Here is a 71,476-nt window from a genome sequence, read left to right as displayed (position 1 = left end):
GTTACATGTACTTATATCTAGCTTGCCACTCTGTGTTTTCTCATGGCAGTTTCAGGTCCTTAATATTGAGTGAGATGGAGAGGAGGGAATTGAGTGCCATCAGCTTGTGTATTTGAGACCACGGTCGTGTCTTTTAAAGTCGCCCCTTTAGTACTTCTTGTGAACCTTCGTATACCTTGTGTCTGATTAATATGGATTCTATTATAATAGAAGGCTCAGCAGGGAACTGCTCTGGGAAGTTATTTCCAACTACTTTTTCTTCTACATCCCATGCCTGACAAGAGGCTAGTGGACAGAGGGAGCTGAACAGGCAGGTAGGGTTCAGGGTGCAGGTGGGAGCTGCACAGGAGTAGGGAGGTGAGCAGACCCACCCACCAGAATTAGAGACAGGGCCAGAAGCGTCAGTGCTGTGAAAACAAAGAGGCCAGGCAGCGGGGGGCAATTTTCCAAGAGGGCACCTTCCTGGGAACAGATGATGAGGAACAAATGATCTTTAGGATTTTCAGTCTCTTACTCCTGCGTTCTCTCAGACAATTTTTTTGCACGTTTGTGTGTGTGTGTTTGAGTACATCAAGAGTAGAGATAAGCTCCCTAGAGCATCTTTTTCTAAGTAGCAATAAAATGATTTAGACTTTTATTTAGTTTGCTGATATTTTATTGAAAAGAAAATGTATCTGAGGTTTCAACAGGTGTCTTGCAGTTTGCAGATCAAAAGCTAGGAAAGAAGTAAGATTTGGGGTGTGCCTCATTGGACTGTTGTTGCCTAAGCATTCTCTGCCGTCCTTTTCATTTGAACAATTTACACTGAGGACTGGTATATATTGTTTCCTGAAAAGAAAAACAAACATCACTTAAACTTTCAACTCACTTTGACAAATTCCCTCAGACCACAGAACACTTCTTCCTTTGGTTTATTCACTTGTCTATCAGAACAGGAAAAAGTGTCGGAAGCTTTCCCACAGCCTTGGATGTACCGGAAGATTGGTACTGCACACTATGGAAGCCATTTATGACCCAAGCTAGGTTTCAGTGTAACACCCATAATCACCAACTGGTCATGGGTTTTAGCTTGATGCCTTAAAATGATAACTAGGAGAACATGACATAGAACGCTTTGGTTATGGGCTTTAGGTCCGAAATGTAAAGTGAACTTTTGGTCATAAATAAACTTTTGGTCATAAGACTAGAGGATGTAGTGTATAGACCCGTTTCAAGAAAGGGCAAAAATGAAACTCCATCAGCTTTTAGTAGCTCCCATTTGTCTCTTCACCTGACAAGGGAAAATAACCTTTCTATCTCTTTTGATCAGACACTTAGTTGCTTCGAATGCAAGTCAAAGAGGAGTTTTGAGCTGTTTATCTCTTTGTGGATCTGTGATTTCATTTAGTATCACTTTGATCGAGGATGATCCATGTTGTACTTGTAGGAGGATCTGCTTAGATTCATCTGTAGGCTTTTCACAACATTTCCCATCTACCCTGGACTGTTTTAAATGGCCTTTGTGTAATGTTCATTCTAACTCAGGCTGTTGGTTTAAAAGAGAGAATCACTCACTACTGAACTTAGCTGTTGTTGTCGTCGAGTGGTGTGTATGCTTGTGTGCATTGTGTGTGTTGAACTATGCCCTTGGTCCTTATGTGCACCTGCTGTTTCTGAGAGAGTGACAACGTCCAACCCGCTTGACCTTCTCAGTGGTTCTAAAGGCAGGAGAAGTAAGGGAGATTACCATCATGACAGCAACGTTGGCCTGGGTTTCTGCTGTCTGATTATTAAAACATTCCTTCATGGTCATTAGAGCCTGGGCAGTGGCGCCATTGTCGTCTGCTACGTATGGTGCAAGGTGCTCTACGTAGGCTTCTGGGCTCAAGGTACCGTCGATTGTCCAGTCAATCACCTCCTTGACGAGTTTGCATCCAGTACCTGAGGACAATGCATGGGAAGCAGGGCTCCAATCCAGAGAACTCATCCTGCAAATCGGCCTCTGTTGAAGGTTTTCCTCTACTGACACCTTAATGGTGGGACCCTTTCAGAAAGCTCTTAGTGGGTGGTGTGAATTCTGAATCCTTGGAAAGGACACTCAAGCATCTGGATTTCCCTGAAGGTTGTAAACATCCTTCAGCCCCTCTCCCTCCTTTGAAATCATTTGGCTATTCGACTGTCTTTTTTGAAAAGAAGTACTCTAAAATTTGGGCAACTAAATGAGCATATGCGAGTCATTCTGTAGGGTCACATGATATTCCCTCTGTTCTTTCTAAATATCAGGCAGCATTCCCAGGATTGTTGCTGCCTGAGATTTCCGATATCGTGCTGTAGCTACTTCAACATTGCTAATTTACTTTTCCCGTCTTCAAAAATGAATGTAAGAAATGCTTGTTTGTGAGGTGACCTGAGTTGGGTTTGAAGAAATTCTCTGACATAACCTTCCTTAAAGATTCCCACCTGAGACCTGTCTGTACATAGCTCTTCAATGAGAATGACAAGATCGAGCATTCAAATATTCACACCAGCTCCCAACCCACTTTTTAGGCATCTGTGATATGTGATTTTACCCTCCAACAAGAGAGCCCCTTGTTGTGGATCCAGTTATGAATCAAGGCCAGGAGGTAACATCTTTTCATATTTTCTTTCAATAGTGAGTTCTTGGTCTCCCCCACTTGTTCTGCTGCATTAGGGCTGCCCTATCCTTATTTTGAGAGCTTGGAAAGCTCTTCCCTGGCTCCAAAGATTATGTGACCCAAAGAATGTACCTTCACTGTCAGGACTCACCTGCGTAGCAGAAAAGGGGGAGGGCCGCGAGCATGAGGACTGTCAGCAGCTTCATGGTGGATTTGGTCGTGGTTGGCTCTGGGGTCCAATGTGTAGAGCAGGTAGACTCACTTTGGAGGAGAGCTCCCAGATTTCCCCTTTTTATTCTCCAAGTCAGCTCCTTAACCCTGCCCTTAAGCAAGGGTGATTCAGAGAATCTACTTGGCTTAAGACCAGGCAGGATGTGGCAATTGAAGAAGTACGTGGCCAGCCTCTGTTTTGTTTGGAGAAACCTGAGACAGAGCCTTTTTCCCTAAAATCATTTGGGAAGGACTGAAATAATGCATCCTTGAGTTAAAAATGCTAAATGCTATCTGACTCTCAATGATCAGTGCAATAAATTTGGTTTTCATTCTCTTCACTTGCGTTATTTCTCTCTCTCTCTCTTTGTCAGTCTCTGTCTCTGTCTGTGTCTCTTGGCTCTTTGGGTTACACCAGGCAATGCTCAGAGGTAATGCCTGGCTCTACACAGAGAAATTCCTCCTGGCAGTGCTTGGGGGACCACTTGGGATGCGGGTGATCGAACCCAGGGCATCTATTTGCAAGGATAACACTGTACCCTCTAACTCACATTCCTGACCTCTTCTGCTTATTTTTCACTAATGTTTTTATTTCTTCCTATTTTAGGCTTCCCTTCTCTCCTTCTGAAGAATCAGCCAGTGATTATCCTTGGTAGGACTCTCCACATTCATTTAATGCTAGACCCAGTGAAATTGCACATTTTTTCCTTGGGAGTTCCACTAATGTGGTGTTTTCATTTTATTTTTTTATTTTTAGTAGGAGCATTGATGTGGAACATATTGTAATGACTCATCCTCAGCGAATTTTATTAGAAAAATATATCCTTTAGTTCACTTGCTTTTTCACAATCTGGTGCTTCACTTAATGTAGTCCCCAAAATATCTCTCTTAGTTCACTTGATTTTCAGAATCCTGTGTTAAAATTTCTATGAATTATGTTTTCAGTATTTTGTGTTTTCCTCCCCTATGTATTCGGGTGATTTATAGGAGGCAGATTCTGAAATTGCTAGTGCAGTCCTTCGCAATAGTCAGATGGTGTTTGGATTGTGTTTCGTGAGCTGGTGGATCCAACACTGCCTGTAACATATGGTCGCGACATGTCTTCGAGGAGATGTTTACATATATATATGAACATGCTTAGTTTTGTGAGCATTATAGACGTGAAATTTGCTAGAGAAACTCTGTACTATTGAGTGAATGGGAAGTATATCTGAATATTTCTCCTTCTATTCTCCATCCATGTTTTCATCCACTCACCTGTCTATAGATTCATTGATCCACCAATTCATTAGATGATTGATTCATCCATTCATCCTCCCATCCTTCACCCATCTATCTATTGACCTACCTTCCAGTACTGATTGATTTTATTCTCCAAAAGAAGCAAAATGTTCTCCTGTAACTGGTCTCTGTACCTTGTTTTACCATTTTAATTGCAGAAATTAATTAGAGAAGGATGTTTGTCCTGCAGAGTTGATCTCGAAATTTAATGGTAACCAACGAGCTAAAATGGAAGGAGTGATGTCTGAAAGTTACGCTAGAGAACAACGAAACCAGGACTGGGGGCAGGATTAAGAAAGAGTTGGTCTGGAGTCAGAGTACAACAGGTCGGCACGAGCTTTGCATGCGGTAGACCCGGATTCGATCCCTTGCATCCCACATGGTCTCCTGAACACCACTAGGAGAAATTTCTGAGTGCAGAACCAGGAGCAACCACTGAGTGTCGCTATGTGTGACCCAAAAAGAAAAAGGGGGTGGGGGGGAAGAAAGAATGAAAGAATCAAAGATTCATGGTAAGTTCATCTGATAAAGACTCTTATTCAGGCTATGTAAAGCCCTCACAAAGCTCAACAACTAATATCAATAATCCCATCAAAACATTGGTAGAGGGCCAGGGGGCCGGAGCGATAGTACAGCGGGTAGGGTATTTGCCTTGGATGTGGCTGACCCGGATTTGATATCCGGCATCCCATACGGTTCCCTGAGCACTGCAAAGAGTAATATCTGAGAGCTGAGCCAGGAATAATCCCTTAACATCACTGTATGTGACTCAAAGAGCAAAATAAATAACTGAGTTCCTTAAAAATTCTTTTTATTTTTATTTATTTTTTAAATTTTATTTTATTTTATTTGCGAATCACCATGAGACAAAATTACAGACTCACAAGTTTTCTTGCTTACGTTTCAGTCATACAATGATCGAGTGCCCATCTCTCCACCAGTGCTCATTTTCCACCACCATTGATCCCAACATCCCTCCCACCACCCCCACCCTTTCCCCTTCACCCCACTCTGCCTCTGTGGCAGGGCATTCCCATTTGCTCGCTCTCTCTTTTTGGGTGTTGTGGTTTGCTTCAGAAGTATTAAGTAGGCTTCTTGTTCAGTCTATAGTCTATTTTCAGCCTGTATCTCCCATCCCTAGTGGGCCCGCCTAGCACCCTTTGTTTTGTGATTCCCTTCTCTATCAGAGCTGCTTCTTCACCTAGCTTGTGCCTTGTAATTCTTGATATCATCAGCCTTACCCAACGGGTATTGGGTGAATATCCTTTGCCATTCTGTAGACTGTCTTTGTATTCTGGTCATTGTATCTTTTGAGGTACAGAAGCTTCACGAAATCAAAGAGGACCCGGGGAAATGGAAGCACATCCCGTTTATGGATTGGGAGAAATAACATTGTCTAAAAGGCAGTACTTCCCAAAGCATTATACAGATACAATGTTATCCCTATAAGGATACCCATGACATTCTTCAAGGAAGTGGACCAAACACTCCGAAAATTCACATGAAACAACAAACCCCCACGAACAGCTAAAGCAATTTTGGGGGAAAGGAAGATGGGGGGCATCACCTTTCCCAACCTCAAACTCTACTACAAAGCCGTAATAATTAAAACTGCATGGTACTGGAACAAAGGCAGAGCAGTAGACCAATGGAACAAGTTAGAATACGCTTACACAAAAAAACCCTCAAATATGTGATCATCTCATCTTTGATAAGGGAGCAAGAAATGTGAAGGGGAGCAGAGAAAGCCTCTGCAACAAAACGTGCTGCCAACACTGAACAGCTACATTAAAAAAAATGGGCTCAGATTTATACCTAACACCATGCACAAAAGTCAGATCAAAATGGATTAAAGACCTCAACATGAGACCAGAATCCATAAGGTACATTGAAGACAACGTGGACAAAACCCTCCATGACATTGAAGCTACAGGTATCTTTAAAGAGGACTCGCCACTGATCAGGCGAGAGAAAACAGAAATAAACAAAAATTCTTTTAAAATTATATATTGGTAGAGAAAATGAGGATTCATCTCCATGAAGAGGACATAAGGATGACAAATAAGTACATGATCAAGTGTTCCATGTGACTTTCTTCTTATCAGTTTCTGTTAAATCAAAATGATAATGAGTTTTATTTGTCAGTGAGTATAACACATATAGAACGCTTGGAAATAGCCAATATTGGCAGTGTTGTGGTGAGAAGGGAACCCAAATCCGCTGCTGGTTGGGTTGTTGTCTGATGCATGCTCTGTTGAGACAGTGTTGAGAGTTCTTTGAAAAATGTAGGAATGGAACTCCTATCAAATCCAGATATTCCATTTGTTGGCATTTCCCTCTTAAACACAAAAAACTAATTTGAAAAGATATGTAGAGAGCCAAGCTATGTACACTTCAGCATTTAGTATAATATGATATGGAAATATCCCAAATATCCAATGACAAATGAGTGGATCTAGTAGTTGTTTTATATATATATAAATATCTCTCTATAAACTATAAACAATTATGTTCTATATAAATAAAAATATCTATAACATGCATAGGATAACATATAAATGATATACACCTATTACTTATTATATGCACAAACATATAATATATCCATGTATATACATATATGACCACTCTATCACTGTATCACTGTTATCCCATTGTTCATGGATTGTTCCAGAGGGCACAGTAATGTCTTCATTCGTCCCTGTTGCACATTAGTGTAGCCCAATGGCATCTGCTCACTCCTGGAACAAGTAGAGCACATTGTTATTACTGTTACTGCTTTGGGCATATCGAATACGTCACGGGTAGATTATGTGGCCTGCTGTGCAAGTGGGATATGCTTGGTCACTTACCAGGTTCTCCGAGAGGGACAGTAGCTTTTTGGGCGGCCATTAATAGTCGTGCTCCGCCGCTGGTTCAATGCCTGATGGCGCTGAGAGTCAGCCCTGCCGCAGGCCCTCCATGCCCCACCGATGCCGCAACATCTGTATCCTACAAAACAACTAGTGATGTCCAGAAGGGCTCACAACAGAGTTTCCTACCTGGTGTGTTGAGCCATGCACTGTCTAAGGTGAGATGGTGAGCTGTGTTCGGGAGAGTGCAAGGATTTTGTTTGGCATTGACGCCATCTTCAAGAAGTTTTCTTGTTGCTTATCACAACCTTTAGTATGGTGTGGTAATTGTGGAAAATGAGTAGGGAGTGTCTTCTGATGTGTCGCAACCAAGCGGTTCAGGAATAGGTTCACTCTTGTGTGAGGCTCGGCCCGAGAGTGTGGAAAACCACCTGAGCATGGTGTCAGTTGGGTTGTGGAAGTCAGCTGCTGGGGCTGGGTCCTGGGGGCATGAAGGGCAATCATCCACCCCCCTTTGGGACACTGCAAGTGGAAACTGCCTGGCTTGGAGTCCGATGGCATGGTTATGGGGGCCTTATTCTATGCTCCCTTCCCGAGAAACAGCCATGAGTTCTGGATGGTGGCCGATGAGGAGATTATCAACATGATATATAATGTATTAATATACATGTAAATCACATGGTTTTTGAGATCAACAGAGAAAGAATGAGAGAGAGTAAGGATCTGGAGTGATTAAAACTCCTTTTGTTAGGCACATGAAAAAGTGCTCTACATCACTAATCATCAGAGAGATGCGGATCAAAACAACCACATGATACCACCTCACACCACAGAGCCTAGCACACATCCAAAAGAACAAAAGGAACCGCTGTTGGAGAGGATGTCCTGAGAAAGGGACCCTTCTTCACTGCTGGTGGAAATGCCAACTAGTTCAGCCCTTTTGGAAAACAATATGGATGATTCTCAAAAATTAGAGGTTGAGCTCCCATTTCACCCAGCAATACCACTGCTGGGAATATATCCCAGAAAAGCCAAAAAGTATAGTCGAAATGACATCTGCACTTATATGTTCATCGCAGCACTGTTTACAATAGCCAGAATCTGGAAAAAACCCGAGTGCCCTAGAACAGATGACTGGTTGAAGAAACTTTGGTACATCTACACAATGGAATAATATGCAGCTGTTAGAAAAAAGGAGATGATGAATTTTGCATATAAGTGGATCGGCATGGAAAGTATCATGCTAAGTGTAATGAGTCAGAAAGAGAGAGACAGACATAGAAAGATTGCACTCATCTGTGGAATATAGAATAATAGACTGTAAGACTAACACCCAAGATTAGTAGAAATAAGTACCAGGACGTTGTCTCCATGGCTTTAAGGCTGGTCTCTCATTCTGGGCAACTCAGACAAGGGAACACCAAGAAAAATGTGGTCGGAGGTCAAGCGGGGGAAGGATAATGTGTGCCGAATATAGACTAGAAACTGAACACAATGGCCACTCAACACCTTTATTGCAAACCACAATGCCTAATCAGAGAGAGAGATCAAAAGGGAATACCCTGCCATAGTGGCAGTGTGGGATGTGGATAGAAGGGACTGGGGAGGGTGGGAGAGATACTGGGTTTACTGGTGGTAGAGAATGGGCACTGGTGAAGGGATGGGTTCTCGAACTTTTGTATGGGGGAAACATGAGCAAAAAATGTATAAATCTGTTAACTGTACCCTCACGTTGATTCACTAATTAAAAATAAATAAATTATTTTTTAAAAACTCCTTTTGTTCTCTGTCCTATTGGATGTTGTAGTTTGCAATAGAGTTATTGAATGGCCATCATGTTTGGTCTGTAGTCTACTTTCGGCAGAGGCAGGGTGCTATGGTGGGGGTTTTTGTGGGCGTAGAGGGAGGAATACTAGGAACATTGGTGGATGAGAATGGGCACTGGTGGAGGGATGTAAACGAAATGCAAACATGAAAGTTCATAAGTTTGTAACTGTACCTCACGGTGATTCACTAAAAAAAATTTTAATAAAGAGTGCTTCATATCGGAACATTCATAGAAGAAAGAGGTGGAAGCAGTACTCATTAATGTTTATAAAAACACGGTGAGTACATTTCACCAAAGAAATCAGAATAACATAAATTCAGCCCTAGCGAGCAAGAGATGTGAAGTGGAGCAAGGAAATCCTCTTTAACAAATGGTGCTGGCACAACTGGACAACCACATGCAAAAAAATGGGTTTAGACCTTGACCTGACACCATGCACAAAAGTCAGATCAAAATGGATTAAAGACCTCAACATTAGACCACAAACCATAAGGTACATTGAAGACAAGGTTGGCAAAACCCTCCACGATATTGAAGATAAAGGTATCTTCAAAGATGACACGGAACTAAGCAATCTAGTAAAAACAGAGATCAACAAATGGGACTACGTTAAACTAAAAAGCTTCTGCACCGCAAGATATACAGTGACCAGAATACAAAGACTATCCACAGAATGGGAAAGGATATTTACACAATACCCATCAGATAAGGGGTTGATATCAATGGTATATAAAGCACTGGTTGAACTCTACAAAAAGAAAACATCCAACCCCATCAAAAAATGGGGCGAAGAAATGAACAGAAACTTTACTAAGGAAGAAATACGAATGGCCAAAAGGCACATGAAAAAGTGCTCTGCATCACTAATCATTAGAGAGATGCAGATCAAAACAACCATGAGATACCACCTCACACCACAGAGACTGGCACACATCCAAAAGAACAAAAGCAACCGTTTTTGGAGAGGATGTGGGGAGAAAGGGACCCTTCTACACTGCTGGTGGGAATGCCGGCTAGTTCAGCCCATTTGGAAAACAGTATGGACGATTCTCAGAAAACTAGAGGTTGAGCTCCCATTTGACCCAGCAATACCGCTGCTGGGAATATATCCCAGAGAGGCAAAAAAGTACAATCGAAACAACATCTGCACATGTATGTTCATCGCAGCACTGTTTACAATAGCCAGAATCTGGAAAAAACCCGAATGCCCCAGAACGGATGACTGGTTGAGGAAACTTTGGTACATCTATACAATGGAATACTATGCAGCTGTTAGAAAAAAGGAAGTCAAGAATTTTGTAGTTAAGTGGATGGGCATGAAAAGTTTCATGCTGAGTGAAATGAGTCAGAAAGAGAGAGACAGACATAGAAAGACTGCACTCATCTATGGTATATAGAATATCAGAGTGGGAGACTAATACCCAAGAACTGTAGAAATAAGTACCAGGAGGTTGACCCCATGGCTTCGCGGCTGGCCTCACGTTCCGGGGAAAGGGCAACTCAGAGAAGCGATCACCAACTACATTGTAGTTGAAGGCCATGTGGGGGAAGGGAGTTGCGGGCTGAATGAGGGCTAGAGACTGAGCACAGCGGCCACTCAACACCTTTATTGCAAACCACAAGAGCTAATTAGAGAGAGAGAACAGAAGGGAATGCCCTGCCACAGTGGCAGGGTAGGGTGGGGGGGAGATGGGATTGGGGAGGGTGGGAGGGACGCCGGGTTTACGGGTGGTGGAGAATGGGCACTGGTGAAGGGATGGGTTCCTGAACTTTGTATGAGGGAAGTATAAGCACAAAAGTGTATAAATCTGTAACTGTACCCTCACGGTGATTCTCTAATTAAAAATAAATAAATTATAAAAAAATAAAATAAAAAATAAAAATAAATGTTTTTAAAATGTTAACCGCTATGAACAAGGGCGTAAATAATGGCCACAATTTACTATATTTAAGGAAAAAAAAATTCAGCCCTAGCTAGTTTCTGCTCAAACTCATTTTAATTTTTAAACTCAAATACCCATGATGCTTTCTTGTCCACAAAGCTGAATGTTGTGGGTAACATTCTAAGACAAATGCAGCCATGACTATACACACACATACACACATACACAAACTGACACACACAGACTCCAGGGGTCTCAGAGCAGAGGTCTTACATGAGAAAAGAGGTTGGTGGGAAAACTTATATTGAGTCGATTAGCCTATTCATCTTCTACCTTTGAAGAGAACTTGATGTCTAACATGAGATCATACAGGTCTCAGGCAGATGGAACCGAAGAGTAAGACTTGCCTCTCGTCCAATACATTTACACTAAAGACTGCTTCTGAACCTTCCTGACAACAATAGCACCAAGATCTGATGCTCTCCTTCCCCTACCCGAACTTCAGGTATCCAATTTTGTTTTTAGAGCCAGAGACGTTTTGTTTCCCTTGCTGGGTTTGTTCATTTAGTTTTTTCTTTCTCTTCTGTTTGTGAGAGAATTAAAAAAGAAAGAAGTGAGGGCCATCTGTAGGAGTGACCTTTAATTTTGGCAGCTGATGACAGTGAATAGGAGGAGATATGGAAGAGAGTGCACAGAGGACCAGTCCAATGTGTGACCTGAGCACAGGGGATACTGGAAGGTAAGAAGATAAATAAGGGATAATGACTCTTGGAATCCAGTGAGTGACAGGAGCACCTAATTGAAGAAAAAGCCACACAGCTTCAGTTGAGAAAGTACAGGGCGGGAGGAGCAAAAAAAACTAATATTGACCAGCATAAGATAAATAATACTTTCCATTTCCTCGTGTCCTCTTTTATTTCCTGAAGTAGTGTTTTATAGTTTTCATTATACAAGTCCTTTACCTCCTTTGTTAAGCTGATTCCGAGGTATTTGATTTTTTGAGGCGCAATTGTGAATGGGATTGCTTTTCTCAGGTCACTTTCTTCTCTCTCATTATTTGCATATAGGAAGGCCATGGACTTTTGGGTATTGATTCTATAGCCTGCAACTTTACTGTACGAGTCTATTGTTTCTAGCAGTTTCTTGGTAGAGGATTTAGGGTTCTCTAAGTATAGTATCATATCATCTGCGAATAGTGAGAGCTTGATTTCTTCCTTTCCTACCTGAATGCCCTTAATGTCTTTTTCTTGCCTAATCGCTATTGCAAGTACTTCCAGTACTATATTGAACAGAAGTGGAGAGAGTGGGCATCCTTGTCTCATCCCTGTTCTCAGAGGGAAGGCTCTTAGTTTTTCCCCATTGAGGACAATGCTTGCCATAGGCTTGTGATAAATGGCTTTGACTACATTGAGGAAGGTCCCTTCTATACCCATTTTGGCTAGTGTTTTCATCATAAACGGATGCTGGATCTTGTCAAATGCTTTCACTGCATCTATTGATATGATTATATGATTTTTATCTTTTCTTTTGTTGATATGGTGGATTATGTTGATTGATTTCCGGATGTTAAACCATCCTTGCATCCCCGGGATAAATCCCACTTGGTCGTGGTGTATGATCTTTTTGATGAGTTGTTGAATTCTATTTGCTAATATTTTGTTGAGGATCTTTGCATCTGTGTTCATCAGGGATATTGGCCTGTAGTTTTCTTTTTTGTGGTGTCTTTGTTTGCTTTTGGTATTAGGGAGATATGAGCCTCATAGGAACTGTTTGGGAGGGTTTCTGTTTCTTCAATTTCCTGAAAGAGCTTGAGAAGGACTAGCAAAAGGTCCTCTTTAAATGTTTGGAAGAACTCACTAGTGAATCCGTCTGGACCTGGGCTTTTGTTTTTGGGGAGACTTTTGATTACCATTTCAATTTCCTTGATGTTAATTGGACTATTCAGGTACTCCAGGTCTTCTTGGTTCAGCCTTGGGAGATTATAGGAGTCGAGGAATTTATCCATTTCTTCTAGGTTCTCTTGTTTCATGGCATAGAGATTTTCAAAGTAGTCTCTGATGATCTTTTGAATTTCATTGTTTTCTGTTGTGATGTCCCCCTTTTCATTTCTGATTCGGCTTATAAGGGTTCTCTCTCTCTCTTTCTTTGTGAGTCTTGCTAGTGGTTTATCAATCTTGTTTATTTTCTCGAAGAACCAGCTCTGCTCATGGATTGGAAGAATTAATATTGTCAAAATGGCAATTCTCCCCAAAGCATTGTACAAATTCAATGCGATGCCTATAGGGATACACTTGACATTCTTCAAAGAAATTGAACAAGCGCTCCTGAAATTCATATGGAACAATAAGCCCCCACGAATAGCTAAAGCAATCCTTGGGAAAAAGAAAATGGGAGGAATCAACCTCCCCAACTTCCAACTCTACTACAAAGCGGTAGTCATTAAAACAGCATGGTACTGGAACAAAGGCAGAGCGGCAGACCAATGGAACAGGGTTGAATACTCTGACATACACCCCCAAATATATGATCATCTAATCTTTGATAAGGGAGCAAGAAATGTGAAGTGGAGCAAGGAAGGCATGTTTAACAAATTGTGCTGGCAAAACTGGACGGCTACATGCAAAAAAATGGGCTTAGACCTCCAACTATCACCATGTACAAAAAATCAGATCAAACTGGATTAAAGACCTCAACATCAGACCAGAATCCCTAAGGTACATTGAAGATAAGGTCAGCAAAACCCTCCACGACATTGAAGCCAAAGGTATCTTCAAAGCTGACACGCCACTGGCTAAGCTAGTGAAAACGAAGATAAATAAATGGGACTATCTCAAACTAAGAAGCTTCTGCAACTCAAAAGAAACAGTGACCAAAATACAAAGACAGTCTACAGAATGGGAAAGGATATTTATGCAGTACCCATCCGATAAACGGTTGATAACAAGGATATACAATGCACTGGTTGAACTCCACAAGAAGAAAACTGCCAACCCGATCAAAAAATGGGCTGATGAAATGAACAGAAACTTTTCCAAAGAAGAAATCCGAATGGCTGAGAGGCACATGAGAAAATGTTCAACATCACTAATCATCGGGGAGATGCAGATCAAAACAACAATGAGATATCATCTCACACCACAGAGACTGGCCCACATCCCCAAAAACAAAAGCAACCGGTGTTGGCGTGGATGTGGGGAGAAAGGGACTCTCCTTCACTGCTGGTGGGAATGCCGACTGGTTCAGCCCTTTTGGAAAACAATATGGACGATTCTCAAAAAGTTAGAAATTGAGCTCCCATTTGACCCAGCAATACCACTCCTGGGAATATATCCCGGAGAGGCAAAAAGGTATAGTAGAGATAACATCTGCATTTCCATGTTCATTGCCGCTCTGTTCACAATAGCCACAATATGGAAAAAACCAGAGTGCCCCAAAACAGATGATTGGCTAAAGAAACTCTGGTATATTTACACAATGGAATACTATGTAGCTGTCAGGAAACATAAAGTCATGAAATTTGCATACAAGTGGATCAACATGGAAAGTATCATGTTGAGTGAAATGAGTCAGAAAGAAAGAGACAGACATAGAAAGATTGCACTCATATGTGGAATATAATGGAACTGAGAAGTACAAGTTGGCAACGATGCAACTTCTGGCAGATATCTCTCTGGACTTAGTTACTAAAATACTAAATTACAGAAACCCAAAACTGAGAGGCCGCTAAGTGTGGTCACTCGACCTCATACCTCTTCATCCTCAGCAATGGAAAACAATTTATCTAATGCTTCCTTTTCAGCAGGTCTGACTTTAGGGGAGAGACTCTCCAAACAATAATAGTGAGTTTTGTTGAAATATTGTATGCAATCAAAGTGAAAGTAAAGTGAAATTTATTAGTTACAGAGGCGGGGGGGGGGCTTAGGGTGGGGGGGCTAGGAGCGTGGGGGGGGGGGGTGGGGTGTGAGGGGGCGGGGTGGAGCTATACTGGGATTCTTGGTGGTGGAATATGAGCACTGGTGAAGGGATGGGTATTCGAGCATTGTATAACTGAGATTTAAACCTGAAGACTTTGTAACTTTCCACATGGTGACTCAATAAAAAAATTTTAAAAAAAGATAAATAATACTAATTCAAAAGGGATCTGGAAAGAGGACCAACAGTTCAAGATCCAAGAATATTATTTATTGTTTGGATTGTATATGACAGGATTCATTCCATCATTTTGCCTATGTGATGAAATCACGAAAGCTTGGGAGTTAGAAGGAAGCTAGAAATTAGAATATTGTTTTCATAGTGATGGTTGCACGATACTTGCTACACTTGGTAGTCTTCATTCCCAAGGCAAGGGGGAAGGTTTGTCATTAAGTGGGAGAATATCTCTTGGTCAAGATTCAGTGGAGGTGAATAGTAATAGTACAGTGGGTAGGGCGCCAGTTTTGAATTAATATGGCATGGGTTAGTTATGGGACACCTCCATATGACCCCCTGAGCCTACTAGGAGTGAGCTCTGAGAAACGTCTGGGTATGACTGCAACACTAAAGCAATTAGGATCTAAATCATGGTCCCTCCTAATAGAAAAATCACAGGTTTGGAAGTGGATGTGCCTCATGAGATCTGACTCAGGAAGAACATATGCCTCACATGTGTGAGTGAGGTCCTGATTTAATTCTCTCACAAAAGAAAACAGAAATACAAATTGTATCAAGCCCTTATAAAATGTAAGGCCCTGGTGACACACTTATAATATATTCCTTCAAAAACCTCATGACTTGATGATGATAAGTTTGGCTAGTTCACTGGAGTGTTTGTGGAATGAAGGTAGTTCACTGTAGAGATAGGATGCAGGGCTGGAATCAAAACTAGGTCTCTCTGAATCAGTGAGATGTATGTTCTCATCATTGCGACATAATCTTTCTTTGCTGCTGCAGGGGTGGGCCAAAGAGAACTGGATGCCCATTGTTGGTTAGTGTAGAACCAGAGAGGGAAATGGAAGTTGCGACTGTAAAGAGTGGGTAACAATTTTGGCACAAGCAGATTGTGACACACACCGAGGTAGATTCTGGTGACCTTGAGATCTATGACATTCTTTACGAAGTTCTAGCTACAACTGTTTGCAGGCCCTAGAAATTTGCTTAAGGTCATTGATCTCTACAAGAAATCCTCAATAAAAAACAAATTTTATTAGTGAATGACCGTGAGGTACAGTTACAGAATTACAAAATTTAAAAAAAATTAATCACTGTGAATTACAAAGTTACAAAGGTATTTATGAGTGAATTTCAGACACACAACATTCTGACAACGATCCCATCACCAGTGCCCACTTCTCTCCACCAATGTCCCTGGCTTCCCTTCTGCTCCCGGTGGCAGGTAAGCTTTCCCTCCGCCATTGGCCTAGTGTTCTCTTCCCTGACTTATCACCCCACCCTCACCCTGCCACTCAAGTGGAAAGCTTTTGACTGAAGATCCGTTCCTTTGCTCTTTCTTTCAAATGCCCTTTGGAATGTGATATTTCCTACCGTATCTTTATATATCCCACATAGGAGAGATCATTCTGAGTCTGCCCCTCTACCTCTGACTCATTTCACTTATCCTGATACTATTCAGATCGCCCCAGTGTCCCGGCAAACTTCAATTCTTCATCTTTCCTAGTAGCTGAGTAGTTTTTCATTCTGTGTGCTCTTTGTATTCTATATTCCTTATCCAGTCATTTCTTCTTGGACATTTGGGTTGTTTACATATTTAGGGCATTCTTGTCCCTACCTCAACCTTAAGACAATAAAACTTCTCATTCCTGTTGATACTATCTCATACACAGCCCATGGCATTTGTTTTGTATTTGTCTCTCATCTCGTAAGATTGGTCTCCCATGGCAATAGTACTTCTGTGTAGTTGTTCAACAACTCCAAGACCCTCATCTGATGCCTCTGTTCTCTTGGCACATGAGAGTAGAACACATGCAAAATTGCCCCTTCTAAGGCGACAGTCTAGGGTCTTTGCTTATTGTTCTTTTACTGTGTTGAGTGTGAATTGAAAGTAGATTTTGTTTGGGCTGTTCCCAGTATTGAACAGAGGGATTACACATATCAGGTACATACTTCACTGTCACCTCCCATCCTTGGCCCCTTTATTTGAATTTTTATGGATTTTCGTGGTTATCTTTCCTGTTTGTCATTTGTACTGTTGAGGTAGTGGTTCTTTCGCTTACAAAAATCTTTTTTAAAGGTCAAATGCAACGCAGGAGTCTTGAAGATATTACAAAGATATTAGAACAGGTAGGGTGTTTACCTCTCACAGAACCTACCCAAGTTCAATTCTTGGCATCCCATTGATGCTCCGAGTATCACCAGGAGTAATTCCTAAGTGTAGCACCAGGAGTAGTCCCTGAGAATCTCCAGGTGTGATCCAGAAGGTTAAATAAAAAGGTCAAATATAACGCTAAGTGAACTTAGTAAACTCAATATATCATAAGGATTCTGTACCAATTAATGTGAGATTCATGCCAAGGATGCAAGGGTAGTTCAATATACACAAATCAATATGTGTAATGCTACACATAAACAAATGATAAAAGCCACATGGTTTATACATTATTACGGAAAAGGCTTTTGACGAAATCAAACAGTCACCCATTAATGTTAACTGCCCCTCCCCCAATTAAGGATCGATGGAACATACCTTCAGATAGAAAATGACTCATGTACAGCAAACTCATAGCCAATATCATAATCGATGGTAAAAAACTCAAAACCTTTTCCCAGAGATTAGGCACAAGGCAAGAATGTCCTCTGACGCCACTCTCATTAGTATATATATTTTTATTTTTTTTGAATCACCGTGAGAAAAATACAAAGCTTTCAGGTTTAAGTCTGAGTCATATAATGATTAAACCCTCATCCCATCACCAGTGCACATGTTCCACCACCAAGAACACCAATATCCCCCCTCCCACCAACCCCCCACCTACGTAGCTAATGATCTTCACTTTATTCTCTCTATACTTTGAATACATTCAACATTTCAATAGAGAACTCACTATTATTGTTTGGAATTTTCCCCCACACTCAGGCCTGCTGAAAAGGCATCATTTTATGATTTCTTTTCATTGCTGAGAATGAAGACTCTTTGAGCTCGCGCGGCAGCAACAGCGGCCGCACAGTTTTGGATTTCTGATATTTTAGCTCAGTTCACAGTCTAGATGCGTTTTTGTCTGAAGCTGCTCTGGGTTCCAAAATGTGATAGAAGAACTCTCGGATCATATTCTTTAGGAGCACAGGGTCCATTTCGCATGCGGCAGCTCCGGATCTTATCTGGGTGGAGAGCACACAGGTAACGCCCTTTTATCCCATGATTGCCTACGAGCCACGTCACTGCAAACTCATACCTCTGGGTTGGGAGTCTTAGGTGGTGGCTCTCGCCACATGGGTGTTGCCTCCGTCACCATTTCCCACGCAGAAAAACAGGATAGAGAGGGAAAATCCTTCCCTGGGCAGCACGCGGTTGTAGTACAGCTCACACTCTAGATGCATTTCAGTAAGAAGCTGCTCTGTGTGCCAAAATGGGTTAGAGGACCTCATAGATCAACTATGTCGAACTTGATCATCTGCGCTTGCACCATATGGTCCTCGATGGATGCTTCTGATGCCAGCATATGAGGGTTGAAAGTACAAACAGTCATTTTAGTCTTTCTTCATTTTGGCAGTCCTGTTCATTCCCAAGACTTTATCAGCCTCTCCTTGCTCATCCTTCCTAATGCTGCCATGTTGAGGGCTCTTTTGGTGTCAGGCAAATGAGGCCCATAATTAGTACTGTTTTCAGCATATCGAATACACCACGGGTAGCTTGCCATGTTCTAACAAGCGGGCGGGATAATTTCTCTAGTTGCCGAGCTCTCCGAGAGGGATGGAGGCTTAGAGGGTGGCATGCATTCGCCATTACAGGTGTTCCTCTGGTTCATACAAGATTTGGAGCCCATCTAGTATGGTGCGAAAATTATGAAAGATGGATATTAAGTGTCCTGTGCTCCGGAAAGCGGCCTAGAGCCTAGCGGTGGCTGGGTAGTAGAGGTATAATAACTATTGAAATTCTATAATGCTGGGAAGGACACTGGGGACACTGGAGCTGAGAAATTACACTAGTGGAGGGATGGGTGTTAGAACATTGTATGACTGAAATGAAACCATGAGCAATATTGTCATGCTCTATCTCATAGTGATTCGGTTGAAAAATATATTTAAAAACTTCAATGATGCTTTTCAAAGAATTGAAGCACACCCTTCTAAAATGTGTATGGAATATTAAAAGTACTAAGTAGCTAAAATAATCATAGGAAAGGAGATTAAACGAAGAACATCAGACCTGCCTGAGGTACACGTTATTGGGAATTTTGAAACTAGAATCTAATCGTGCTCCAACAGTAGTGATGCCACCAGGAAAGCAATCAGGAAAACCAGGAAGTGCCAATTCCGCGGGCTTGAGAAGATGCGCGAAAATATCCAACCCAGAGCAGAAGAAGGAATGAACAATCAAGCGAAATGAAGATACAAAGAATTTATGGATTAGCTTTACGTACAATGACATTGCAACTCTAGGAATTCTGGAAGACGAGCGAGAGCACAGGAAAGAGTATCCACGTCAGATATGAAAACCAAGAACTTCACCAATGTGAGGACAGAGTCATATGCCTGGATCAAGAGTCAGGAACCTAATGTAGGCAAGCAGGATATAGGGAAGATCTTCGTCCCAGATGAGGGCATTAAATTTCCTGTAGTTGCAAAAGTTAACCTTGCAGAAAAGGAGGAATTAGGGCCTGGAAAGACCCTCACTATCTATAGCAACAAGTGCAGAGAAGCTCCTGCAAAAACAAAAGATCAGGGAAGGAATTTCAAAGAAGACCATCTCTATTCCCAAACTCCCTCGTAACCTCCTTAGCAACGGACCTTTATCTAGGTAGGAGACCCTCGTGGTGACAGGTTGGAGAAACCCTCTACAGGCCACCTTCAACAAAGGAAAGGCACTCATATGCTGCTCTAGCCCCTGTGCCGCATGTGCACATGTGGCCAAGTACAAGTGGTGCCTGAGCACGTGTCACCCTCAATCCCCACATGAGATGTATAGCTTTCACGTCTAATGCTGAGACATGTGTAGGGGCTCCATTCGTCGTTGGAGAAGCCGGCGAAGCATGTTACTTGATCATTTTACTTGGGCACGTTACTCTCCGCTCTCTCCCACCTTCTAGCCCAGTTTCCCTTCAAAAGCACAAAATGCAACTGGAATTTCACTGCCGGTTCAATCCTGAAATTCCTTTCTGCGAGGTGAGACGAGAACCCAGTAACCCTGGGTCTCCGGTGGCAGAGGTAGTTGGGAGAAAGTGAATGTCTTTCTCCTTTCCACTTCATCTGAGCCAACCGTGGGCCCAACAACACCATCCTCACAAATCAAAAAGTTCCAGCAACTGATTTGGGGAAAACTGCAGAATGATGTGCAAATAATGTAACTATAATCCTGCCTCACACTAGGCACAAAGATCAAGTCCAGTGAAGGAAAGACTTCAGCATTTGACCAAAGCCACACAGTATATTGAGAAAACTCATGATTTGATCTCACTGGTAAAGTAAAGTTAAGCAAAAGACAACACATGGGACTATATCAAAAATGTGTTACATAGGCCCTTTCACAAACTCCCTCCCCCCAAGATTTGGATCTACCCATAAATAAGGTAGTTCAGTTACTAGAATGCAAAGGGTTTGTAAAGTGTAAAGGGGTGGAGGGGAGAGTTGTCCTGGTGCCCTTCCAGTATTCAAATAAAGAGAAAAGAGGTGTGTGATAGGCCTGCGCAGGCTGACTATAGCTTTCGGTGGTCAAGAGCCGGCTCGCCAGGCTAGATGGCAAGTGAACAATCGGTAGAACTGGAGACCCAGGAACCAGACCCGAGGGCTGGTCTGCAGTCGGTTACTTTCTCTCTCCTGCCCATCGTCTTCTGGTCTGGTGCAATCATAGTAGTAGCTTTCTTCATAGTGCGAAATCCCAAAATCCCAGTTCTCCTGCTCATCCTCAATGTCTCCTCATCGACTTCCTCGTCTTCAGCAACTGGTCCTCAGCGTCCAGTCTTCAGCATCTCCTCTAAGAGTCTAGTTTTGTTACATGGCATAGCCTCAACTATCTTCCTGTGTCTATACAAAAAGTTCATTAAACGGACAAATGACACCAAGGAAAGAGAAAAGCAATACAGGGTTATTATTGCCTGATGGAACCGCATTTAGATCAGGAGCAACCCAGTAAAAAATATTGAATGCCGTAAACAAACACCATGACCACTTAGTACCTGTATTGCAAAACATAATAGACAAAAAGAAAAGCGGGGTGAGAACAAAAATAAAACTCCTCCCATAGATGGAGGCTGAGAGTGGGGGTCAGTTGTTGGGGCTAGTGGTAGGAACACAGGAGACATTGGTTTTGGGAAATGTACACTGGTGTAGGGATGGATGCAGTATGATTAAATAACTGAAACCCAATTATGAGCAGTTTTTTAATGGTCTATCTCACAGATACTCGATGAAAAATTTTTTTTAAAAGTCATGTAGAGCTCCTGCTCCATTCAATCAGCTTCATCAATGGCGGGACAAATACTAGTACTCCTACATTAAAGAAAGAAAAAAAGAGTTTCTCAGGGTCCAGTACTCTGAGTCCGTTCATTTGAGTGGGTCCACAAGCTAGGGGTGGGGACTAGAGATTGGAGTGAGTCGGGAAGAAGACTGAGGTCTCCTGTTGTTGTTTTGACGCTACACTGAGAATTTAAGAAAAGTTCTTTGTATCACAGTAGGCCAAAAGAATGGAGGTCACAGAGAGAATCACCACTCTGGTCCTCTGAGCTCTTAAGTGGTTGTAATGGACCATTAGCCCTGGTGTGATTAAGGGTTCGCAGTCACATGGTCAATGGGAGCGTGCAGAGTTCTAACGAGAGAGGTGAATGCCTGAGCCTTGCCCTTATGCACAAATGCGTGGGTAGACTAGGAACCACGACCTATAAATACACAGCAGTGGAAACATGGTGTGGAGAAAAAACACACAGATGGTGATGGCTCTGATGAGGACGTACTGATATAGTTCCATGTGGAGAAATAAGATTAGACAGGTAAGTAGGCCATAAACTTTCGTTTCAAAGAAGACTGACAGGAATGCTTGAATTTCTGCGTTTCAAATCTAAGGTATCATTGTCACTCATTGGCCAAAGATGGAGTATGTATTGAGATACAGAATAACCCTGGAGCAGTATTTCTCTTGGGATCCCTGCAGTCATGTTGTCAAGGGTAATAACCCATTCCTTTTTTGCATCCGACTATTGATGACCAGTAAGAGCCCCTCATAGACCTCTCTACAAACACAAAGCTATACACCACTGCATAAAAAAGAGAGAGCAGACGTGTGTTGAGCAAGTAATTTATTAGAAGAGAGAGTGAAACCTTGACGTTTTCTTGAAATTCATTAGATCATTGTAAGGCATAGATGACAGATAGAAGACTTGTTATTATTGTTTCTAGCAGGCCGCAAGAATGTTCGTCTGTAATGGGAAGAACAGAAAAACATGGTGGTCAGTTATTCTGCAAGAGAGCTGACAGGTTCACACAGCTTATCCCTGAGGATGTCAATGCTATTTCAGGCAACACAGAAAAGAGGATCCCGCACAGCTGCCCACACGTGGGGTCTTTGACACACAGCTGGTTCCTGCCGCGGACAGAGCAGCCCACAAATATTCCCTGGATTCTCGCGTCAAATCCTTCTCTTTGACTTCCTTAGGGTGCTTGGGACTCTAAAGTAGCGACAGGGATGGGAAGATGGAGTGGTCCTTTCAGACTCCTGGCTGATAGTTCTGAAATGGATCGTGAGGTGCCTGTCAGCAGGACTGTTCAGATCCCGTGGATATTTGCAGATGAGCCTTGGCCTGCCTGCGAGTCAGCAGTTCTGGTGGAACATCTTACATCTTCCCTCATCTCCTTTCTGCATGAAGCCGTGAGGGCGGCAGGCAGCAGGAGCAGTGCAGGTGGGGTCTATGCCCACTGCACAGGGGTAAGAGATTGGTGGGTGAGGGCATGAGGTGCCCAGAGGGTACAGGCTTGCATATGGCAGCAGACCCCCAAGGACAAGCCTGTCCTGTCTACATCACAGCTTCCAGGTTCCCCTCAGCTCTCTCACATCTGCACGACATTCCCTATGCAGATGTTAGCAACACGGCACGCAGGGACGGGGAAGGAGGTCGTTGGCCCTTCCACATGATCCGTGGTGCCTGGATTTCCCCTCGGAGGGTCGTCGGCTGCGGGTACAGAGGGGACCTGCCAGGATGCTCTGTACCTCAGTACAGCTACTCTTGTAGGCAGGTGGAAAATTCTAACCTGCCATGTGGGCATGGCTCCACTTATTAGAAGAGAACAAGGGGTGATTCTCCACCCCCCTGCCAAGATCATTCCCAAATCTCTTTCAAATCTCTGCAACCCAGCTCAAAGACCTAAGTAGAAATAAAAAGAAATTACCAAAGTTTTTGCAATTAGAGCTCTCCCTGCAGGGTCCACGGCATTATTGTAGCAGGTCTTCCAAAGCATCTTGGCCTCCACAGCAGCATCAGGGGCATGAAATTGAGCAAGGTATAGTTTAAAGACACTTTCCGAGCTGATGACAAATGAACTCATATCTCCCGCAAGGGCTGGGCAAGTCATGGCTGCGTCAGCTAAAATGGAGGGAAAGAAAATACAATACAAGAGCAAATTTGTCTCTCATCGAACACTTGTGCATATCTCATCCCTTGTCCGCTGTTTGAGGAGGACAACACGAGATGGAGGTGACCCAGACCCCTTAGAGGATCTAGACGGGAAAGGAAATTTTTGAATCAGAAACTGTCGTGTTATTAGAAGACATGATACGGTGATCTCTTGATCTCTGCCTGCTACCTGAAACTCATTTGTATTATCTTTCTCACCCCATTACTATACTCGTACTGCTGACTGCTGTGAACCTGACTAGGAACAGGCAATGTGGAGGCATGGAACTTTGGGCTCCAGTTCAAGGATCTGCTGAGTATTTATACAAGGTTTCACATCCGCATCATTTCCTTTCTTTACTTTTCTTTCAAGTTTTTGGAACAGCACCCACAAAATATTCAGGGACCACACCTGACGGTCCTTGATGGGAACATTTATGGTGCTGGGGATTAAATGGCCACATGCGAAGCAAGAACTTAAGCCATGCAATACCTTCTAGCCCTCACGCCCGAATCTCCTACTTCTTTCTCCCTCCTAACATTTGGAAAGGGATCACACTGAACTCGTCATGTAAAGTGGAAGTTGGTGATGATGAGAAGTGATAGGACTCCAGTGGAACAGCCATATGCTTTATGGGAACAGTTCACAGAGGAAACATTTTGAACTAGCATGTGTTCAGGCCCCTCTAAGTCATTTTCTGAGTTCAGGTCTGATGCTAGTCTGCTGGGGGAAATGTACTCACCCTGGTAGCAGCAAAGGGCCAGAGCGACCAGCAGGGCACACAGGGACAGCTTCATGGTGTTTGTGGCTGGGAGCTGTGAGCTTGCGCAAGGGATGAGCAGTCAGCAGCTGGACTCGGGAGCCTGGGCAGCGCAGGGTCATTTGTACCCAGAGAGCCTTCCTGGTCCTGCCCACAGCGACACGTGTAGGTCACAAGGTTTGGCTTCCATCCCTCTCTCCCTCCCTCGACTGAAGTTATGTCTCAGCGTGCCAGGCTGCAAAGTCTTGGCCAAAGATTCTAGAAAAGGCTCTGCTGAGTTATTAGCCTCTGCTTTGAGCAAGGATCATAGTTGTTTGGAAAGACAGAGCCTATGAATTGCCATTAGCCTATCTCCTCTCTAGTGCCACAATTACGAGTGCGTGTCTGGTTGTTCAGAGGTTACATAGTCCTGTGACTGTGTAGAACAGTCTTGATTGAAGGGAATTACTTTCAGCCATGCATGTGTGAATGAAAGTACACAGACCTACTGATCACCATGCTTGTGAGCAATTGATTTCCTCTGTGGAAACTTCCTGCTGGGTGGACAGGGAATGGTCATTGGCCTGGAGACCGTTTTGAAGGAATGAGTCCCGGGAGAGAGCAGACTCCAGTATGCTGACTCCAGTATGCTGTACGCGCAGCTTGAATTTCCTATCAATTCGAACGTATCCTAGGATTAATATTCATTACAGCAAATGATGTGCAAACCGATGTGATGAGGCTCTGTGTCTTCAGGAGCCTCGGAGACATCTGCGGTGTTGCAAAATTCCAGAGGCCTTGACTATGGTTCCCAATGTTCAGGATCCCTACATCACTTGTAGGTGTAACCCTGGTTGGTCCAGAGCAACCCAGGTATCAGTTTGGGTTGTCTGAGCCCCTGACAGGACCAGGCTGAGTTCAGCCTGGATTGGGCCCCTGGCAAAACCTCTCTCTTCAAGGGACAGTATGGTCAATGAAAAAATGAAATTTGTTCTTCGGTTTTTTCAGAGGAAATGAACAGACTTCACCCAAAAGAGAGTAGCTGAATAAAGATAAGCAACAAATTCATTGGCATCTGAATACCATAAGATGAACAATGTGACATTCCAATTGAGAACAGAGTGGCAGAAGCAATCAATGGGATGAGAATAGACCTAGGATTAGAAGTGGTGCCAACGTGGTACATTGGTCATGAAGGTCCTTATTACTATTTTTCCTCATGAGGACACACTGATGCAGATAATACAAATTTTACAGGCCTCTAATACAACAAAAATGAAATGGAAGAGCAGGTCAGTAAAAGGAGGCCAGGGCAGTCACAGAGTCAAATAACAGCAGAGCAACAACAAATGATGCAAAGATCTACTCGACTCAAATTCACACGCACTAAATATGCTCTCCTGTAAAAATCAAAGTATCTTTTGGGTAAAAGAAAGGTGGCCTGATAGCAATACCAAGACGAGTGACTGAGAATGGAGAGAGAAAGGAGCTCTATCAGTAAGAAAGACTTCCATTCAAGCAAGAACTAGGGCTGTCGAAATTCAGTAAAGAACAGAGCCCTTCTGAGATGTGTGTCCCCAAGCAAGGAGTATTTGTAGAGACGTGATGGCTCAGGTGCTTTGTGTGCGCAGAGGTCGAAGATGACAGGAAAGTGGAAGGTAGGCTGTGAAGCTGAGGAGGCAATTGAGCAAAGTCATGGATGGCAATGCACTCAGCACAGAGATCATGCAGAGGGCCATTCTCCTGCAGGATATGTGTGACCTGGGCTCCACAAGTGTCCCTGATACAGAGACACCTTTGGCTGAGTCAGAGACACCTCTGTCACAAAGTAATGCTGGTCGATGTTTCTCTGTCACACACATCCTCAACAGAGATTCCACCAAATTGCAAGAAAAAACTCATTTTATGGGAACATGGAAAGACTATGACAGGATAATAGCGGCAGACTGGTTTTCTCTCCCTTCACATCAAGCAGCGTTGCGTCTACACAATAGAAACAACCAGATCACCTTGGACAGGAGAAATGTCCAGAGTGGTGGGTGGATAGAGGCAAAACATTAAGGTAAGTAGGGCCTCACTCGTCCTGCAGCGGACTTTTCTGCAACAGCTTTCCACATGCATCTCCTATTGCCCAAGGAAGGAAAGGTCCACAGCTGTGTGAAGGCAACGGTCAGCAAGCAAAAGGGGCATCAAAGGGCAGGACAAAAGCTTCATTTGAACAAGGAAGCTTGTGTTGCAGATAATAACTGACCCCTAAGAAATACCATATCTGAATGGGGATTAAGTTGGAAACATCTCATCTGGCAATGCCAAGTTATATAAAACCAGAATTTAGAACTCAAGCCAGCCAGAACTCAAGCAGCTTCTCACCCAAGGTCTGCTTCAAAATCCACATACCTGTCTCAAAGATCTTGGTTGGTTCAGTATGATAATGATTCTCTCTGAGAAACAAAAAGGCTTGGAGAGCCCAGCCATAGGCTCCAAATTATTTCACTGTTCATTAAGCTTTCCCCAATTGATATTACAAAGACCTCCAAAAAAGTAAGAAAGTGCTGAATCTGGAAGTGGCATTGCTAAAATTTGTATGCAATTTCAAAGATTTTCAAATCTACTCAGTTGTTCTGATGGAGGGAAAGGTTGAGTGTATGAGGAGAGACATGGCATCGCTTACTTCAACTGCACTCTAAAAGTATAGTAATGCAAACAATGTGATAGTAGACCAAGTAAGCATATACTCACGCCTCCAGAGTCTGAAGAAGAGGATGAAAATAAGCCCTCAGATATATAGGCAGAAAAGTAAAATGAAAGGACTAGGGATATATATGGCATCAAGGAAATTCTCTTCAACTAGTTCTCAGACAACTGCATTATCACACACAGGAGTACTTGGTTAAGTCTCTCACATCATGCGTAGACATTCATTCAAAATATATGAAGGATTTTGATGTTTGACCAGAACACACGAAATATTGCTGAGGGTAAGACCTTAATGATACAGGCTTCACATTGTTTTACATGACCCATCTCGACTGGCAGGTACAAACACCAAAGTAAATCATGCCGATGTCATCAAGCAAAAAATCGTCTGCACTGTGAAATACACTACCAACAAAACAAAAGAGCATCCTACTGAATCAGAGAAAATAGTCACAGAGAGTAATTCTGAAAATGTAAGAGCGAATATCTTAATACATAAGGAACTTAGAAAACTGAAGAGCAAAGTAAAAAATTATTGAAAAATGGAAAAGTGAGTAGAGCTGAACAGACACTTATTCAATGAAAACATATAAGGTGACCAACAAGGACATGGAAAAGCTCGTCAGCACTGATACTCTGATAACTTAAAGTGAGAACAACACTACCATGTCGCTTAAGCAGAAATGCCTATTTCAAAAAGTACAAAAATACCAAGCACCCCGGTGATGTGGAGTAAAGGAATTTTTATTCATATTGAGAGACTCTCTAATTGGCTTCACCCTTCGTGGTAAACTATGTAGAGATTCTACCCGTCCGCCCAATCTCAGCAAATAATGCTACCCCTCTATCCACCAATTCTACTCTTAGGACTGAAATAATGATGACAAAGAACAGAAAAAGAACAACAAAACACATTTCAGTAGAATCAGAAATTGTACCAACAATCTTTACAGACCATAATGCACTGAAGATAGAAGTTTACCAAGCACAGACACTGAGAACCAAACCAAACAACAGAAATTGAACAACACAATGTTGAACAATGAGAGGGTCACAATGGAAATCAAGGAAAAACTCAGAAGATACCTGGAAACGAGTGAAAACGTAGACACGAGTTACCAGAAACTATGGGACGCAGCTAAATCTGTGCAAAGGGGAAAATTTATAGCTCTCCAATCATTCCTCAGAAAGGAACAAAGGGTCCACATAAATAACTAGACTGCACAGCTCAAGATCTTACAAACGGAAAAGCAAGGAGCCCAAAGCAGTCAGAAGGAAAGAAATAACAAAAATAAGAGCATAAAATCACAACATGGAAACGCAGGGGAATTTTATTCATATTGGTAGGACTATATCATCCTCTTTACCCTATGTGGAAAACTATGTAGAGATCCACCGCACCAAAAGACCTGCCCTTCTATCTAACAATCCTCTCTTACGTATCTAATAAGCATGAAAAAGAACAATATTTCGGGCAGCTAAATTAGTGCTTCTATTCATTACTCTTCTATTTTCAGGAGCCCCAAACTACAAAGAACCCAGCTGCAATCATGCACCTAGAACAGACGTGCATGATCACCATGGAATACTGTCCAACTTAGAAAAGCAGTACTGTTTTGTTGAAGATATGTATAGGATTATGCTAAGCAGAATATGCCAGAAGGAGAAGGGCAAATAGCAGATCTGTCACTCATATGAGAAATGTCAAGTATGAAAACAAGAGAAAAATGTCCATTAAAAACAAAACTTGAGATTCTGACAGAGAAGCGAGGAGACCACTAGACGGAGAGAGCTGACAGAAAGGGTCCAGTGGGCTCAGGTGGAGGGACTTGTCACTTTGGTCATGAATACTATGCAGTAATATTGAACCTCTAGAAGATAACAACATTCTGCTCTTGTGAGCCAATTGGGGGGATAAAAGGGAGAGAAAGGGAGAGATAGCTTAAAGTTTGTGCGCGAGGGAAATTCTGTGCTCCAGAGCGGAGAGAACCCAGGACACATCCTTGAAAATGTGAAAGTCCACATGTCAAAAGGGCACCTGTGATGAGTTTGATTCTCAGCAGAATAGAAGAAAAATTCAATGGACAACTGCCTTTAGGTGTCCTGTGGAAGAGTCCAGAGCCGCTTTGCACCTCTGGGGAAAATACAGCAGCATCCACAGCCTCATAAGCCCATTTTACCCACATTCAGTTTCCCCTAGGAAAACAGAGCCGCAGTAATGATGTGTGATCCAAATAAGTCATAGAAAGTAAATGATCTCTACCTTGCAGAGTCATCTCAAAGCAGACCCAAATCAGAAGCACATTGTGTTCACAATCAGGAAAACAAACATGCTTCACTGGGACTCTTGGTGACATCAGCGTGATGTTTGACTTAGAAATTAGAGAGATTATGTTGATTGACTTTGAAGTTTTATTTTGTTAAGGATATGTCATCCCTGGCACTAATTTATTACAAGACTCTGTGAAGAGCATATTTTCCAGTTGCGGGGGATGGCAAGTTGGTTTGGGGTTTTATTCATTGTTTTTGAGGACGGCCTCCTAAAAACACCCTACAATTCTCTGCCCAATAGGCTGCTAATCTAATGTGAGGTCCCCAGGATGAAGACCTGCAGGAAAGTTACAGGATCAGGGATGTATTTCCGGAGTCAACCCAGCAGGGGTCTGGGGCCTCCAGGGCTACACCGGGCTGTGCTCAGGTGGGGGAAGTACTTCACATCATGATTTGGCAATGTTCTGGAGATGACATGGTACAGGGATCACACTAAATCGGTAGCATGCGACTATTCGCTTCCTTTAAAAATGTTATTTTCTGAAATTGTTCCCAATACTTGATTACATTAAATATTCCACCACCAATCACCATCATTAACCTTTCCCATCACTATTCTTACAAATTTCCACTCCACCAACCATACCTGATCAAAATATACATCCTAAAGAATTTATTTTGTATTGCTTGTTATGAAGAATCCGCTGAAAATGATCCCAAAAGTTTTCCTTAGAGGAAAGTGTGTGAAGATTGTTGTATCTGACTTTGGTCTCATTAAACCCGTGAATCAGAGATGACTAATGTTGTTCGAGGTTGACTAATGTTGTTAGAGGTTGAGTCTTGTGCGCATATATTTACATATAAATATACATTTGCATATATATTTTACATTGAGATCTATTGCCTTTGCTTTATACCCCAGCAAATGTGGTGTGCCACCCCTGATAGAACAATGGATTAGAGAATGAGATGTCATGTTCCAGAATTTCTGAACTTTTAGATAGGGTGCTAGAGCTGCAGTTAATTAATTTTTGTTTGCTTTTGAGTCACACCCAGCGATGCTCAGGGTCACTCCTGGCTTTACACTCAGCAATTACCTCCGGTAGTGCTGGGGAACCATATGGGATGCAGAGGATCGAACCCAGATCGATCCCAGGCAAGGCAAAACACCCCGCCCACTATAAAACAGCTCAGGCACCCTGGAGTTAAATTTTTAACTGGATGTTGACTTTGGTCACACGAGGCATCCATACAGAATATTGCTCTCTTCCAAGATTTATTTGTGAGTCTCTGGATCGTGGCTTTTAAGAGGCTTCTGTTGTAATAGAGGCAGCTCTTGGGAATGACTGTGAGGCTCTCAGAAGAACATGGAGTGGAAGGTGACCACCCGTTCCCAACTCCACAAGAGCCTGGAGATTTCAGTTACAAAACCTGCATCCTTGGCTTTTTCCACATATCCATTCTCATGTGTGAGGGGCGTATTCAGAGCCTGTGGAGATCAGCCATGAGCAAGGCAGTGATTGGGTTCTGGAGGGTTTTTGCTTCCGGGGCTCTTTTAGAGTGTGTGGTGGGTTCACCCGCCCTGTTTAGAGTTGCCCAGGATAAACTCGGCCGGTGTCACGTGTGGAGGCATCCTTACAGCTTGGTGCTCTATACTGAGGTTTATTTGGTTCTCTCGCGTCCATGGCCATTCCTGAGTTTATGGGGCAGTAGAGTCCATTCTTGGGCATGACTGCCAGGCTCCTGGAAAGGTATGCATTTGAGACCCTCTGGCATATCTCATACTAGAAATCTCAAACCCTCAATTTCCCAGTTTTCATTCAGTGATCCTAGCAAATTTCCTTCCAGGGGAGGCGCTGTCATCAAAACTAAACATCCGGTATTAACCACACTTCATGTGGAAAATGAGGGTGAGCATCTACTGAAGTTTCACGACTCTAGAGTGCCAGCACTTTATCAAGATGAAGTGATCATATTCTTGTGAGTCTGTTTCAGAATATTCAACTCTCTTGCTTGGTCTGCGGGTCTGTTTTTATTCCAGAACCATGCTGTTTGAGTGACTACTGCTTTGTACTACAGCTTGAAGTTTGGGAAGGTGATGCAACCCATCTTCTTTTTCTCAAAATCTCATTTGCTATTCAAGGGGCTTTATTGCTCCATATGAATTTCTAGCGTGTTTTGTCTGTTTGGAAAATATCAAGGGTATCCTTGTAGGGAATGCATTGAATCTGTATAATGCTTCGGAGAGTATTGTCATTTTGATAATGTTAATCCTCCCTCTCCAGGCGCAGGAGGTGTGTCTCCATCATTTCCTAGTGTCCTCTTTCATTTCTTGAAGCAGTGTTTTGTAGTTTTGCAGTTTCCTTTGGATAAGTCCTTCACCTCTTGAGGGTTGGTGTGTGTGTGTAAGTGTGTGTTTGTGTATGTGTGTGTGTGAGACACCTGGCGATGCACAGGGTTTAGTCCCAGTTCTGCACTCAGGATTAACCCCTGGCGGTTCTCGGGGGCCACATGGAATGCTGGGAATCTTACCCGGTTTGGCCCCGTGAAAGTTAAACTCCCTAACGGCTGTGCTAGCACTCCAGCCCTGTGCACCTCTGTAATTAAGCTGATTCCAAGGTATTTGATTTTCTGAGGCACTATTGTGAATTGGATTTTTTTAGAAATATATCTTTCTTCTCTTTCAATATTTGTTCGGCATAAAGCCATGGATTTTTGTGTATTGATTTTGTAACCTGCCACTTTAGCGTTCATGCCTATTGTTTCTAGGAGCTTTTCTACAGAGCTTTAGAATTTTATAAGTATCGTATCATCATGTCATCTGCAAACAGTGATAGCTTGACTTCTTCCGTTCCTGTCTGGATTCCCTTGATATCTTTTTCTTGCGTAAGCGCCATGCCAAGTACTTCTAGTACGAGATTTTATCAAAGTGCCGAGAATGAACAAGAAAATCGGAATCTTTTATAAAGGAGCAAGGAATCTGAAAGGGACCAAGGAAACCTAATTAACAAGTGGTGCTGGGCTGTTTACAATAGCCAGAATCTGGGAAAAAACCCGAGTGCCCTAGAACAGATGACTGGTTGAAGAAACTCTGGTACATCTATACAATGGAATACTATGCAGCTGTTAGAAAAAATGAGGTCATGACGTTTGCATATAAGTGGATCAATATGGAAAGTATCATTCTAAGTGAAATGAGTCAGAAAGAGAGAGACAGACATAGAAAGATTTCACTCATCTGTGGAATATAGAATAATAGACTATAAGACTAACGCCCAAGAATAGTAGAAATAAGTACCAGGAGATTGTTTCCATGGCTCGGAGGCTGGTCTCTCATTCTGGGTAACTCAGGGAAGGGACCACCAAGTAAAAGGTGGTTGGAGGTCATGTGGGGGAAGGGTGATGCGGGCGGAAATCAGACTAGAGACTGAACACAATGGCCACTCAACACCTTTCTTGCAAACCACAACACCGAATCAGAGAGAGAGAACAAAAGGGAATTCTCTGCCATAGTGGCAGGATGGGGTGGGGGGAGACGGGACTGGGGAGGGTGGGAGAGATACCGGGTTTACTTGTGGTGGAGAATGGGCACTGGTGAAGGGATGGGTTATCGAACTTTGTATGGGGGAAACATGAACACAAACATGTATGGATCTGTAACTGTACCCTCATGATGACTCTCTAATTAAAAATAAAGTAATAAAAAAAAACAATAAAAAAACAAGTGGTGCTGGGGAAACTGGAAAGCTACATTCAAAACAATGAATTCAGATTTCAGTCTAATGACAAGCACGAGTCAGATCAAGGTGGATTGAAGACCTCAGTATCAGAACTGAATCCACAAGTTACAGGGAGGACAATGTAGGAAGAATGCTCCATGCTATTGAAACTCAAAGCATCTTCAAGGATAAAAAACCACTTGGAAACAAAGATAAACGAGTGGGACTACATTACACTAAGAAGCTCCTGCACATTAACAAACAAACAAAGAAAGAAACAAACAAAAGACCAGTGACCAAAATACAGAGAGCCCAACGAATGAGAAAAATTACTTACCCAATAGTCATCAGATGGGGACTTAGCATGCAGCATATACAAGACACTGGTTGATCTTTACAAGGAAAAAACCCTCCAATCTTATTGAAAAATGGGAAGTGGAAATGAACAGAAACTTTCTCAAACAAGAAAAGCATATGGACAATATTGTATGAAAAATTGCTCTGCACCGCTAATCATCAGGGAGATGCAAATCATAACAACAATGTAATATCATCTTACACCACAGAAACTGGCACACATCAGAAAGAACAAGAACAACCCATGTTGGCGTAGATGCAGGGAAAATAGGACTCTCTTTCATTGTTGGTGGGAATGCCGAAGGTCCAGCCTTTTTGGAAAACAATATGGACATTTCTCCAAAAACTGGATATTGAGATTCCGTATGACCCGGCAATACCACCTCTGGTAAAACGTCCCGTGGATGCAAAGTAGAACAGTGGAAATGACATCTGCATTTGCACATTTATTGCAGCACTCTTCACAATGTTCACAATAACCAGAATCTGGAAACAACCCAAGTGCCCTGAACAGTTCCCTGGTTCAAGAAACCTTGGTACATCTACACATTGGAATCCTACGCAGCTGTTAGGAATGATGAAGTCATGAGAGTTGCTTGTAAATGGATGGACATGCTAAGTCAAAAGGAGTCAGAAAGAGAGGGACTGACATAGAATGAGTGCACTCAACTTGTGGAATATATCACTTGTATCACTTGTCATCCCATTGACCTTCAATTTGCTCGAGAGGGCGCCAGTAAAGTCTCCATTTTTCCATGCTGCATGCTAATGTAGACATCAATGATATCTGCTCACTCCAGGAAGACGAAGGCCTTAAATCGTTCATTCAGGATTTTGACAACGAAGTCTGACCATCTTGTTGGTGGGCGGGTCACGCAGTCTTTTGATGTCCCGTGGAATCCAGTGAGTAACAGCTCAAGTCCAGTGCTCATCTCTGAATCGCATTACGTTTCTGGCCCATCTGATTTTTAATGCCTTGGCAAACGAGACACTGTCCCTGACTCTTGACCTTCGACAGATGTCAGAACACCAGATTCCTTCTCTCACTTGAGTGAAACGTGATACTCCATGCATAGATCTTTCAATTCCATTTGTGATACTCGAATAACGTTCTCATCCTGTCTTTGTAGGGCCCAGGTCTCTGAGGTTTTAGTGCAGGAACAACCGTGGAGTCGAAAAGAAGTGCCTGGAACCCCAGGTTCTTCATCCTCTTAACCACATCTTCGACACTCTCAAAGGCATTTCATGCTGCTTTCTTCCTCCTGTGCAATGCTGGTGACAAGTCGTTTCTCGTGTTGTGCTCTTGACGCAAGTACACATAGCTGCTGCATTCCATGGAGAACAAACGGAATCTCAGGCACTAGTTTGTTTTTCATGAATATCGTTTTGCTGAGATTCAGCTGCAGTCCGACCTTGCCACACTTGCAGTCAAAATCAGACAGCATTTGGGCCACTTTGCTAATGTTTGCCATTATGAGAACAATGTCATCAGCAAAGAAACCCGGCTTTCTCGCCTGGTTGTCCTACAACTACTGTTCTGAAATGGGATGACGGATTTTTCAGAAGAGAGGACCTTGGGAACGACATATCTATCCTGTGAAATTTGGTATGTAGGCAGGTGGATGTGGCTATCGAAGAGATCCATGTAAAAGGCATGAATAATCCTCTCCATTACCATTCTGGATGATGTGATAGATCCATCAGGATATTGGAGGGCAGTCCTCTTGGTGTTTTAGACAGGCGAGCGTTGCGAATACTTTTCCCAGCTTCTGCTACATTGGCCAACACTGCTGCTCTTCTCTCACTGAGGTCTTTGAAGATTTGTCGCTTCTCTGCACAGCTTTTGAGCTCGGACGTTAGCTTGTGGTTTCCCGCAGCTCGTGCAAACCCTGTTGGTGAGTGAGCTCGAGCGTTTCCGAAGACAGGCCTCTGGTTGTGGATTTCCCACTATCGGCATTTCTCGTGAAATCATTTAAGATGCTGAACCAGTCAATCATATTCCTCGTTAATGCTGTCTTCAACGGCATCTTCCCACATGGCAGCAATAGTGCCAAAGAGGACCCAGTTGGGGGTCATTCTAGGAGTTCTCCTCTTAAATTTAAACTTTGCAGTCCTTTCTCGCCGATCTGTCATGTACAATATTGCACAAAAGGGACGGTGGTCCAATCCCTTTTGGAATTTTGGGACACGGAGACATCAGTCTGGCAAAACCTTCGATAGAATATGATGTGGTGGTCAATCAAATTGTTGAACTGTCACCTGGGAGACTCCCATGTCCATCGTTTTGATTATGCCTTCTGGAACTGTGAGTTACCATGGATGCTCTTGGTTGACATGATGAATTCAGACAGTCTCTCACCCTGTTCGTTTCATTCTAGGCCAAGGGGCCCAATGTGGAGTTCTTTGGGCGACCTTCGCGGTCGAATATAAAATAACATAATATGAGACTAAGACCAAGAACCGTACAGACAATGGCCAGGAGGATATCTCCGTGCTTTGGAAGACTGCCTCATGGACTGGGAGAGAAGGCATTTGGAATGGCCAAGGGACCACTAGGTCAATATGGGTGGGAGGGATCGCTGGGGATAGGACATGTGTGCTGAAACTACACGAAGGACCAAACAAGATGATCTCTCAGTATCTGTATAGCAAAACATAATGCTCCAAAGTCGAGAGAGTGTAAGGAGGAGGGTGTCTGCCAAAGAGGCAGGGGGTTGGAAGGGGTGGAGGTAGCGGTAGGGATGCTGGGAATATTTGGGGTGGAAAATGCAACTTGTGGAGGGTTGGGTGCTCGATCATTGTTGGACTGATATTCAATCATGAAAGCTTTGTAACGGTAGTTCACGAGGATTCAATAAAACAATGAAAAGATGAAGAGTTCCAGCCCTGAATTTGAATTCAGGGAGTTTTAGTTCAATTCATGACTAATCTGGGAATACCCAACGGCTAACTTCAGAATCGAGAACAAACCTGGAATATTCCACCAGAATTCTGAACGTAGAGGCACAGAAGAGGTAGAATAATTGGAGCTGGCTGTCTTCTTTATAGGAGAAAATATAGGTATACATTTATTCCTATAAATTCCCTTTTCAAGTTGAGTCATTTGTCACAAATTTATCTGCCATGGGAGACAAAATGCCTGCATGTCTATTTCTTTGTTTTCTATTTTTTTTATTGACTCACCATGTGTGAAGTTACAAAGCTTTCAGGTTGAAGTCTCAATTACATAATGCCCGAACACCCATCCTTTCACCAGTGCATATATTCCACCACGAAGAACCACGGGAAACCACTCCCCATCCCATTCCACCACCCACCATCCCCAAACCCCGCATGTGTGGCCACATGACCTCATATCTCTTTATTCTCTGCAATGGAAAACATATTTTCAAATGCTTCCATTCCAGCAGGTCCTACTCCGGGGGCGAGGGGACTCCAAACAATAATAGTGAGATTTTTGTTTGAACGTAATCAAAGTAAAGAGAAAGTAAAGCAAGTCTATCAGCAAGACTATTTCAATGTGTCTTTGACACCACCTATTTCTGTTGGCGATGCTACCTGATTTTCTATGTGACATCTATCAGTGATACGATGTGGAGTTTATAGACTTGGAGATTATAGAGAGGAATGTGAAAATTCAGACATTTCTAGTCAGCTTTTAAAACTTTCATGCAGACTTCAGTGAGCGATTTGCATTCCAATTATCCCAAGTGACAAATTCAGGTAGTTTCATTTTTGCCTGAATAGTCTATACATTGAAGAGGTAATAATTGGCTTGGATAATTCCAGGCAGATCTCAGAAGTTCCAACAACAAAAAGGGACTTTTGGGACCACCAGGGCTATACCGGCAGGACGTAGGCGTCCTTGAGGCATTAAAAACCACATTTAAGGCCTGGTTGAACCAAACACGCATAGTCCACCTGAGTCTCACCCTCGGCCCTTGAGGAGATCCTCTAAACTGGGGTCACATCCTTTGCTTTAACTCTCCTTATTTCTTGAAAATTTCTTGTTGTGCATACAGAACATTCAAGTCAGCATTTATGGACACGTTGATTCCCAATGTTTACATACAGATGTTTTGGGATCTCTCTGGATTGCAAATAGCACTTTTCCCCTGGGTAGAGAGATAACACATGAACTATTATGGAAGGTTTGAATGAACCGAATGATTCCAAATGTGTGGTCGACCCATTGCACATAACATATCAGAAGAGCTCCTCTGTTTCCCACTACAAATTCATGAAAACTGCTTGTTCTCATAGAAAGAGTTCATGCGCACTGAAAGTTGAATGAAATATGTACGAGTCCAGAGAGTGTTCTTCCTTACACTCATTTGTTCTGGAATTCCAAAGGCATTGGTTTCCTCCTGAAGGGTCTTCAGTTTAGTGACCTTTCTTTCTAAGTTCAGTATCTTTGTTCGGGTCTATCAATAGTTTCCTTAAGATTTTGATTGTCCAACATTCAGTGCATCATTGCTTAGGATTGTCAATTCCTCATGAGCTATAAATCCCCTAACCACTAATTAACAATGATCACTTTCCCTTTGACAATTTGAGGTCGACATCACCTGGTGTAAGAATGGCCACAATTGTTTAGTAAGGCAATTGTTTCCCAGACGTAGACCTCAATCCTGTCTTTAGCCGGACTATTGAGACGTGTCACGTGTAGGCAGCAGAAATTAGTTACATGTACTTATATGTAGCTTGCCACTCTGTGTTTTCTCATGGCAGTTTCAGGTCCTTAATATTGAGTGAGATGGAGAGGAGGGAATTGAGTGCCATCAGCTTGTGTCTTTGAGACCACGGTCTTGTCTTTGAAAGTCGCTCCTTTAGTACTTCTTGTGAACCTTCGTATACATGTGTCTGATTAATATGGATTCTATTATAATAGAAGGCTCAGCAGGGAACTGCTCTGGGAAGTTATTTCCAACTACTTTTTCTTCTCTATCCCATCCCTGACAAGAGGCTAGTGGACAGAGGGAACTGAGCAGGCAGGTAGGGTTCAGGGTGCAGGTGGGAGCTGCACAGGAGTAGGGAGGTGAGCAGACCCACCCACCAGAATTAGAGACAGGGCCAGAAGGGTCAGTGCTGTGAAAACAAGGAGGCCAGGCAGCGGGGGGCAATTTTCCAAGAGGGCACCTTCCTGGTGTGTAAAAATAAAAATAAAAATAAAGGGCGCGCAGGCGGCGAGGCAGGCGAAGGAAGGAAGAAGGCCAAACTGGTTGCTCGATCGGTTTATTTCATGTCCATCTCCATTCTCCTCTGATTCTCCTCCTGCTTCTTTCTCCCCCATCCTACTTCATTCTCTCTCTCTCTGCCTCTCTCCCGGCTCTCGGTCTCTCTCTCAATCTGTGGATCTGGCCCCCGTGGATCTGGCCCTGTGGATCTGGCCCCCATGGATCTGGCCCCCGTGGATCTGGCCCCGGTGGATCTGGCGCCGTGGATCTGGCCCCCAACCCACTCTTCCAACCTAGTTAAATCTCCACAGCATCAGGGGGTTGGGGCATACACATAGGTGTGGTCAGCAATAGGGTAAGGTTCTTTTCCCTCAGGGGATGCTTCTCCTAGGACTTAATTCTCTATCAGCAGAGGATCCACCCAAGGGCGGAGTCCCATGAATGTGTTTCTCTTCTCCTCAGCCAGCAAACATATAAGAATTCATAATATTAATTATTTTGTATGGACACAATAAGAGATGCATTAAATCTTATAGAATTGCTCTCCTGGGGCCATCTCAATCTCAGACTACAGTGCTCAGGCCAGATCAGTCTTTCCTATCCCTGGCAGGGTCCCAGTCTCATAATTACTATTGGATCATGACAGCATTTGTCTATGATCAAGCTCTTAACTTATAGTTAAGAATTAGGCACTCTGGCCAGGCCCATCTCGATGCCAGGGGAGCACATAACTCACCGCTTGCCCTGGATCCTTCCCGTCCCACGTCGGGGACCCTACTTTGGGGTGCTAGGAACTGAGGGCAACTGAGGCTTAAGTGGAGAAAGCAGATGCCCAGGAGGGAATAGAGGCCAATTAAGTCTTAAGTTATAAAAACATAATATTGTCTTCTTGTGTCTATACAAAAAAGACATAGCTTTAAAGTAAACTATTCAAAAGGCATAAAGAGGAGAGAAAGGCAATGTTATAATATTCAGTGTCCTAGGAAGTTCTGACCTTACCAATTAACAGAGTTTGATTAAGGGAAGAGCAGATAAACTGGTAGAATTGGTTACAGATAAACAAAAGAATGGGAGTGACTCGGGAGCACTTTGATGGGTGTGACTGATAAACCTAAGCTCCTAGTGGCAAGGGGGAAAGGACAAACCAATGATATCCAACATCTGGGAACAGATGATCAGGAACAAATGCTCTTTAGGATTTTCAGTCTCTTACTCCTGCGTTCTCTCAGACAATTTTTTTGCACGTTTGTGTGTGTGTGTTTGAGTACATCAAGAGTAGAGATAAGCTCCCTCCAGCATCTTTTTCTAAGTAGCAATAAAATGATTTAGACTTTTGTTTAGTTTGCTGACATTTTATTGAAAAGAAAATGTATCTGAGGTTTCAACAGGTGTCTTGCAGTTTGCAGATCAAAAGCTAGGAAAGAAGTAAGATTTGGGGTGTGCCTCATTGGACTGTTGTTGCCTAAGCATTCTCTGCCGTCCTTTTCATTTGAACAATTTACACTGAGGACTGGTATATATTGTTTCCTGAAAAGAAAAACAAACATCACTTAAACTTTCAACTCACTTTGACAAATTCCCTCAGACCACAGAACACTTCTTCCTTTGGTTTATTCACTTGTCTATCAGAACAGGAAAAAGTGTCGGAAGCTTTCCCACAGCCTTGGATGTACCGGAAGATTGGTACTGCACACTACGGAAGCCATTTATGACCCAAGCTAGGTTTCAGTGTAACGCCCATAATCATCAACTGGTTATGGGTTCTAACTTGATGCCTTAAAATGATAACTAGGAGAACATGACATAGAACGCTTTGGTTATGGGCTTTAGGTCCGAAATGTAAAGTGAACTTTTGGTCATAAATGAACTTTTGGTCATAAGACTAGAGGATGTAGTTTATAGACCCGTTTCAAGAAAGGGCAAAAATAAAACTCCATCAGCGTTTCGTAGCTCCCGTTTGTCTCCTCACCTGACAGGGGAAAATAACCTTTCTATCTCTTTTGGATCAGACACTTAGTTGCTTTGAATGCAAGTCAAAGAGGAGTTTTGAGCTGTTTATCTCTTTGTGGATCTGTGATTTCATTTAGTATCACTTTGATCGAGGATGATCCATTTTTTAATTGTAGGAGGATCTGCTTAGATTCATCTGTAGGCTTTTCACAACATTTCCCATCTACCCTGGACTGTTTTTAATGGCCTGTGTACAATGTTCATTCTAACTCAGGCTGTTGGTTTGAAAGAGAGAGAATCACTCACTACTGAACTTAGCTGTTGTTGTCGTCGAGTGGTGTGTATGCTTGTGTGCATTGTGTGTGTTGAACTATGCCCTCGGTCCTTATCTGCACCTGCTGTTTCTGAGAGAGTGACAACGTCCAACCCGCTTGACCTTCTCAGTGGTTCTAAAGGCAGGAGAAGTAAGGGAGATTACCATCATGACAGCAACGTTGGCCTGGGTTTCTGCTGTCTGATTATTAAAACATTCCTTCATGGTCATTAGAGCCTGGGCAGTGGCGCCATTGTCGTCTGCTACGTATGGTGCAAGGTGCTCTACGTAGGCTTCTGGGCTCAAGGAACCGTCGATTGTCCAGTCAATCACCTCCTTGACGAGTTTGCATCCAGTACCTGAGGACAATGCATGGGAAGCAGGGCTCCAATCCAGAGAACTCATCCTGCAAATCGGCCTGTGGTGAAGGTTTTCCTCTACTGACACCTTAGTGGTGGGACCCTTTCAGAAAGCTCTTAGTGGGTGGTGTGAATTCTGAATCCTTGGAAAGGACACTCAAGCATCTGGATTTCCCTGAAGGTTGTAAACATCCTTCAGCCCCTCTCGCTCCTTTGAAATCATTTGGCTATTCGACTGTCTTTTTTGAAAAGAAGTACTCTAAAATTTGGGCAACTAAATGAGCATATACGAGCCATTCTGTAGGGTCACATGATATTCCCTCTATTCTTTCTAAATATCAGGCAGCATTCCCAGGATTGTTGCTGCCTGAGATTTCCGATATCGTGCTGTAGCTACTTCAACATTGCTAATTTACTTTTCCCGTCTTCAAAAATGAATGTAAGAAATGCTTGTTTGTGAGGTGACCTGAGTTGGGTTTGAAGAAATTCTCTGACATAACCTTCCTTAAAGATTCCCACCTGAGACCTGTCTGTACATAGCTCTTCAATGAGAATGACAAGATCGAGCATTCAAATATTCAGACCAGCTCCCAACCCACTTTTTAGGCATCTGTGATGTTTGATTTTGTCCCTCCAACAAGAGAGCCTCTTGTTGTGGATCCAGTTATGAATCAAGGCCAGGAGGTAACATCTTTTCATATTTTCTTTCAATAGTGAGGTCTTGGTCTCCCCCACTTGGTCTGCTGCATTAGGGCTGCCCTATCCTTATTTTGAAAGCTTGGAAAGCTCTTCCCTGGCTCCAAAGATTATGTGACCCAAAGAATGTACCTTCACTGTCAGGACTCACCTGCGTAGCAGAAAAGGGGGAGGGCCGCGAGCATGAGGACTGTCAGCAGCTTCATGGTGGAGTTGGTCGTGGTTGGCTCTGGGGTCCAATGTGTAGAGCAGGTAGACTCACTTTGGAGGAGAGCTCCCAGATTTCCCCTTTTTATTCTCCAAGTCAGCTCCTTAACCCTGCCCTTAAGCAAGGGTGAGTCATAGAATCTACTTGGCTTAAGACCAGGCAGGATGTGGCAATTGAATAAGTATGTGGCCAGCCTCTGTTTTGTTTGGAGAAACCTGAGACAGAGCCTTTTGCCCTAAAATCATTTGGGAAGGACTGAACTAATGCATCCTTGAGTTAAAAATACTAAATGCTATCTGACTCTCAATGATCAGTGCAATAAATTTGGTTTTCATTCTCTTCACTTGGGTTATTTCTCTCTCTCTCTCTTTGTCAGTCTCTGTCTCTGTCTGTGTCTCTTGGCTCTTTGGGTTACACCAGGCAATGCTCAGAGGTAATGCCTGGCTCTACACAGAGAAATTCCTCCTGGCAGTGCTTGGGGGACCACTTGGGATGCGGGTGATCGAACCCAGGGCATCTATTTGCAAGGATAACACTGTACCCTCTAACTCACATTCCTGACCTCTTCTGCTTATTTTTCACTAATGTTCTTATTTCTTCCTAATTTAGGCTTCCCTTCTCTCCTTCTGAAGAATCAGCCAGTGCATATCCTTGTTAGGACTCTCCACATTCATTTAATGCTAGACCAGTGAAATTGCACATTTTTCCCTTGGGAGTTCCACTAATGTGGTGTTTTCATTTTATTTTTTTTATTTTTAGTAGGAGCATTGATGTGGAACATATTGTAATGACTCATCCTCAGCGAATTTTATTAGAAAAATATATCCTTTAGTTCACTTGCTTTTTCACAATCTGGTGCTTCACTTCATGTAGTCACCAAAATATCTCTTAGTTCACTTGATTTTCAGAATCCTGTGTTTAAATTTCATTGAATTATGTTTTCAGTATTTTGTGTTTTCCTCCCCTATGTATTCGGGTGATTTATAGGAGGCAGATTCTGAAATTGCTAGTGCAGTCCTTCGCAATAGTCAGATGGTGTTTGGATTGGGTTTCATGAGCTGGTGGATTCAATACTGCCTGTAACATATGGTCTTGACATGTCTTCGAGGAGATGTTTACATATATATGAACATGCTTAGTTTTGTGAGCATTATAGACGTGAAATTTGCTAGAGAAACTCTGTACTATTGAGTGAGTGGGAAGTATATCTGAATATTTCTCCTTCTATTCTCCATCCATGTTTTCATCCACTCACCTGTCTATAGATTCATTGATCCACCAATTCATTAGATGATTGATTCATCCATTCATCCTCCCATCCTTCACGTTTATCTATTGACCTACCTTCCAGTACTTATTGATTTTATTCTCCAAAAGAAGCAAAATGTTCTCCTGTAACTGGTCTCTGTACCTTGTTTTACCATTTTAATTGCAGAAATTAATTAGAGGAGGATGTTTTTCCTGCAGAGTTGATCTCGAAGTTTAATGGTAACCAACGAGCTAAAATGGAAAGAGTGATGTCTGAAAGTTACGCTAGAGAACAACGAAACCAGGACTGGGGGCAGGATTAAGAAAGAGTTGGTCTGGAGTCAGAGTACAACAGGTCGGCACAAGCTTTGCATGCGGTAGACCCGGATTCGATCCCTTGCATCCCACATGGTCTCCTGAAAACACCTAGGAGAAATTTCTGAGTGCGGAACCAGGAGCAACCACTGAGTGTCGCTATGTGTGACCCAAAAATAAAAAGGCGGGTGGGGGGTGGGGGGGGGGAAGAATGAAAGAAACAAAGAAAAAGGCGGGGTGGGGAGAAAGAATGAAAGAAACAAAGATTCATGGTAAGTTCATCTGATAAAGACTCTTATTTAGGCTATGTAAAGCCCTCGCAAAGCTCAACAACTAATATCAATAATCCCATCAAAACATTGGTAGAGGGCCAGGGGTCCAGAGCGATAGTACAGCGGGTAGGGTATTTGCCTTGGATGTGGCTGACCCGGATTTGATATCCGGCATCCCATACGGTTCCCTGAGCACTGCAAAGAGTAATATCTGAGAGCTGAGCCAGGAATAATCCCTTAACATCGCTGAATGTGACTCAAACAGCAAAATAAATAACTGAGTTCCTTAAAAATTCTTTTTATTTTGTTTATTTTTTAAAATTTTATTTTATTTTATTTGCGAATCACCATGAGACAAAGTTACAGACTTACAGGTTTTCTTGCTTACGTTTCAGTCATACAATGATCGAGTGCCCATAACTCCACCAGTGCTCATTTTCCACCACCAATGATCCCAACATCCCTCCCACCACCCCCACCCTTACCCCTTCACCCCACCCTGCCTCTGTGGTAGGGCATTCCCATTTGCTCGCTCTCTCTTTTTGGGTGTTGTGGTTTGCTTCAGAAGTATTAAGTAGGCTTCTTGTTCAGTCTATAGTCTATTTTCAGCCTGTATCTCCCATCCCTAGTGGGCCCGCCTAGCACCCTTTGTTTGGTGATCCCTTCTCTATCAGAGCTGCTTCTTCACCTAGCGTATGCCTTGTAATTCTTGATATCATCAGCCTTACCCAACGGGTATTGGGTGAATATCCTTTGCCATTCTGTAGACTGTCTTTGTATTCTGGTCATTGTATCTTTTGAGGTACAGAAGCCTCACGAAATCAAAGAGGACACGAGGATATGGAAGCATATCCCCTGTTTATGGATTGGGAGAATTAACATTGTCTAAAAGGCAGTACTTACCAAAGCATTATACAGATTCAATGTTATCCCTATAAGGATACCCATGACATTCTTCAAGGAAGTGGACCAAACACTCCGAAAATTCACATGAAACAACAAACCCCCACGAACAGCTAAAGCAATTTTGGGGGAAAGGAAGATGGGGGGCATCACCTTTCCCAACCTCAAGCTCTACTACAAAGCGGTAATAATTAAAACTGCATGGTACTGGAACAAAGGCAGAGCAGTAGACCAATGGAACAAGTTAGAATACGCTTACACAAAAAAACCCTCAAATATGTGATCATCTCATCTTTGATAAGGGAGCAAGAAATGTGAAGGGGAGCAAAGAAAGCCTCTGCAACAAAACGTGCTGGCAACACTGAACAGTTAATGAAAAAAAATGGGCTCAGACTTATACCTAACACCATGCACAAAAGTCAGATCAAAATGGATTAAAGACCTCAACATCAGACCAGAATCCATAAGGTACATTGAAGACAACGTGGGCAAAACCCTCCATGACATTGAAGCTACAGGTATCTTTAAAGAGGACTCGCCACTGATCAGGCGGGAGGAAATAGAGATAAACAAAAATTCTTTTTAAATTAAATATTGGTAGAGAAAATGAGGAGTCATCTCCATGAAGAGGACATAAGATGACAAATAAGTACATGATAAAGTGTTCCATGTGACTTTCTTATTATCAGTTTCTGTTCAATCAAAATGATAATGAGTTTTTTTTGTCAGTGAGTATAACACATATAAAACGTTTGGAAATAGCCAATATTGGCAGTGTTGTGGTGAGAAAGGAACCCAAATCCGCTCCTGGTTGGGTTGTTGTCTGATGCAGGCTCTGTTGAGACAGTGTTGAGAGTTCTTTGAAAAATGTACGAATGGACTCTTATCAAATCCAGATATTCCATTTGTTGACATTTCCCTCTTAAAACACAAAAAACTAATTTGAAAAGACATGTAGAGAGCCGAGCTATGTACACTTCAGCATTTAGTATAACATGATATGGAAATATCCCAAATATCCAATGACAAATGAGTGGATCAAGTAGTTGTTTTATATATATATATATATAAATATCTCTCTCTAAACTATAAACACTTATGTTCTATATAAATAAATATATCTATGACATGCATAGGATAACATATAAATGATATACACCTATTACTTATTATATGTACAAACAAATAATATATCCATGTATATACATATATGACCACTGTATCACTGTATCACTGTTATCCCATTATTCATGGATTGTTCCAGAGGGCACAGTAATGTCTTCATTTGTCCCTGTTGCACATTAGTGTAGCCCAATGGCATCTGCTCACTCCTGGAACAAGTAGAACACATTGTTATTACTGTTACTGCTTTTGGCATATCGAATACGTCACGGGTAGATTATGTGGCCCTACTGTGCAAGCAGAATATGCTTGGTCACTTACCAGGTTCTCCGAGAGGGACAGTAGCTTTTTGGGCGGCCATTAATAGTCGTGCTCCGCCGCTGGTTCAATGCCTGATGGCGCTGAGAGTCAGCCCTGCAGTAGGCCCTCCATGCCCCACATATGCCGCAACATCTGTATCCTACAAAACAACTAGTGATGTCCAGAAGGGCTCACAACAGAGTTTCCTACCTGGTGTGTTGAGCCACGCGCTGTCTAAAGTCAGATGGTGAGCTGTGTTCGGAAGAGTGCAAAGATTTTGTTTGGCATTGACGCCATCTTCAAGAAGTTTTCTTGTTGCTTCTCACAACCTTAAGTATGGTGTGGTAATTATGGGAAATGAGTAGGGAGTGTCTTCTGATGTGTCGCAACCAAGCGGTTCAGGAATAGGTTCACTCATGTGTGAAGCTCGGCCCGAGAGTGTGGAAAACCACCTGAGCATGGTGTCAGTTGGGTTGTGGAAGTCAGCTGCTGTGGCTGGGTCCCTGGGGGCATGAATGGCAATCATCCACCCCCCTTTGGGACACCGCGAGTGGAAACTGCCTGGCTTGGAGTCCGATGGCATGGTTATGGGGGCCTCATCTATGATCCCTTCCCGAGAAACAGCCATGAGTTCTGGACGGTGGCCGATGAGGAGATTATCAACATGATAGATAATGTATTAATATACATGTAAATCACATTGTTTTTTAGATCAACCGAGAAAGAATGAGAGAGAGTAAGGATCTGGAGTGATTAAAACTCCTTTTGTTAGGCACATGAAAAAGTGCTCTACATCGCTAATCATCAGAGAGATGCGGATCAAAACAACCACAAGATAACACCTCACACCACAGAGCCTAGCACACATCCAAAAGAACAAAAGGAGCCGCTGTTGGAGAGGATGTCGTGAGAAAGGGACAGTTCTTCACTGCTGGTGGAAATGCCAACTAGTTCAGCCCTTTTGGAAAACAATATGGATGATTCTCAAAAAATTAGAGGTTGAGCTCCCATTTGACCCAGCAATACCACTGCTGGGAATATATCCCAGAAAAGCCAAAAAGTATAGTCGAAATGACATCTTCACTTATATGTTCATCACAGCACTGTTTACAATAGCCAGAATCTGGAAAAAACCCGAGTGCCCTAGAACAGATGACTGGTTGAAGAAACTTTGGTACATCTACACAATGGAATAATATGCAGCTGTTAGAAAAAAGGAGATGATGAATTTTGCATTTAAGTGGATCGGCATGGAAAGTATCATGCTAAGTGTAATGAGTAAAAAAGAGAGAGACAGACATAGAAAGATTGCACTCATCTGTGGAATATAGAATAATAGACTATAACACTAACACCCAAGATTAGTAGAAATAAGTACCAGGAGGTTGTCTCCATGGCTTGGAGGCTGGTCTCTCATTCTGGGCAACTCAGAGAAGGGAACACCAAGTAAAATGTGGTCAGAGGTCATGCAGGGGAAGGGTAATGTGTGCCGATTATAGAGTAGAGACTGAACACAATGGCCACTCGACACCTTTATTGCAAACCACAATACCTAATCAGAGAGAGAGATCAAAAGGGAATACCCTGCCATAGTGGCAGTGTGGGATGTGGGGAGACGGGACTGGGGACGGTGGGAGAGATACTGGGTTTACTGGTGGTAGAGAATGGGCACTGGTGAAGGGATGGGTTCTCGAACTTTGTATGGGGGAAACATGAGCAAAAAAATGTATAAATCTGTTAACTGTACCCTCACGTTGATTCACTAATTTAAAATAAATAAATTATTTTAAAAAACTCCTTTTGTTCTCTCTCCTATTGGATGTTGTAGTTTGCAATAGAGTTATTGAATGGCCATCATGTTTCGTCTGTAGTCTACTTTTGGCAGAGGCAGGGTGCTATGGTGGGGGTTTTTTGGGGGGTAGAGGGAGGAATACTAGGAACATTGGTGGATGAGAATGGGCACTGGTGAAGGGATGTAAACCAAATGCAAACATGAAAGTTCATAAGTTTGTAACTGTACCTCATGGTGATTCACTAAACAAAATTTTAACAAAGAGTGCTTCATATCGGAACATTCATAGAAGAAAGAGGTGGAAGCAGTAATCATTAATGTTTATAAAAACACGGTGAGTACATTTCACCAAAGAAATCAGAATAACATAAATTCACCCTAGCTAGTTTCGGCTCAAACTCATTTTAATTTTTAAACTAAAATAGCCATGATGCTTTCATGTCCACAAAGCTGAATGTTGTGGGTAACATTCTAAGACAAATGCAGCCATGACTATACACACACACACACACACACACACACACACACACACACACATAGACACGCAGACACACACAGACTACAGGGGTCTCAGAGCAGAGGTCTTACATGAGAAAAGAGGTTGGTGGGAAAACTTATATTGAGTCGATTAGCCTATTCATCTTCTACCTTTGAAGAGAACTTGATGTCTAACATGAGATCATACAGGTCTCAGGCAGATGGAACTGAAGAGTAAGACTTGCCTCTTGTCCAATACATTTACACTAAAGACTGCTTCTGAACCTTCCTGACAACAATAGCACCAAGATCTGATGCTCTCCTTCCCCTACCCGAACTTCAGGTATCCAATTTTGTTTTTAGAGCCATAGATGTTTTGTTTCCCTTGCTGGATTTGTTCATCTAATTTTTTTCTTTCTCTTCTGTTTGTGAGAGAATTAAAAAGGAAAGAAGTGAGGGCCATCCTGAGGAGTGACCTTTAATTTTGGCAGCTGATGACAGTGAATAGGAGGAGATATGGAAGAGAGTGCACAGAGGACCAGTCCCATGTGTGACCTAAGCACAGGTGATACTGGAAGGTTAGAAGATAAATAAGGGATAATGACTCTTGGAATCCAGTGAGTGACAGGAGCACCTAATTGAAGAAAAAGCCACACAGCTTAAGGAGAGAAAGTACAGGGCGTAGGAGCAAAAAAAACTAATATTGACCAGCATAAGATAAATAATACTAATTCAAGAGAGATCTGGAAAGATGACCAACAGATCAGGATCCAAGTAAAATTTATTGTTTGGATGATATATGACAGGATTCTTTCCATCATTTTGCCTATGAGATGAAGTCACGAATGCATGGGGGTTAGAAGGAAGCTAGAAATTAGAATATTGTTTTCATAGTGATGGTTGCATGATACTTGCTACACTTGGTAGTCTTCATTCCCAAGGCAAGGGGGAAGGCTTGTCATTAAGTGGGAGAATATCTCTTGGTCAAGTTTCAATGGAGGTGAATAGTGATAGTACAATAGGTAGGGCGCTAGTTTTGAATTAATATGGCCTGGGTTAGTTATGAAGCACCTCCATATGGCACCCCAGAGACAGCCTGGAGTGAGCTCTGAGAAACGTCTGGGTATGACTGCAACACTAAAGATATTAGAACCTAAATCATGGTCCCTCCTAATAGAAAAGTCACAGGTTTGGAAGTGGATGTGCCTCATGAGATCTGACTCATGAAGAACATATGCCTCACATGTGTGAGATCCTGATTTAATTCTCTCACACAAGAAAACACAAATAGGTATGGTATCAAGCGCTTATAAAATGTAAGGCCCTGGTGACACACTTATGATATATTCATTCAGAAACCTCATGACTTGATGATAAGTTTGGCTAGTTCACTGGAGTGTTTGGGGAATGAAGGTAGTTCACTGTAGAGATAGGATGCAAGGCTGGAAGCATAACTAGGTCGGTCTGAATTCAGTGAGATGTATGTTCTCATCATTGCGACATAATCTTTCTTTGCTGGTGCAGGGGGTGGGCCAAAGAACTGGAGGCCCATTCTTGGTTAGTGCAGAACCACAGAGGGAAATGGAAGTAGTGACTGTAAAGAGTGCGTAACAATATTGAGCTCCTTTTGGCACTAACCGATTGTGACACACACCGAGGTAGATTCTGGTGACCTTGAGATCTATGACATTCTTTGTAAAGTTCTAGCTACACCTGTGTGCAGTCGCCAGAAATTTTCTTAAGGTCATTGTCTCTACAAGCAATCCTCAATTTAAAAAATTTTTTATTAATGAATGACCGTGAGGTACAGTAACAGACTTACAAAATTTTAAAAAATTAATCACTGTGAATTACAAAGTTACAAAGGTATTTATGAGTGAATTTCAGACACACAACATTCTGACAATGATCCCATCACCAGTGCCCACTTCTCTCCACCAATGTCCCTGGCTTCCCTTCTACTCCTGGTGGCAGGTAAGCTTTCCCTTCACCATTGGCCTAGTGTTCTCTTCCCTGATTTATCACTCCACCCTCATCTGCCACTCAAGTGGAAAGCTTTCGACTGAAGATCCGTTCCCTTGCTCTTTGTTTCAAATGCCCTTGGGAATGTGATATTTCCTACTGTAACTTTATATATCCCACATAGGAGAGATCATTCTGAGTCTGCCCCTCTACCTCTGACTCATTTCACTTATCCTGATACTATTCAGATCGCCCCAGCGTACAAGTAAATTAAAATTCTTCATCTTTCCTAGTGGCTGAGTAGTTTTTCATTATGTGTGTTCTTTGTACTCTAGTTTCCTTATCCAGACATTTGTTCTTGGACATTTGGGTTTTTTCCATATTTAGGGCACTCTTGTCCCTACCTCAACCTTAAGACTATAAAACTTCTCATTCGTGTTGATATTATCTCATACACAGCCCATTGCATGTGTTTTATATTAGTCTCTCAACTCTTAAGATTGGGCTCCCATGGCAATGGTACTTCTGTGTAGTTGTTCAACAACTCCAAGACCCTCATCTGATGCCTCTCTTCTCTTGGCCCATGAGAGTAGAACATATGCAAAATTGCCCTGTCTAAGGCAACAGTCTAGGGTCTTTGCTTATTGTTCTTTTACTGTGTTCAGTGCGAATTGAAAGTAGATTTTGTTTGGGCTGTTCCCAGTATTGAACAGAGCGATTACATATATCAGGTGCGTACTGCACTGTCACCTCCCATCCTTCGTCTGTTTATTTGAATTTTTATGGATTTTACTGATTATTTTTCCTGTTTTTCATTTGCACTGTTGAGGTAGTGGTTCTTTCGCTTACAGAAATCTTTTTTAAAGGTCAAACGCAACGCAGGAGTCTTAAAGATAGTACAAAGATAGTACAACAGGTAGGGTGTTTACCTCTCACAGGACCTACCCACGTTCAATTCTTGGCATCCCATTGTATGCCAATACTCCCTCCGAGTATCACCAGGAGTAGTTCCTGAGTGTAGCACCAGGAGTAGCCCCTGAGAGTCTTCAGGTGTGATGCAGAAGGTTAAATAAAAAGGTCAAATATAACGCTAAGTGAACTTAGTGAACCCAATATATCAGAAGGATTCTATACCAATTAACGTGAGATTCACGCCAGGAATGCAAGGGTAGTTCAATATACACAAATCAATATGTGTAATGCTCCATATAAACAAATGATAAAAGTCACGTGCTTTATCCATTGTTACGGAAAAGGTTTTTGACGAAATCAAACATTCTCCCATTAATAATAACTGCCCCTCTGCCAATTAAGGATCGATGGAACATACCTCCAGATAGAAAATGACTCATGTACAGCAAACTCATAGCCAATATCATAATCGATGGTAAAAAACTCAAAGCCTTTTCCCAGAGATTAGGCACAAGGCAAGAATGTCCTCTGACGCCACTCTCATTAGTATATATATTTTTATTTTTTTGAATCACCGTGAGAAAAATACAAAGCTTTCAGGTTTAAGTCTGAGTCGTATAATGATTAAACCCGCATCCCATCGCCAGTGCACATGTTCCACCACCAAGAACACCAATTTCCCCCCTCCCACCAACCCCCCACCTACGTAGCTAATGATCTTCACTTTATTCTCTCTATACTTTGATTACATTCAACATTCCAATAGAGAACTCACTATTATTGTTTGGAATTTTCCCCCAACACTCAGGCCTGCTGAAAAGGCATCATTTTATGATTTCTTTTCATTGCTGAGAATGGAGACTCTTTGAGCTCGCGCGGCAGCAACAGCGGCCGCACAGTTTTGGATTTCTGATATTTTAGCTCAGTTCACAGTCTAGATGCGTTTTTGTCCGAAACTGCTCTGGGTTCCAAAATGTGTTAGAAGACCTCTCGGATCATATTCTTTAGGAGCACAGGGTCCGTTTTGCATGCGGCAGCTCCAGATCTTATCTGGGTGGAGAGGGTACCGGTAATGCCCTCCTATCCCATGATCGCCTGCATCGCCGTCACTGCAAACTCATACCTTTGGGTTGGGAGTCTTAGGTGGTGGCTCTCGCCACGTGGGTGTTGCCACCGCCGCCATTTTCCATGCAGAAAAACAGGATAGAGAGGGAAAATCCCTCCCGGGCAGCACGCGGTTGTAGTACAGCTCACAGTCTAGATGCATTTCAGTAAGAAGCTGCTCTGTGTGCCAAAATGGGTTAGAGGGCCTCTCAGATCAACGATGTCAAACTTGATCATCTGCGCTTGCACCATATGGTCCTCGATGGATGCTTCTGATGCCAGCATATGAGCATTGAAAGTACAGACAGTCATTTTAGTCTTTCTTCATTTTGGCAGTCCTGTTCATTCCCAAGATTTTATCAGCCTCTCCTTGCTCATCTGTCCTAATGCTGCCATGTTGAGGGCTCTTTTGATGTCAGCAAATGAGGCCCATTATTAGTACTGTTTTCGGCATATCGAATACACCACGGGTAGCTTGCCATGCTCTGACATGCGGGCGAGATAATTTCTCTAGTTGCCGGGCTCTCCGAGAGGGATGGAGGCTTAGAGGGTGGCATGCATTCGCCATTACAGGTGTTCCTCTGGTTCATACAAGATTTGGAGCCCATCTAGTATGGTGCGAAAATTATGAAAGATGGGTATTAAGTGTCCTGTGCTCCAGAAAGCGGTCTGGAGCCTAGCGGTGGCTGGGTAGTGGAGGTGTAATAACTATTGAAATTCCATGAAGGTGGGAAGGACACTGGGGACACTGGCACTGGGAAATTACACTAGTGGAGTGATGGGTGTTAGAACATTGTATGACTGAAATGAAACCATGAGCAATTTTGTCATGCTCTATCTCATAGTGATTCGGATGAAAAACATATTTCAAAATTTCAATGAAGCTTTTCAAAGAATTGAAGCAGACCCTTCTAAAGTGTGTATGGAATAATAAAAGTACTAAGTAACTAAAATAATCGTAGGAATGGAGATTATACGAAGAACATCAGACTGCCTGAGGTACACGTTATTGGGAATTTTGAAACTAGAATCTAATCATGCTCCAACAGTAGTGATGCCACCAGGAAAGCTATCAGGAAAACCAGGAAGTGCCAATTCTGCGGGCTTGAGAAGATGCGTGAAAATATCGAACCAAGAGGAGAAGAAGGAATGAACAATCAAGCGAAATGAAGATACAAAGAATTTATGGATGAGCTTTAAGTACAATGACATTGCAATTCTAGGACTTCTGGAAGAGGGCCTCAGGAACACAGGAAAGAGTATCCATGTCAGATATGAAAACCAAGCATTTCACCAATGTGAGGACAGAGTCATATGCCTGGATCAAGAGTCAGGAACCTAATGTAGGCAAGCAGGAAGATAGGGAAGGCCTTCTTCCCAGATGAGGTCAGTAAGTTTCCTGAAGTTGCAAAGGTCAACCTTGCAGAAAAGAAGGAACTAGGGCCTGGAAAGACCCTCACTATCTATAGCAACAAGTGCAGAGAAGCTCCTGCAGAAACAAAAGATCAGGGAAGGAATTTCAAAGAAGACCATCTCTACTCCCAGCCTCCCTACTAACCTCCTTAGCAACGGACTTTTATCTACGTAGAAGGGTCTTGTGGGGACAGGTTGGAGAAACCCTCTACAGGCCACCTTGAACAAAGGAAAGGCACTCATATGCTGTTCAAGCCCCTGTGCTGCTTGTGCGCATGTGGCCGAGCACATGTGGTGCCTGAGCACGTGTCGCCCTAATCTCCCCTCGTGAGATGTGTAACTTTCACGTCTATTGCTGGAAAGGTGTAGGGGCTCCCGGCGTCGTTGGAGAAGCCGGCGAAGCATGTTACTTGAGCATGTTATTTGCGCACATTACTCTCCACACTCTCCCACTTTCTCTCCCTGTCATCCTTCAAAACCTCCAAATAAAAACTGCAATTCCACTGCCTGTTTAAATCTTAAATTCCTTTCTGCGAGGTGAGAAGAGAACCCAGTAACCCTGGGTCCCTGGTGGCAGAGGTGGTTAGGAGAAAGTGACCGTCTTTCTCCTCTCCACTTCATCTGAGCCATCCTTAGGGCCCAACGACGCCATCCTCATGAATCAAAAGGTTCCAGCCACTGATTTTGGGAAAACTGGAGAATGATGTGCAAATAATGTAACTATACTCCTGCCTCACACTAGGCACAAAGATCACTTCCAATGAACGAAAGACTTCAGCATTTGACCAAAGCCACAAACTATATTGAGAAAACTCATGATTTGATCTCCTTGGTAAAGCAAAGGTAAGCAAAAGACAACACGTGGGACTATATCAAAAATGTGTTCCATAGGCCCCTTCACAAACTCCCTCCCCCCTTGGGAGATTGGGATCTACCCCTAAATCAAGTAGTTCAATTACTAGAATGCAAAGGGTTTGTAAAGTGCAAAGGGGTAGAGGGGAGAGTTGTCCTGGTGCCCTGCTAGTTTTCAAATAAAGAGAAAGGAGGGGTGTGATAGGACTGCGCAGGCTGACTTTAGCGTTCGGTGGTCGAGAGCCAGCTCCCCAGGCTAGATGGCAAGCGAACAATCGGTAGAGACCCCAGGGCTGGTCTGCAGTCAGTTTCCCTCTCTCTCTTCCCCAACGTTGTCTGGTACAGTGCAATAATAGTCGTAGTTTTGTTCATAGTTCCAAGTCCCAAAATCCCAGTTCTCCTGCTCATCTTCAATGTCTCATCCTCGAATTCCTCATCTTCAACAACTGGTCCTCAGCGTCTAGTCTTCAGCATCTCCTCCCAGAGTCTAGTATTGATACATGGCATAGCCTCAACTGTCTTCCCGTGTCTATACAAAAAGTGCATTGCTAAATAAACGATGCAAATACAGAAAGGAAAGAGAAAAGCAATACAGGCTTATTATTGCCTGATGGAACCGCATTTGCATCAGGAGCAACCCAATAAGAAATACTGAATGCCACGAACAAACACCATGACATCTTAGCACCTGTATAGCAAACCATGATGCAAAAAAGGAAAAGCAGAGCTGGAACAAAATGGAAAGTCCTCCAATAGAGGGAGGCTGAGAGTAGGCCGCGGGTGTTGGGGCTGTGGTAGGAACACAGAAGACATTGGTGGTGGGAAATATACACGGCTGTACGGTTAGATGCTGGATGATTGTATAACTGAAACCGAACTATGAGCGGTTTTGAATGGTCTATCTCACAGATATTGATTAAAAATTAACAAAAAATTAAAGAGTCTGTGGAGTTTCTGCTCTATTCAATCAGCTATATCAATGGCGGGACAAATAGTAGTACTCCTACATTAAAGAATCAAAAAAGAGTTACCCAGGATCAGTTCTCTGAGTCCCTTCATTTGAGTGGGTCCATGAGAGGGGGTGGGGACAGGAGATTGGAGTGAATCGGGAAGAAGACTGAGGTCTTCTGTTGCTGTTTTGAGGCTACACTGAGAGTTTAAGACTATTTCTTTGAAATCAATGTAGGTCAACAGAATGGAGGAGACAGAATCACCACAATGGTCTCTAGTGCTCTTGAGTGGCTGTGATGGATTATTAGCCCAGGTGTGTGAAAGGGTTCGCAGTCATATGGTCAATGTGAGTGTGCAGAGTTCTAACCAGAGAGGTGAATGACTGAGCCTTGGCCTTATCCACAAATGTGTGGGTGGACTTGGAACCACGACCTATACATGGATATCAGTGAAAACATGGTGTGGAAAAGAAACACACAGCATGGTGATGGCTCTGAGCAGGATGTACTCATATAGTTCCATGTGGAGAATTGCAGATTAGACATGTATGTAGGCTATAAACTTTGGTTTTGAAGAAGAGTGACAGGAATGCTTGCATTTCGGTGTTTCAAATCTAAGGTATCATTTTCACTTATTGCCCAAAGTTGGAGTATATATTGAGAGCCAGAAAGACTCTGGAGCAATAGTATTCTTGGGATCCCTGCAGCCATGTTGCCAAGGGAAATAACACGCTCCTTTTATGCACTCGAGTATTGACAACTACATAGGGCCCCTTCATAAAACTCTCTACAAACTCAAAGCCATACACCACTGCATAAAAAAATAGAGAGCAGACGTGTGCCGAGAAAGTAATTTATTAGAAGAGAGATTGAAACCTTGACATTTTCTTGAAATTCATTAGAACACTGCAAGTCATAGACGACAGTTAGGAGACTTGTTATAATTCATTCTTGCAGGCCGCAACAACGTTCGCCTGTAATGGTAAAAACAGAAAAAACTGGTGGTCAGTTATGCTGCAAGAGAGCTGACAGGTTCACACAGCTTATCCCTGAGGATGTCAATGATATTTCAGTCAACACAGAAAAGAGGATCCCGCACAGCTGCCCAACACGTGGGGTCCTTGACACACAGCTGGTTCCTGTCTCAGACAGAACAGCCCACAAATATTCCCTGGACTCTTGGGTCAAAACCTTCTCTTTGACATCCTTAGCATGCTTGGGACTCTAAAGTAGCGACAGGGATGGGAAGATGGAGTGGTCCTTTCAGAGACTCCTGGCCTGATTTTTCTGAAATGGATCGTGAGGTGCCTGTCAACAGGACTGTTCAGATCCCGTGGATATTTGCAAATGACTCTTGGCCTGCCTGGGAGTCAGCAGTTCTGGTGGAACATCTTACATCTTCCCTCATCTCCTTTCTTCATGAAGCCATAACGGCGACAGGCAGCAGGAGCAGTGCAGGTGGGGTCAATGCCACTGCACAGGGGAAGGAGAGTGGTGGGTGAGGGCATGAGGTGCCCAGAGTGGTACAGGCTTGCAGATAGCTGCAGACCCCAAAGGACAAGCCTGTACTGTCTGCATCCCAGCTTCCAGTGTCCGCTCAGCTCTCTCACATTCGCACGACATTCCCTGTGCAGATGTTAGCATCACAGCTCGCAGGGAGGGGGAAAGAGGCTGTTGGCCCTTCCGCATGACCCGTGGTGCCTGGATTTCCCCTCAGAGGTTGGTCTGGCTGCGGGAACGGGGGTGACTTCCAGGATGCTCTGTACCTCAGTACAGCTACACTTGTAGGTAGGGTGAAAGTTCCCACCTGCCCTGTGGGCATGGCTCCACTTATTACAAGAGAACAAGGGGTGATTCTCCACCCCTCTGCCAAGATCATGCCCAAATCTCTTTCATGTCTCTAGAACCCAGCTCAAAGATCTAAGTAGAAAGAAAAAGAAATTACCAAAAATCTTCCAATTCGTGCTCTCCCTTCAGCGGGCACGGATTCATCGAGGCAGACCTTCGGACGCATCTTGTCCTCCACAACAGCCTCAGGGGCATTAAATTGAGCAATGTATAGTCTATAGGCATCTTCTGTGCCGGCAACAAATGCAGTCAATTCTCCCGCAAGGGCTGGGCAAATTATGGCTGCGTCAGCTAAAATGGAGGGAAAGAAAATACGATATACATGCAAAGTTGTCTCTCATCAAACACTTGTGCATATCTCATCCCTTGTCCACAGCTTGAGGAGGACAACACGAGATGGACGTGACTCAGACCCCTTAGAGGATCTAGACGGGAAAGAAAGTTTTTGAGTCAGAAAATGTCGTATGTATTATTAGAGGACATGATACGGTGATCTCTTGATCACGGCCTGATACAAGAAACTCAATTGTATTATCTTTCTCACCCAATTGCTATACTCGTACTGCTGACTGCTGTGAACCTGACTAGGAACAGGCAATGTGGAGGCATGGAACTTTGGGCTCCAGTTCAAGGATTTGGTGAGAAATTATACAATATTTCACATCTGCATCATTTCCTTTCTTTACTTTTCTTTAAAGATTTTGGACCAGCACCCACAAAATTTTCAAGGACCACACCTCACGGTCCTTGATGGGAACATTTATGGTGCTGAGGATTAAATGGCCACATGCGAAGCAAGACCTTAAGCCATGCAATACCTTCTAGCCCTCACACCTGAATCTCCTAGTTCTCTCATCCTCCTACCATTTGGAAAAGGATCAAACTGAACCCATCACGTAAACTGGAAGTTGGTGATGATGAGAAGTGATAGGACTCCAGTGAAACCGCAATATGCTTTTATGGGAACAGTTCACAGAGGAAACATTTTGAACTAGCATGTGTTCAGGCCCCTCTAAGTCATTTTCTGATTTCAGGTCTGATGCTAGTCTGCTGGGGGAAATGTACTCACCCTGGTAGCAGTAAATGGCCAGGGCGACCAGCAGGGCACACAGGGACAGCTTCATGGTGTTTGTGGCTGGGAGCTGGGAGCTTGCGCAAGGGATGAGCAGTCAGCAGCTGGACTCAGGAGCCTGGGCAGCACAGGGTTATTTGTACCCAGAGAGCCTTCCTGGTCCTGCCCACATCGACACGTATAGATTAAGAGATTTGGCTTCCATCCCTCTCTCCCTCCCTCGATTGAAGTTATGTCCCAGCGTCACAGGCTGCAAAGTCTTGGCCAAAGATTCTAGAAAAGGCTCTGCTGAGTTATTGGCCTCTGCTTTGAGCAATGATCATAGTTTTTTGGAAAGACAGAGCCTATGAATTGCCATTAGCCTATCTCCTCTCTAGTGCCACAATTACAAGTGCATGTCTGGTTGTTCAGAGGCTACTTAGTCCAGTGACTGTGTAGCACAGTCTAGATGGAAGGGAATTACTTTCAGCCATGCATGTGTGAATGAAAGAACACAGACGTACAGAGCACCATGCATGTCTCCAATGGATTTTGTCTGTGGAGACTTCCTGCTGGGAGGACAGAGAAAGGTCATTGGCCTGGAGAACCTTTTGAAGGAATGAGTCCCGGGAGGGAGCTGACTCGAACGTGCTGCACACGCGGCTTGAATTTCCTATCAATTCCAACGTATCCTAGGATTAAGCCTCATTACAAATGATATGGCACCTGACGTGATGAGGCTCTGTGTCTTCACGGGTCTCGGAGACATCGGCAGTGTTGAACGATTCCAGAGGCCTTGACTATGGTTCCCAATGTTTCAGGGTCCCTACATCACCTGTAGGTGTAACCCTGGTGGGTCCGGAGCAACCCAGGTATGAGCTTAGGTTGTCTGAGCTGCTGACAGGACCAGGCTGAGTTCTGCCTGGAGTAGACCCCTGGCATGTCCTCTCTCTTTAAGGGACAAAATATTCAATGAAAAATATGAATGATTTTCTTCGGTTTTTGCAGTGGAAATGAGCAGACTATACCCAAAAGAGAGTAGCTGAATAAAGATAAGCAACAAATGCATTGGCATCTGAATACCAAAATCTGTACAATTTGACATTCCAATAGAGGACAGAGTGGCAGAAGCAACCAATGGACTGAGACTTGACCTAGCATTAGAAGTGACGCAAACATAGTACATTGGTCATGAAGGTCCTTATTACTTTTTTTCCTTATAAGACATACCACACTGATACGGATAATGCAAATTGTAATGCCGTATGAGACAACAGAAATAAAATGGAACAGTGGGTCATAAAAGGGGGCCAGGGCAGTCACAGAGTCAAATAACAGCAGAGCAACAACAAATGATGCAAATATCTACTCGACTCATATTCACTCGCACTAAATATTCTCTCCTGTCAAAATCAAAGTTTCTTTTGGGCAAAAGAAAGGTGTCCTGGTAACAAAGACAAGACAGGTGACTGAGAATGGAGAGAGAAGGGAGGTTTATCAGTGAGAAAATTTTCCGTAACCAAAGAACTAGGGCTGTCAAAATTCAGTGAAGGACAGAGCCCTTTTGAGATGTGTTCTCCTAACTCGGAGTAGTTGTTGGGACGTGATGGCTGAGGCAGTTTCTGTGAATAGAGGTCAAAGATGACAGGAAGGTAGACGGTAGGCTCTGAAGCTGAGGAGGCAATTGAGCAAACTGATGGATGGCAATGAACTCAGCACATAGATCATGCAGAGGGCCATTCTCCTGCCAGGGTCTGTGTGACCTGGGCTCCACAAGTTTCCCTGAGTCAGAGACACCTCTGTCACAAAGTAATGCTGGTCGATATTTCACTGGCACACACATCCTCAACAGAAGCTTCCATCAGATTGCAGGAAATAATTTATTTTATGGGAGCATGGAAAGACCATGACAGGATGACAGGATATGAGCGGCACTCTGGCTTTCCCTGCCCGCACATCAAGTAGCATTGCCACCACAAAATAGAAAACCCAAGATCATCTGTGGACAGTGACATGTCCATAGTGGTGGGGGGTGAGACACAAAACATTAAGCTAAGTATGGCCTCATCCTCCTGCATTGGACTTACTCTGCAACAGCTCTCCGCATGCATCTCCTATTGCGCAAGGAAGGAAGGTTCCACAGCTGTGTGAAGGCAATGGTCAGCAAACAAAAGGGGCATCAAAGGGCAGGACAAAAGCTTCATTTGAACAAGGAAGCTTGTGTTGCAGATAATAACTGACCCATAAGAAATACCATATCTGAATGGGATTAAGTTGGAAACATCTCATTCTGGGAATGCCAAGTTATGTAAAATCTGGGTTTAGAACTCAAGCCAGCCAGAACTCAAGCAGTTCTCATCCAAGCTCTGCTTCAAAATCCAATTAAATGTCCCAAAATCCTGGTTGGTTGAGGATGATAGTGATTCTCTCTGAGAAATAAGAAGGCTTGGATAGACCAGCCATAAGCTCCAAATTAGTTTACTGTTCACTAAGGCTTCCCCAATTGATAGTACAAAGGCCTCCTTCAGAAAAGTAAGAAATGGCTGAATCTGAAACTGTCATTACTAAAATTTCTATGCAATTTCAAAGACTTTCAAATCTACTCAGTTGTTCTGATGCGGGGGATAGTAGAATCTATGAGGAGAGGTATCACATTGCTAACATTAACTGCATTCTAAAAGTGTAGTAATGCAAATAGGGTGATAGTAGACTAAGTAAGCATATACTCACGCCTATAGAGTCCGAAGAAGAGGATAAAAATACGCCCTCAGATATGTAGGCAGGTAATTAAAATGAAAGGAGCAGGGATATATATGACATCAAGGAAACTCTCTTCAACTAGTTCTCGGACAACTGCATTATCACACATAAGAGAACTTGGTTAAGTCTCTCACATCATGCATAAACATTCATTCAAAATACATGAAGGATTTTGATGTTTGACCAGAACACATGATATACTGCCAAGGGTAAATCCTTCATGATACAGGATTCACGTTGTTTTTGATGACCCATCTCAACTGACAGGTGCAAACACCAAAGTAAATCATGCCGATGACATCAAGCAAAAAATCTTCTGCACTGTGAAATACACTACCATCAAAACAAAAGAGCATCCTACTGAATGAGAGAAAATAGTCACACAGCTTACTTCTGACAAGGTAAGAGCGGATATCTAAATATATAAGGAAGTTACAAAACCGAAGTGCAAGGAAATAAATAACTGAAAAATGGAGAAGTGAGTAGAGCTGAACAGACACTTATCCAATGAAAACATATGACATGACCAACAAGGACATGGAAAAGCTCATCAGCACTGATTCTCTGATAATTTAAAGTCAGGACAAAACTAACATGTCACTTAAGCAGAAATACCTATTTCAAAAAGTACAAAAATACCAAGCACCCAGGTGACGTGGAGGAAAGGAATTTTTATTCATATGGTGAGACACTATAATTTGCTACACCCTTTGTGGTAAACTATGTAGAGATTCTCCCTCTCCACCCAATCCCTTCAAATAAAGCTACCCTTCTATCCACCAACTCTATTCCTAGCTATGTAATAAGAATGACAAAGAACTGACAAAGAACAATAAAACACACCTCAATAGAATCAGAAAGATAGAAATTGTACCAACACTTTTTTCAGACCATAATGCACTGAAGAGAGAAGTTTACCAAGCAAGATATGGAGAAACAAACCAAACACCTGGAAATTGAACAACACAATGTTGAACAATGAGTGGGTAACGATGGAAATTAAAGGGAAACTTAGATGATACCTGGAAACAAGTGAAAACTTAGACAGGAGTTACCAGAAACTATGGGACGCAGCTAAAGCTGTGTTTCAGGGGAAAATTTATAGCTCTCCAAGCATTCCTCAGGAAGGAACAAAGGGTCCACAAATATAACTAGACTTCACAGCTCAAGATCTTAGAAAAGGACCAACCAAGGAGCCCAAACCAGGCAGAAGGAGAGAAATAACAAAACTTAGAGCAGAAATTAACAACATGTAAACCTGAAGGATTTTTAATCATATTGGTGGGACTACATAATCTCCTTTATCCTACTTGGAAATCTATGTAGAGATTCAACCCACAAAAGACGCCACCCTTCTGTCTAACAATTCTATCTTAGGTGTCTATTAATCATGACAAAGAACAATAACTCAGGCAGCTAAATTTGTACTTTCATTTGTTAATCTTCTATTTACAAGAGCCCCAAACTACAAAGAACCCAAGACTGCAATGGAAATGAGTGGGTAGAGAAGACGTGATGTCCACCATGGAATACTGTCCAACTTGGAAAAAATAGTACTGTTTTTGTTACAGATATACATAGGATTATGTTAAACAGAATATGCCAGAAGAAGAAGGGCAAATAGCAGATCTGTCACTCATTTGAGAAATATCAAGTATGAAAACAAGAGAACAATGTCCAATTGAAACAAACTTTGAGACACTGACAATAGAAGCGGGGAGACCACGGGGAGGAGAGAGCTGGCTGAAAGAATCAATTGGGCTCAGGTGGAGGGTCGTGTCACTTTGGTGATGATTACTATGCAGTAATATTGAACCTCTAAAAGACATCAACATTCTGCTCTTGTGAGTCAATGAAAATAAATTTCAAAACATAAAGTCTCGACTGCCATCCTAATTTCTTCTCTATCAGAATGTTTTCTTTTTTCTCCTTAGTTACTTTCTTCTTTCAACTAATGTTTTTATTGGTTTCTATGGAATAAGTCAGCTTTGTAAATGTATTTTTATTTGTTCAAATGATTATGTGCTTTGATTTGTTCAATAAATCGAAATCACTTCTGGAGTAAAAAAATGGGGACTCAATAAAGGACTATGTGCTTTTTTGCCCAGTCTATGTACAAAATGGTCCATGTACTCAAGATTCTGTCTGTCTTATGGAAATCACGTGTGCTTTCAATCTGTTCTAGGGAAACAAGAGCGAATGGGATAAGGAAAGGATTTCCATTCTTCCAAATACCAGGGCATCAATATGTGTATACTTATTCATGGGGAACGCGATTAATGGAAAATGCTTCAGAAAGATGTCTCCCATGTTTCTGACAAAGTACCATCCTTTTTTTCTAAACTATAACACGTCTATTGGGGGAAAATGGGAGAGAAAGAGAGAGATGGCTTAAAGTTTGTGTAACTGAGAGAAATTCTGTGCTCCAGAGTGGAGAGAACCCAGGACACATCCCGTGAAAGTGTGAAAGTCCACATGTCAAAAGGGAACCTGTGATGAGATCGATGCTCAGCAGAATAGAAGAAAAATCCAAAGCATAACTGTCTTTAGGTGTCCTGTGGAAGAGTCCAGAGCCACTTTGCACCTCTGGGAAAATATAGCAGCATCCACAGCCTCATAAACCCATCTTACCCACATTCAGTTTCCCTTAGGGAAACAGAGCAACAGTAATGATGTGTGATCAAAATAAGTCGTAGGAAGTGAATGATCTCTACCCAGCAGACTCATCTCAAAGCAGAACAAAATCAGAAGCACATTGTGTTCACAATCAGGAAAACAAACATGCTTCACTGAAACTGTTGGTGACATCAGCGTGATGTTTGACTAAGAAACTAGAGAGATTATGTTGATTGACTTTGAAGTTTTTATTTTGTTACGGAAATGTCATCCCTACCACTAATTTATTACAAGACTCTGTGAAGAGCATATTTTCCAGTTGCGGGGGATGGCAAGTTGGTTTGGGGTTTTATTCATTGTTTTGAGGACGGTCTCCTAAAAACACCCTGTAATTCTCTGCCCAATAGGCTACTAATCTAATGTGAGGTCCCCAGGATGAAGCGCTGCAGGAAAGTTACAGGATCAGGGATGTATTTCTGGAGTCAACCCAGCCGAGGTCTGGGGCCTCCAGGGCTACACCGGGATGTGCTCAGGTGGGGGAAGTACTCCATATCATGATTTGGCAATGTTCTGGAGATGACATGGTACAGGGATCACCCTAAATCGGTAGCATGCAACTATTTGCTTCCTTTAAAAAAATTTAATTTATGAAACTGTTAACAATACTAGATTAATTAAATATTCTACCACCAATCACCACCATTACCACTTCCCATGACCATTATTTTAAATTTCCAACCACCACCCATGCGTGACCAAAATATACATCCTAAAGAATTTTTTTGTATTGCTTGTTATGAAGAATCCACTGAAAATGATCCCAAAAGTTTTCCTTAGAGGAAAGTGTGTGAAAATTGTTCTATCTGACCTTGGTTTCATTAAACCCATGAATCAGAGATGACTAATGTTGTTAGAGGTGGAGTAATGTTGTTTTAGGTTGAGTCTTGTGCGCATATATATATATATACATATTAATATATATTTACATTTATATTTTAAATTGAGATCTATTGCCTTTAATTTATACCCCAGGAAATGTGGTATGCCACCCCTTATAGAAAAATGGCTTAGAGAATTACATGTCATGTTCCAGGAATTCTGAACTTTTAGATAGGGTGCAAGAGCTGCAGTTAATTAATTAATTTATTTATTTTGCTTTTCAGTCACACCCAGCGATGCTCAGGGTCACTCCTGGTTTTACACTCAGGAATTACCTCCGGTAGTGCTTGGGAAACCTTATGGAATGCTGTGGATCGAACCCAGGACGATCCCAGGCAAGGCAAAACGCCCCACCCGCTATACTATGGCTCCGGCATCCTGGAGTTAAATTTTTAACTGGATGGTGACTTTGGTGACCAGAGGCATCTCTACAGCTTGTTGCTCTCTTCCAAGATTTATTTCTGAGTCTCTGGAATGTGGCCTTTAAGGAGCTTCTGTTGTAACAGAGGCAGCTCTTGGTAATGACTGTCAGGCTCTTGGAAAAACATGGAATGGAAGGTGACCACCCTTTCCCGACCCCACAAGAGACTGGAGATTTCAGTTACAAAATCTGCATCCTTGGCTTTTTCCACATATCCATTCTCATGTGTGAGGGGCATATTCAGAGCCTGTGGAGATCAGCCATGAGCAAGGCAGTGATTGGGTTCTGGAGGTTTTTGGCTGCCGGGGCTCTTTTAGAAGGTGTGGTGGGTTCACCAGCCCTGTTTAGAGTTGCCCAGGATGAACTCGGCCAGTGTCAGGTGTGGAGGCATCCTTACAGCTTGTTGCTCTCTTCTGAGGTTTATTTGGGACTCTCGCGTCCATTGCCATTCCTGAGTTTATATGGCAGTAGAGGCCATTCCTGGGCGTGACTGCCAGGCTCCTGGAAAGGTATGCACTTGGGACTCTCTGGCATATCTCCAACCCTCAATTTCCCAGTTTTCATTCAGTGATCCTAGCAAATTTCCTTTCAGGGGAGGCGCTGACATCAAAACTAAACATCCGGTATTAACCACACTTCATGTGGAAAATGAGGGTGAGCATCTACTGAAGTTTCACAATTCTAGAGTGCCAGCACTTTATCAAACTTAAGTGATCATATTCGTGTGAGACTGTGCCAGAATATTCAACTCTCTTCCTTGGTCTGCGGGTCTGTTTTTATTCCAAAACCATGCTGTTTGAGTGACTACTGCTTTGTACTACAGCTTGAAGTTTGGGAAGGTGATGCAACCCATCTTCTTTTTCTCAAAATTTCATTTGCTATTCAAGGGGCTTTATTGCTCCATATAATTTCTGGCGTGTTTTGTCTGTTTCTTTGGAAAAAATCAAGGGTATCCTTGTAGGGAATGCATTGAATCTGTACAATGCTTCGGGGAGTATTGTCATTTTGATAATGTTAATCCTCCCTCTCCAGGCACAGGAGGTGTGTCTCCATCATTTCCTAGTGTCCTCTTTCATTTCTTGAAGCAGTGTTTTATACTTTTGTAGTTTCCTATGGATAAGTCCTTCACCTCTTGAGGGTTGGCATGTGTGTATGTGTGTGTGTGTGTGTGTGTGTGTGTGTGTGTGAGACACCTGGCAATGCACAGGATTTAGTCCCAGTTCTGCACTCAGGATTAACCCCTGGCTGTTCCTGGGGGCCATATGGAATGCTGGGAATCTTACCCGTTTTGGCCACGTGAATGGCAAATGCCCTACTTGCTGTGCTAACAGTCTAGCCCTGTTCACCTCTGTAATTAAGCTGATTCCAAGGTATTTGATTTTCTGAGGCACTATTGTGAATTGTATTTTTTTAGAAATATCTCTTTCTTCTCTTTCATTATGTGTTTGGCATAAAGCCATGGATTTTTGTGTATTGATTTTGTAACCTGCCACTTTAGAGTTCATACCTATTGTTTCTAGGAGCTTTTCTATAGAGCTTTAGGGTTTTCTAAGTATAGTATCATTTTTTCATCTGCAAATAGTAATAGATTGACTTCTTCCGTTCCTGTCTGGATTCCCTTGATATCTTCTTCTTGCGTAAGCGCCATGCCAAGTACTTCTAGTATGAGATTGTATCAAAGTGCTGAGAATGAGCAAGAAAATCGGAATCTTTGATAAAGGAGCAAGGAATCTGAAAGGAACCAAGGAAATCTATTTCACAAGTGGTGCTGGGAAAAATGGACAGCTACATTCAAAACAATGAATTCAGATTTCTGTCTAATGACAAGCACAATAGTCAGATCAAGGTGGATTGAAGACCTCAGTATCAGACTTGAATCCAAAAGTTCCAGGAAGGAGAACGTAGGAAGAACGCTCCATGCTATTGAAACTCAAAGCATCTTCAAGGATGAAAAACCACTTGGAAACAAAGATAAACGAATGGGACTACATTACACTAAGAAGCTCCTGCACATTAACAAACAAAGAAAGAAACAAACAAAAGACCAGTGACCAAAATACAGAGAGCCCACCGAATGAGAAAAATTACTTACCCAATAGTCATCAGATGGGGACTTAGCATGCAGTATATACAAGACACTGGTTGATCTTTACAAGAAAAAAACCCTCCAATCTTATTGAAAAATGGGAAGTGGAAATGAACAGAAACTTTCTTAAAAAAGAAAAACATATGGTCAATATTTTCATGAAAAAATGCTCTGCACCGCTGATCATCAGGGAGATGCAAATCAAAACAACAATATAATATCAACTTACACCACAGAAACTGGCACACATCAGAAAGAACAAGAACAACCCGTGTTGGCTTAGATGCAGGGAAAATAGGACTCTCTTTCATTGTTGGTGGGAATGCCGAAGGTCCAGGCTTTTTGGAAAACAATATGGACATTGATCCAAACACTAGATATTGAGATTCCGTATGAACCGGCAATACCACCTCTGGTAAACTATCCTGGGGATGCAAAGTAGAACAGTGGAAATGACATCTGCATTTGTACATTTATTGCAGCACTCTTCACAATGTTCACAATAACCAGAATCTGGAAACAACCCAAGTGCCCTGAACAGTTCCCTGGTTCAAGAAACCTTGGTACATCTACACATTGGAATCCTACGCAGCTGTTAGGAATGATGAAGTCATGAGAGTTGCTTGTAAATGGATGGACATTCTAAGTGAAAAGGAGTCAGAAAGAGAGGGACTGACATAGAATGAGTGCACTCAATTTGTGGAATATATCACTTGTATCACTTGTCATCCCATTGACCTTCGTTTTTCTCGAGAGGGCGCCAGTAACGTCTCCATTTGTCCATGCTATGTGCTAATGTAGCCATCAATGATATCTTCTCACTCCAGGAAGACAAAGAGCCTTAAATCGTTCATTCAGGATTTTGACAACGAAGTCTGACCATCTTGTTGGTGGGCGGTCATGCAGTCTTTTGATGTCCCGTGAAATCCAGTGGGTAACAGCTCAAGTCCAGCGGTCATCTCTGAATCGCATTACGTGTCTGGCCCATCTGATTTTTGACGCCTTTGCAAATGAGACAGTGTCCCTGATTCTTGACCATCGGCAGATGTCGAAACTCCAGATTTCTTCTCTCACTTGAGTGAAACGTGATACTCCAAGCATAGCTCTTTCCATTCCCTTTGTGATATCCGAATAGCGTACTCATCCTGTCTTTGAAGGGCCCAGGTCTCTGAGGTTTTAGTGCAGGAACAACGATGGAGTCGAAAAGAAGTGCCTGGAGCCGCAGGTTCTTCATCCTCTTAACCACTTCTTCGACACTCTCAAAGGCATTTCATGCTGCTTTCTTCATCCTCTGCAATGCTGGTACCAAGTCGTTTCTTGTGTTCTGTTTTTGACCTAGGTACACATAGCTGCTGCATTCCATTGAGAGCAAATGGAATCTCAGGCACTAGTTTGTTTTTCATGAACATCGTTTTGCTGAGATTCAGCTGCAGTCCGACATTGCTACACTTGCAGTCGAAATCAGCCAGCATTTGTGCTGCTTGGCTAATGTTTGGGGTTATTAAAATGATGTCATCAGCAAAGCGAAGTGGAGGTGGTATAGTTGCCGACCATCTATCTTCACTCCCATTCCTTTCCATTCCAGTCATCACACAATGTTCTCAACGGTGGCACTGAAGAGTTTTGGTGAAATGGTATCATCCTGCCGAAGCCCTCTATTGATGTCAATGATCACTTCCCGGCCGAATGGTGAGATCCTGGTGGTGAATACGTAATACAGCTCATGGCGGATCTTGATGTACTGAATTTGAATGTCTAGTTTGGCTTGGGCTTCGATGACCGCTTCAATCTCAACAAATCCGAAGGCCTTCTTTAAATGGATGAATGTTAAACATAGTGGCATCTTGAACTCTTGCAAAACTTCAATGAGTTTGGTCACTGTGTGGTCAATTGTGCTGAATCGTTGCCGGAACCCGGCTTGCTCACGTGGTTGTCCTTCGACTAGTGTTCTGAAATCGGATGACGGATTTCAGAAGAGTGGACCTTGGGATCGGCATATTTATCCTGTGGAATTTGGTTTTTAGGCAGGTGGACATGGCTGTCAAAGAGATCTATGTAAAAGTCATGAATAATCCTCTCCCTTGCCCTTCTGGAAGATGTGATAGATCCATCAGGACGTCAGAGGGCAGTCCTCTTGGTCTTTTAGACAGGCGAGAGTTGAAAATACTTTTCCCGTCAGCATGGAAAGTATCATGCTAAGTGAAATGAGTCAGAAAGAGAGAGACAGACATAGGAAGATTGCACTCATCTGTGGAATATAGAATAATAGACTATAAGACTAACACCCAAGAACAGTAAAAATAAGTACCAGGAGCTTATCTCCATGACCTGGAGGCTGGTCTCTCATTCTGGGTAACTCAGGGAAGGGACCACCAAGTAAAATGTGGTCGGAGGTCATGTGGGGGATGGGTGATGTGTGCCGAATATAGACTAGAGACTGAAAACAATGGCCACTCAACACCTTTATTGAAAACCACAACACCGAATCAGAGAGAGAGAACAAAAGGGAAGACCCTGCCATAGTGGCAGTGTGGGGTCGGGGGAGACGGGACTGGGGAGGGTGGGAGGGATGTTGGGTTTACTTGTGGTGGAGAATGGGCACTGGTGAAGGGATGGGTTATAGAACTTTGTATGGGGGAAACATGAGCACAAAAATGTATAAATCTGTAACTGTACCCTCACGTTGACTCTCTAATTAAAAATAAATTAATAATAAAAAAAGATATCTAAAAAATAAAAATAAAAATAAATTTTTAATAAAAAAAAGAAAGAAAATACTTTTCCCGGCTTCTGCCACATCGTCCAACACTGCTGCTCCTTGCTCATTGAGGTCTTCGAAGATTTCTCGCTACTCTGCACAGTTTTTGAGCTCGGACGTTAACTTGTGGTTGCCCGAAGCTCATGCAAACCCTGTTGGTGAGTGAGCTCGAACATTTCCGAAGACAGGCCTCTGTTTGTGGCTTGCCCACTATAGCATTTCTCGCGCAATCATGTAAGGTGCTGAACCAGTCAATCATATTCCTCGTTAATGCTGTCTCCGACGGCATCTTCCCACATGGCAGCAATAGTGCCAAAGAGCACCCAGTTGGGGGTCATTCTAGGAGTTCTCTTCTTAAATTTAAACTTTGCGGTCCTTTCTCCCCGATCTGTCATGTACAATATTGCACAAAAGGGACGGTGGTCCAATCCCTTTTGGAATTTTGGGACACGGAGACATCAGTCTGGCAAAACCTTCGATAGAATATGATGTGGTGGTCAGTCTATGTTGAACTGTCACCTGGGATACTCCCATGTCCAATGTTTTGATTATGCCTTCTGGAACTGTGAGTTACCATGGATGCTCTTGGTTGGCATGATGAACTCAGACAGTCTTTCACCCTGTTCGTTTCATTCTAGGCCAAGGGGCCCAATGTGGAGTTCTTTGGGCGACCTTCTCGGTGGAATATAAAATAACATAATATGAGACTAAGACCAAGAACTGTACAGACAATGGCCAGGAGGATATCTCCGTGCTTTGGAAGACTGCCTCATGGGCTGGGAGAGAAGGCATTTGGAATGGCCAAGGGACCACTAGGTCAATATGGGTTGGAGGGATCTCTGGGGATAGGACATGTGTGGTGAAACTACACGAAGGACCAAACATGATGATCTCTCAGTATCTGTATAGCAAAACATAATGCTCCAAAATCGAGAGAGTGTAAGGAGGAGGGCGCGTGCCAAAGAGGCAGGGGGTAGGGAGGGGTGGAGGTAGCGGTAGGGATGCTGGGAATATTTGTGGTGGAAAATGCACCTTGTGGAGGGTTGGGTGCTCTATCATTGTTGGACTGATATTCAATCATGAAAGCTTTGTAACGGTAGCTCACGAGGATTCAATAAAACAATGAAAAGATGAAGAGTTCCAGCCCTGAATTTGAATTCAGGGAGTTTTAGTTCAATTCATGACTAAACTGGGAAAACCCTATGGCTAACTTCAGAATCAAGACCAAACCTGGAAATATTCCACCAGAATTCTGAACGTAGAGGCACAGAAGAGGTAGAATAATTGGAGATGGTTGTCTTCTTTATCGGAGAAAATATAGGTATACATTTATTCCTATAAATTCCCTTTTCAAGCTGAGTCAATTGTCACAAATTTATCTGCCATGGGAAACAAAACGCCTGCACGTCTATTTTTTTTCTATTTTTTTCTTTATTGACTCACCATGTGTGAAGTTACAAAGCTTTC

At 42.8% G+C, this 71,476-nt stretch overlaps 4 protein-coding genes across 4 annotated transcripts; all 4 read right to left on the bottom strand.

Moving 5' to 3' along the window:
- Window positions 1-632: 632 nt before the first annotated feature.
- On the bottom strand, window positions 633-2,867 carry LOC129406121 (mammaglobin-A-like). Its single transcript, XM_055144106.1, has 3 exons — window positions 2,767-2,867; window positions 1,727-1,920; window positions 633-828 (listed from the first exon to the last, which is right to left on the bottom strand). Exons 1-3 carry the CDS (start codon window positions 2,819-2,821, stop codon window positions 787-789), a joined length of 291 nt encoding a protein of 96 aa, XP_055000081.1. The 5' UTR covers window positions 2,822-2,867; the 3' UTR covers window positions 633-786.
- A 19,232-nt stretch (window positions 2,868-22,099) lies between these two features.
- LOC129405694 (secretoglobin family 1D member 2-like) lies at window positions 22,100-24,284 on the bottom strand. Its single transcript, XM_055142784.1, has 3 exons — window positions 24,165-24,284; window positions 23,198-23,391; window positions 22,100-22,230 (listed from the first exon to the last, which is right to left on the bottom strand). Exons 1-3 carry the CDS (start codon window positions 24,217-24,219, stop codon window positions 22,207-22,209), a joined length of 273 nt encoding a protein of 90 aa, XP_054998759.1. The 5' UTR covers window positions 24,220-24,284; the 3' UTR covers window positions 22,100-22,206.
- A 15,429-nt stretch (window positions 24,285-39,713) lies between these two features.
- Window positions 39,714-41,964, bottom strand: LOC129405691 (mammaglobin-A-like). Its single transcript, XM_055142774.1, has 3 exons — window positions 41,852-41,964; window positions 40,811-41,004; window positions 39,714-39,909 (listed from the first exon to the last, which is right to left on the bottom strand). Exons 1-3 carry the CDS (start codon window positions 41,904-41,906, stop codon window positions 39,868-39,870), a joined length of 291 nt encoding a protein of 96 aa, XP_054998749.1. The 5' UTR covers window positions 41,907-41,964; the 3' UTR covers window positions 39,714-39,867.
- A 14,405-nt stretch (window positions 41,965-56,369) lies between these two features.
- On the bottom strand, window positions 56,370-61,278 carry LOC129405693 (secretoglobin family 1D member 2-like). The gene is made up of 4 exons (XM_055142776.1): window positions 61,160-61,278; window positions 58,448-58,612; window positions 57,476-57,669; window positions 56,370-56,504 (listed from the first exon to the last, which is right to left on the bottom strand). Exons 2-4 carry the CDS (start codon window positions 58,500-58,502, stop codon window positions 56,469-56,471), a joined length of 285 nt encoding a protein of 94 aa, XP_054998751.1. The 5' UTR covers window positions 58,503-58,612; window positions 61,160-61,278; the 3' UTR covers window positions 56,370-56,468.
- Window positions 61,279-71,476: the final 10,198 nt, after the last annotated feature.

This window comes from Sorex araneus, chromosome 6, assembly GCF_027595985.1.
Source record: "Sorex araneus isolate mSorAra2 chromosome 6, mSorAra2.pri, whole genome shotgun sequence".
Lineage (NCBI taxonomy): Eukaryota > Metazoa > Chordata > Mammalia > Eulipotyphla > Soricidae > Sorex > Sorex araneus.
The sequence above is the reverse complement of the archived record's forward strand: the minus strand, read 5'-3'. Positions and strand labels throughout refer to the sequence as shown.

Bases quoted from the DNA above. Each gene is read 5' to 3' on its own strand.
- LOC129405693 (XM_055142776.1), bottom strand. From the start codon at position 58,502: ATGAAGCTGTCCCTGTGTGCCCTGCTGGTCGCCCTGGCCATTTACTGC. The intron at 57,670-58,447 runs GTGAGTACATTT...CCTCCATTTTAG, and splicing joins GGCCATTTACTGCTACCAGG to CTGACGCAGCCATAATTTGC. The intron at 56,505-57,475 runs GTAATTTCTTTT...TTACCATTACAG, and splicing joins CACGAATTGGAAGATTTTTG to GCGAACGTTGTTGCGGCCTG.
- LOC129405694 (XM_055142784.1), bottom strand. From the start codon at position 24,219: ATGAAGCTGTCCCTGTGTGCCCTGCTGGTCGCTCTGGCCCTTTGCTGC. The intron at 23,392-24,164 runs GTGAGTACATTT...CCTCCATTTTAG, and splicing joins GGCCCTTTGCTGCTACCAGG to CTGACGCAGCCATGACTTGC. The intron at 22,231-23,197 runs GTAATTTCTTTT...TTCCCATTACAG, and splicing joins CTCTAATTGCAAAAACTTTG to ACGAACATTCTTGCGGCCTG.
- LOC129406121 (XM_055144106.1), bottom strand. From the start codon at position 2,821: ATGAAGCTGCTGACAGTCCTCATGCTCGCGGCCCTCCCCCTTTTCTGC. The intron at 1,921-2,766 runs GTGAGTCCTGAC...CATTGTCCTCAG, and splicing joins CCCCCTTTTCTGCTACGCAG to GTACTGGATGCAAACTCGTC. The intron at 829-1,726 runs GTAATCTCCCTT...TTTTCTTTTCAG, and splicing joins CCAACGTTGCTGTCATGATG to GAAACAATATATACCAGTCC.
- LOC129405691 (XM_055142774.1), bottom strand. From the start codon at position 41,906: ATGAAGCTGCTGACAGTCCTCATGCTCGCGGCCCTCCCCCTTTTCTGC. The intron at 41,005-41,851 runs GTGAGTCCTGAC...CATTGTCCTCAG, and splicing joins CCCCCTTTTCTGCTACGCAG to GTACTGGATGCAAACTCGTC. The intron at 39,910-40,810 runs GTAATCTCCCTT...TTTTCTTTTCAG, and splicing joins CCAACGTTGCTGTCATGATG to GAAACAATATATACCAGTCC.